This window comes from Lithobates pipiens, unplaced genomic scaffold (genome assembly GCF_037356315.1).
Source record: "Lithobates pipiens isolate NorthernLeopardFrog02 unplaced genomic scaffold, aLitPip1_a1.2 Scaffold_13, whole genome shotgun sequence".
Taxonomy (NCBI): domain Eukaryota; kingdom Metazoa; phylum Chordata; class Amphibia; order Anura; family Ranidae; genus Lithobates; species Lithobates pipiens.
In genome coordinates, this window is record NW_027507718.1 from 270,001,556 (window position 1) to 270,073,644 (window position 72,089).

General features: G+C 42.8%; 1 protein-coding gene across 1 annotated transcript; it reads right to left on the reverse strand.

Annotated features, from left to right (window-relative positions):
* Positions 1 to 3,889: 3,889 nt before the first annotated feature.
* On the reverse strand, positions 3,890 to 41,733 carry LOC143974848 (alcohol dehydrogenase 1-like). Its single transcript, XM_077476606.1, has 9 exons — positions 41,629 to 41,733; positions 29,472 to 29,573; positions 27,914 to 28,055; positions 25,775 to 25,862; positions 20,467 to 20,680; positions 16,427 to 16,687; positions 13,369 to 13,504; positions 7,652 to 7,790; positions 3,890 to 4,066 (listed from the first exon to the last, which is right to left on the reverse strand). The coding sequence occupies exons 1-9, from the start codon at positions 41,644 to 41,646 to the stop codon at positions 4,042 to 4,044; spliced, it is 1,125 nt and encodes a 374-aa protein (XP_077332732.1). The 5' UTR covers positions 41,647 to 41,733; the 3' UTR covers positions 3,890 to 4,041.
* Between the last annotated feature and the right edge of the window lie 30,356 nt (positions 41,734 to 72,089).

Sequence of the window (72,089 nt, forward strand, 5' to 3'; positions counted from 1 at the left end):
GAATCCTGAGCTTAGGTCAGTACTCACAATGTCCAAAGGCAGCTACACACCTTCCAGCTTTCACCAGGCACACATCAGTGTTTTCTACAGACCAGATTCTTAGATGAAACTTCTTATTTGGTTTGCAAGGTAATTAGGAATAGGCCCTCCAGCTCTGCTAAAGCTGGGACCTTGATAAATATAAGCAGACTCCAACAGAGCTGCCTCAAAGGCGCAGCAGCCCCAAGCCTGGGAACTTCTCCAGCAGGACAAGAACAGGGCTGCTCCAGACTCCAAACTATTTATGTCCTCCAAGCTACACTTTGGGCATGTCTCTCCAGGGATTGGCTGCAGGACAAGTCTCTCCTACCCCTCTATGCAGGGCTGGATTTACCACAAGGCCATCGAGACCAGGCCTTGGGGCGGCAGTGGTGCAGGGGTGGCCGCGGCGACTTCTCAGCCACCCCCCGCACTAACATAGCAGAATGGCAGGTGCAGCAGGTCCGTGCCTTCTCTAATATTACTGCACTGCCCCCTCCCCACACTGCCTGTCTTATTCACACAAAACATGAAGCGCGGCCGTTCTAGACAAAGGGCAGGACTTTTTAAGTTAAGAAGTGGGTGATTGGTTGCTAGGCAGCAGGGCGGTCCCAACAATAAATCACTCACTTTTAATGTGAAAAGTCCCGCCCGTTAGAGCGGGCAGGCTTCATGTCTTGTGGGAATAAGGTAGGGTTCTTTGGGGAGGGAGGAGTGCTGTGATGTAAAGGAGTTTGCTATTGAGAGAGGATTGTGATGGGGGTCAGTCTGTGATGGGGTCTGTGATGGGGGGGGTCAGTCTATGATGGGTGTCTGCTATGTGTCAGGTCAGTCTGTAATGGGTGCCTGTGATGGGGGGTCAGTCTGTACTGAGGTGTCTGTGATTTGGGGGGTCAATCTGTGATGGGAGATTCTGTGATGGGTCAGTCTGTGATTGGGGGGGTCAGTCTGTAATGGGGGTCTGTGATGGGAGGTCAGTCTGTAATGAGGGGTCTGTGATTTGGGGGGTCAGTCTGTGATGGGAGGGTCTTTGATGGGTTAGTCTGTGATGATGGGGGCAGTCTGTGATGGGTCAGTCTGTAATGGTGGGTCTGTGATGGGGGTTTTGTGATGAGGCAGGGGGGATGTGACGTAAGGGGGGAGAGGCTAAGGAAACTGATGTAAAATGGGGGTATGTGATGTAAAGGGGGGACTGAGGACACTGATGTAAAAGGGGTCTGTGATGTGATGTGAAGGGTGGGACTGAAGACACTGATGTAAAAGGGGGTCTGTTATTTCTGCACTAGCATAACACTGGTCTCTGCAAGGGCAATATAAAACAATTGTTTTCTATGTGTCCTGTTCACACTGCAACAGCGCCACTGCGTGCTGAGCAGTGTGGTGCAAAATGCATACTGTTTCTATGCACTGCAACTGAGCTGTGGTGCATAAAAATGAATGAAATGTATCTGCATAAAGAACTATTTACGATCATCTTTGGGTCAAGAAAGACAGTTTAGCTTTACTTGCCATTAAGTCAGAACTTTTAATTACTTTCTCCTACAAAGATATTATCGATGAGTTTGCCAAAAGAAAAGTTAGAATTAAAAAATTGTAGGGAGTGTCTTACTACTATAACCTTTAAAAGGTATTTTCTGCATTACAGAGTATTTTCAGTCTGTACAATTAAAGCCAGTTATTTTCAGTGTTCTCGTGTGTGGAGATATGTTTTTAATCAGTCATCGATAAAGGACGAGAATGGTGTGTGTGTGTGTATGTGGGGGAGGGCGGCATTGAAGGACCCGGCCTTGGGGCAGCAAAGGGAGTAAATCCGGGCCTGTCTCTATGTTCTGGAAGCCTCCAGAATGCGATCAAATCTGCAGCCTGTGAGCTCTAGAACAGTCCAGAAAAATAAATAGCTGCTCCAATGGTTACAGAGGATCCAAAAAGAACTACATTTACCTATCATCCTAGCAACCTGCCTAGGAGGATGTTGCATCAAGTAACCTGATCCTAGCTAAGCAAGACATTGACCTAGAACTAATATGAAATACACCATTGCAGACTTCACACTTCACTGGCTGTGTATGTGTTCCAGGTCATTAAAGTAAGTAAGGTAGTAAAGCCAGGAGTATATCAATCTTGAATCTTGCACCTTTCGATAATAAATGAACTTTGATCCTGGCTAACACGCATACAAAACAACAAGTTAACATACCGTATATGACAATTTTAGCATTAATTAATTCACATTTGAGTTGCATTAAATTAGGACTGTTACTGTAAGGCAACCTTTTGCTCTCTTGGGCTAAAGACGGCCATATATGGATCAAAATTTGGCCAGTTCAGCATAGACCAGCTGGATTTCGATCTGTGTATAAGCAGGCTGGTTATACATGGTACCAATGCCTGTTTGACCCACCACTATACGGTGTGTGTGTCCACTCTCTGCCGTAAGTGTACCCAATCTTTTTGCTACTTCATATTTACATCTGTGAATGCTACATGGAGAAGTCTGTTTACTCATACTTACCACCAGTTTGAAGAAGCATCACTCCAAGTTTCCTTCTAATAGGACTATATAGTATCTAACAGAGGAATGTTCAATTGTATTGTTTTCTCATTACAGTTTTGTTTTGGTCTTTATTTCACAGGCACTGTTTACACATTTGTCTATATTACACAAGGTTTTCTTGTGTGTTTGATTGCACATCACCATAGTTATTGTGTATTCACATGGCGCTGTTTTTTTCACTAACGACCAGTCATCAGTTTATCCCCACCCTTGGGGGTCACTCTGGGGATTTTGACATTTTCATTAGCGCTGCATTTTATATTTAAGTCAACCTTTGCTTACCTCTCACAATAAAGAAACTATAAAATCATAACCAGATGGTATCACTGCCCAGCACTATTAAATAAAAGCAATCCCTCTATACCAGAACTATTTTGGAGATGTGGCAATCCTGGTGGTACACATCTACACATATTGTGGTTTTGCCCAGCAATAAAATAATACTGGCCTGCCATATTCCATCTGAGCCACTTGATCACAGGTAAGAACTGGCCAGAGACCCCAGAGGTTGCCCACTTATCTTTGATTCTGGGATCAATTACATCTATCAAAAAGGAAGTATTTCGATTTTTTGCTGATGTCAGGTAGAGCTCTGATACCCAGATATTGGAAATCTACAGAAATACCAACAATAAGGGAATGGGTTGCAGAAGTGAACCACACCATGGGCATGGAAGAGATGGTAGCCTCAGCTAATGAAAATGATTCTAAGTTTAGGTAGTTATGGACCCCATGGTGCAGTTTCTTGAATCACCTATACTCTTATCCTTGTCAATGTCAATAGACCTGGGCTCTCCTTCATGACTGGCACGCTGTCTTGGACTAGATATTGTGCTTTATTAGTTAGCTAAAAGCTTATGTATAGTTCTATATTTATATAAAGGCACAGATACAAAAGCATTCCTACTCTATTATAATAACAATCTAGGAATGGTGGCTTGGTCGTCTCCCCTATTGGGCGTCATTTATTCTGACCCCCCTTCCCTTTTTATTTTTATTTTTTTCCTTTTCTATCCTAATCTAGTCCCCCCCCCCCCCCCCCCCAAATTTTTTGGATAAGATTGTTTTGTTAATGCTTTATTATATTATAACAATACAACTCTATGTGGATCGCTGTCATATGTCGTGTCAATGTGTTGAAATTTTTACCTTTGGCGATTAGTCTCTCGTAGACAATATGAATAAGAATTGTTGATGTTATAACACTGCATTCTCCAACAACAATAAAAATGTATTAAAAATAAAAAGTAATCACACACATTTTATAAACAGACAGCCATCTGCTTACCATTGATACAATATTATATTAGACTGAAATAGTTTTGAACAATATGTAAACTCCTTTATTTTTTGTTGTACCAAATTAGTTCATTTTAAAAATGAATCTAAACTAGATTATGATAGAAAATTATTTTTTGTGACTGATGCATAATATCTTGAGTAACACTTGTCCAACGAATGTCTTCAGTTTAGAACAATAAGATTGTGCGAATGCTTTCAGAGAAAAAAAAAAGAAAAATTATTAAAACCGTGCACATTGAATACTAATATATCTAGCTAGAGGGTGCTACATGGATATGAAATCATAGACAGCACATGGAATGGAAAGAACACAATAAGGTAGAAAATTGAGAAGGAACTTAGAGATTTAATAATTTTAACAGAAAATATCAGCTTTATATAGATAGAGACTATAAGGGGTCAGAGAAAGTTTATCCAGAATGTAGGAGGAAATCCAAGAAAGTGCAAGACCTTTGTTTCCCAAGGAAAAGAAAGTCTGGAGTGGGCAGAATGGTCAGTCTTGCCAGATTCTGAGAATAGTTTAAGATTTGGAGAGACGTCAGATTAGTTGACTTTAGATTTTGCAGTTAGGGACCGTTCACACAGGAGCAACACAACTTTCAACACGACTTTTGGAGGCAACTTGGACACGACCTGAACACGACTTGGGGCGACTTTTGTCGCGGCCAATCAGAGAATGAGCTCTCAAGGGGTAACTCCACGCCAAATTTATTAAAAAAAATTTGGCGTGGGTTCCCCCTCCGAAAGCATACCAGGCCCTTAGGTCTGGTATGTATTTTGAGGGGAACCCCCCTACGCCGAAAAAACGGTGCGGGGGTCCCCACCAGACCCTTATCCGAGCACGCTACCCGGCTGGCCAGTAAAGGGGGTGGGGACAAGCGAGCGCCCTCCCCCCCTCCTAAGCCGTACCAGGCCGCGCGCCCTCAACATGGGGGGTGCCTTGGGGAAGGGGGGGCCACGCAGCCCCCCACCCCAAAGCACCTTGTCCCCATGTTGATGAGGACAAGGGCCTCTTCCCAACAACCCTGGCCGTTGGTTGTCGGGGTCTGCGCCGCCAGCATCCTCTGGGACTGTGACATCATAATGGGCGGGGACATCATCCGGGGATGTCCCTATATAAGTCGCTGCACGCCGCGTGTTCTGTCATAGTGAGCGGAGACAGCGACGAGGCAACATCTCCAGAAGAGAAGAACAGAAGACGGCTGCGGCGGCGACAGAAGACTGGGCCACCGCTTGTAAAAGAGCTAGAAGAAGGCACGGTGGCCCGGGAAGAAGAACCGTAGAGGGGGACAAGACCCCCGAAGTCGGAAGAAGAGGGCGGCAGCGGCGAAGAAGAATGCCGGGCTCCTCCGCAAGTAAAAGAGCTAGCAGAAGATAGCGGAGGAGCCCAGCGAGAAGACCCCCCAAGGAGGAAGAAGACCCCTGGAGCTGTGCAATAAACTATTTTAACCCTGTGTTGTGTTTTTTTTTTAAATTTTTTTTGACAGGTGAATGGGTAGGGGTACATTGTACGCCATACTCATTCACATAGGGTGGGGGGCCGGGATCCAGGGGCCCCCTTATCAAAGGGGGCTCCCGGATTCCGATAAGCCCCCCGCCCGCAGACCCCAACAACCAACGGCCAGGGTTGTCAGGAAGACGCCCTTGTCCTCATCAACATAGGGATGGGGTGCCTTGGGGAAGGGGGGGCACGCAGCCCCCCACCCCAAAGCACCTTGTCCCCATGTTGATGAGGACAAGGGCCTCTTCCCAACAACCCTGGTCATTGGTTGTCGGGGTCTGCGCCGCCAGCATCCTCTGGGACTGTGACATCATAATGGGCAGGGACATCATCCGGGGATGTCCCTATATAAGCCGCTGCACGCCGCGTGTTCTGTCATAGTGAGCGGAGACAGCGACGAGGCAACATCTCCAGAAGAGACGAACAGAAGACGGCTGCGGCGGCGACAGAAGACCGGGCCACCGCTTGTAAAAGAGCTAGAAGAAGGCACAGTGGCCCGGCAAGAAGAACCGTAGAGGGGGACAAGACCCCCGAAGTCGGAAGAAGAGGGCGGTGGCGGCGAAGAAGAATGCCGGGCTCCTCCGCAAGTAAAAGAGCTAGCAGAAGATAGCGGAGGAGTCCAGCGAGAAGACCCCCCAAGGAGGAAGAAGACTCCCGGAGCTGTACAATAAACTATTTTAACCCTGTGTTGTGTTTTTTTTTTTTTTTTTTTTTTTTGACAGGTGAATGGGTAGGGGTACATTGTACGCCATACTCATTCACATAGGGTGGGGGCCGGGATCTGGGGGCCCCCTTATCAAAGGGGGCTCCCGGATTCCGATAAGCCCCCCGCCCGCAGACCCCAACAACCAACGGCCAGGGTTGTCAGGAAGAGGTCCTTGTCCTCATCAACATAGGGACGGGGTGCCTTGGGGAAGGGGGGGCACGCAGCCCCCCACCCCAAAGCACCTTGTCCCCATGTTGATGAGGACAAGGGCCTCTTCCCAACAGCCCTGGTCGTTGGTTGTCGGGGTCTGCGCCGCCAGCATCCTCTGGGACTGTAACATCATAATGGGCGGGGACATCATCCGGGGATGTCCCTCTATAAGTCGCTGCACGCCGCGTGTTCTGTCATAGTGAGCGGAGACAGCGACGAGGCAACATCTCCAGAAGAGAAGAACAGAAGACAGCTACGGCGGCGACAGAAGACCGGGCCACCGCTTGTAAAAGAGCTAGAAGAAGGCACGGTGGCCCGGCAAGAAGAACCGTAGAGGGGGACAAGACCCCCGAAGTCGGAAGAAGAGGGCGGCGGCGGCGAAGAAGAATGCCGAGCTCCTCCACAAGTAAAAGAGCTAGCAGAAGATAGCGGAGGAGTCCAGCGAGAAGACCCCCCAAGGAGGAAGAAGACCCCCGGAGCTGTGCAATAAACTATTTTAACCCTGTGTTGTGTTTTTTTTTTTTTTTTTTTTGACAGGTGAATGGGTAGGGGTACATTGTACGCCATACTCATTCACATACGGTGGGGGGCCAGGATCCTGGGGCCCCCTTATCAAAGGGGGCTCCCGGATTCCAATAAGCCCCCCGCCCGCAGACCCCAACAACCAACGGCCAGGGTTGTCAGAAAGAGGCCCTTGTCCTCATCAACATAGGGACAAGGTGCTTTGGGGTGGGGGGGCCGCGCACCCCCCTTCCCCAAGGCACCCCCCCCATGTTGAGAGCGCACGGCCTGATACAGCTCAAGGGGGGGCGCTCGCTCGTCCCCACCCCCTTTCCTGGCCGGCCGGGTAGCATGCTCAGATAAGGGTCTGGTATGGATCTGGGGGGATCCCCACGCCGTTTTTTCGGCGTAAGGGGGTTCCCCTTAAAATCCATACCAGACCTAAGGGCCTGGTATGCTCTCGGAGGGGGAATCCACGGCAATTTTTTTAAATAAATTTGGCGTGGAGTTCCCTCTTGAGAGCTTGTAATTCTGTGAGATTCGCCTCCGTATAGACGGAGATCCGACTTGGAGGCGACCTCCATTGAAATCAATGTGTACCGGTCGCCTACAAGTCGGATTGAAGTAGTACAGGAACCTTTTCTGAAGTCGGAGCAACTTCAGATGTGTGCATTAAGACGGTTCTCATTCACTTACATTGATTTTTACATGTTGTCTGACCTGAGGCGACTAGGGACGACCTGAAGTCGGATCTGAGTTGCCCCTGTGTGAACGGACCCTAAGGGATCATTAGCAACTTTGGAAAACATTCACTAAGAAAACAAAACTATAATCTTTCTTTATTAATACAAATACCCACCTTTTGCCAGATCTCAGAAGCTCAAAACCTTCATTTATTTTAGTAAAAGGCAAAGTATGAGTCACCAAACCATCTAAGTCAAATTTTCCTGCAATGTAGTCAGAAACCAACTGGGGGGCAGAGTCCATACTTTTAAAACCTAAGAAATGGAAGAGAGAACAACAGAGACATCAGGCAAATAAATGTATTGATTAGGAATGACAGTAGAAGACTACAGTATTTTAAAAGACAAGAGCATTTTCAATAGAAAAAGCACAACCCCATGCTATGCTCACAAGAAATCTTCATTTCATGGCCTGTTTAGGAAAGGTTATGCCAACCTTGCAACTTGGCACCCTGATTCCTAATCTGTACTTAAAACAAGCTAAGAATAGCTCTAGCCACAGGCAATAATGGCAAACCAGTAGACATGGGCGCCGTCAAAAAATTAGTTTTGTTTCGTTCCATATAAAAAAAAATCGTAATTCGTGTACGAAATTTAATTCGGATTTGTACGAAATACGAATTTTCGTTATATTCGTAAACTTGTCGTTAAAATAACGAAAATTCGTTATGATGAATTAATCATTATGAGGGGTTCCCACCATCCCTGTGCTGTGCTGACTTCCTGGGTTTTTAACTTTTAGGTTTGTTAACTTTTTGTAACAATTACGAATGTTCGTTATGATGAATTTATCATTACGTCCCTGTGCTTAGTTCCCACTTCTCGGGTCTGTACACCTGCTGTGTGTCCATTATGAGGGGTTCCCACCATCCCTGTGCTGTGCTGACTTCCTCTGATTGGTGAACAAAATACCAGTCATGTTTCTGTTAATTAGGATCTGAAATTCGTCAACGAAATTTCATATTTCGTATGAAATACGTAAGCAAAAAATGTGTATTTCGGATTCGTACGAATGTACGAATTTCAAGAAATTTGTGCAAATTTTCGATTCATACAAAACTAATCGCACATGTCTACAAATCAGTCTTCCAGCCCTTGCGTTGAGTTGAATATGAGGGTAAACATTTAATTTTCACACGCTGTCCTTACAGTAGTCACTGTGTGCAGCAAGACTGAACTAAGTGATTATTAAAAATCAGCCTATAAAAAGTTGGGAAAAAAAACACATGTAAAATTAAGAATGAAACATAAATTATACAAGATGTAAATATAAATTGAAGCTGTTAGCATCTACACAGCGTCTCCATGCATCCTCAATGAATAAAGTATACCGTATGTTATCTTTCACTCTCAGGCTCATGATTATTTCAGGTTTGCAGGACTGGAAAGCTGTACTGTAGCCTCTTTCATACCTATATGTATGCATGTCACGCATTTTTAGTACGTTTTATACGCTTTTGTATATTAAAAAAAAAGTGCACGAGCTTTTCCTTTAATTATCACTACAATGCAGCAACGTTTTAGTTTTTTTTTACTAGTAATGGTGGAAATCATGGTGGGACTGCAACATTGTAGCTGACAAATCGGACACTAAGTGACATTTTTGACACTTTTTTGGGACCAGTGACACTAATACAGTGATCAGTGCTAAAAATATGCACTGTCACTGTACTAATGACACTGGTAGGGAAGGGGTTAACATCAGGGGCAATACAATGGTTAAATGTGTCCCTAGGGGGTTCTTTCTAACTGTGTGGGGGGTGCTTGTACTGTAAGAAGACAGAGATCCACCAGACCCGCTGATTGGCTCCTACTGTGTCCAATCACAGTGGGAGAGGGTCACCGGTGGTGTGCCTATGCGACCCAGACCCGGGGAAAAAAAGTACAGGTATGTGATTTTGCACTAAAGGGCCGCCCTGATGCAGTATATGTACCCGGAGCAGTCCTTAACCACTTGCCGACCAGCGCACGCCGATGTACGTCGACAAAATGGCACAGGCAGGCAAATGGGGGTACATGTACGTCCCTTTAAATTTGCCGCCCTGCCATCGGGAGCGCGCTGCCGCCGGCGCGCTCCCGCGCTGGTCGGGACCCCCGTGAGTCCGGTCGCGGGACCCGCGGACTTGATCGCCGCTGGCATACCCGCGATCGTCTTGCGGAGCGGCCAAATGAAGAAATGCCGTTGTAAACAGCATTTCTCCATTCTGCCTAGCAACTAGTGACGCTGATCTCTGCTCCATGTGATTGGAGCAGAGATCAGTGTTCACTAAATGAAAGCCCAACCCCCCCCACAGTTAGTAACACACCCCTAGGAACACTTAACCCCTACACTGCCACCCACTGGTTAACCCCTTCACTGCCAGTGTCATTTACACAGGAATCACTTCATTTATATAGCAGTGATTACTGTATAAATGACAATGGTCCCAAAAATGTGTCAAAAATGTCTGATGGGTCCCCCACAATGTCGCAGTCACAATAAAAATCGCTGATCGCCGCCATTACCAGTAAAAAAAAATAATAAAAAATTATTAATAAAAATGCCATAAAACTATCCCCTATATTGTAAACGCTATAACTTTTGCGCAAACCAATCAATAATCGCTTATTGCGATTTTTTTTACCAAAAATATGTAGAAGAATACGTATCGGCCTAAACTGAGGGAAAAAAAATGTTTTTTTTATATATTTTTGGGGGATATTTATTATAACAAAAAGTAAAAAAGAATGCGTTTTTTTTCAAAATTGTCGCTCTATTTTTGTTTATAGCGCAAAAAATAAAAACCACAGGGGTGATCAAATACCACCAAAAGAAAGCTCTATTTGTGGGAAAAAAAGGACGTCAATTTTGTTTGGGAGCCACCTCGCACGACCGCGCAATTGTCAGTTAAAGCGACGCAGTGCCGAATCGCAAAAAGTGGTCTGGTCTTTGACCAGCAAATTGGTCCGGTCTGAAAGTGGTTAAGTGGTTAAACTTAAAAAAAAAAAATAACTGACTTCTGTGCCTGCCACCTTAGGTACTACACCTTATTTTATCATCAAAGACCCATTTAGGCTCCATTCACAATTGTTCAACTTGTTATGCGACTTTGGACACATAAAGTTCCATGACAAGTCACAGCTAATGTATTTCAATGGAAGCTGTTCAAATCTATGAGACTTAAAGTTACAGCGACTTTAAACAGTTTTCTGCACAACTTTGGTGCAACTTTCAGGGAGTTTGAGTGCCATAGACTGCAATGTATATTCTCACGAGTCGCATGAAAGTAGCATCTTAATGTTATCAATGTGACGGTTGTACAGCAGTCAAAGTCAACAGCTAAAGTTGCATCAAAGTTGCAACATGCATTGGCATGCCTTTTTTTATGCATTACAAAATGTCTCACCCAACACTTATAGGAAAAATTTATTTGATTAAAATGAAACTGCTCCCAGTTCTATGGTATGTTCTTAGGCACTTCCTGGCCTGGATACCCAAAACCCTCTTCCAACAATTAGATACCCTAATGGCTTCCTTTCTGTAGCAATCACATCCGGAAAATTCCAACTCTCAAAGTCTTTCTTTTTCGGGTTCCTGCAGCTCCATCACGCCTTTGACTCGCAATTTAAATTGGTTCAGCATGACGATCTCCAAACTCTGCTAAATGATACTAATCTTTCTAAACCACTATCTCAAATATACTAGGCACTGCTGCCATCCATTCAGGTTGTATTGGATGGGTTGTGGGACTGGTGGCGGGCGGAGGTGCAGGAGCCGGACAGTGAAGACTAGAGATTACCCGCTTCAACCACTAGTTGCAACTAGGGACAAGTTAATATAATTCAAAATCCTGCACAAAATATACTATACGCCCCAACGTCTTCATCGCATATACCCAACCTCATTAGCTGCTTGCTGGAGATGCTCTAGTATCTCTACTGGCTTCCTACATATTTTCTGGGATTGTCCACAGGTTCGGGAATATTGGAGGGAGGTAACTCAATTTATTCATGGATTGACTACTATACCTGGTCCCCTAACAATTAGTGTCTGTCTCCTTGGCATTGCGGAAAAGTTGGTGTTAGCTAAAGCAATCCTCACCCTAATAGGTACCCTACTGTTTTATGCAAGGAAAGCCATAGTACTAAAATGGAAGTCAGCTAACCCCCCTACCTTGTCATCATGGAAAACATTTAACAATTAACAATTAAAGAGGAAGTAAACCTTCTCTACAAAAAAAAAACACCCTGCAAGACAAAGGCATAATGAGCTAGTATGCGTAGCATACTAGCTCATTATGAATTACTTACCTGAGATCGAAGCCCCTCATTCACCTCCTCTGTCGCCGCCATGATACCCAAAGTGACTTCTGGGTATCACTGCTCTGGCGCTGTGACTGGCTGGCGCAGCAATGACGTCACTCTGGCGCATGTGCGCAGGAGCCGTCAGTGACGGCATGATCGCCTTCACTAATGGCACGCTCAATGCGCCTGTGCCTTTATCTACAGCGCGCATGCACCGTAGACATCTGTGCCCATTTTTAGGAAAATATCTCCTTAACAGTCTAGATAAGGGAGATATTTCTTGCACCTATGGATAAGCCTTAACCTAAGCTTACTTGTAGGTTAAAGTGGTCTGTAAGGCTTTACAACAACTTTAACAAAATAATATCCCTATACAAAGCAACATATTTATCACGAGGATGCCCCAAGAAATATGAAAAAGTCTGGCACTTGTGGACAGACTCAGAGTCCACAACAGATGATCAGCCTGTTGGGGACTGCCCTGGTTAGATACCCTGAATTTCTACCTGGCCCTGTTGAGTGTTGGGGTTCAGATCCCAGGCAAGTGAGCGGTGGTGTTAGTCCGGAGGTCGAGTGATTTCACTCGACCCCAGCTGTCCTTGCAACATCCGGCTCTGACAGATAAGAGGGATGAGAGGTCCTACAGGAATAGATATATCCTGTCACTATCCTATCATGTTGAAACTGGGTATTAGATATGTTGTTAGTTAGTGGGTTTTAATCATAGTTAGATATGTTTAGTTTTGAGATACACGGTGAGTTATTCACTGTTATTCACATGGCTATGTGCACCAATTATGCGGGGTATGCACCAATGGCCCTGTTTTGTACCTCCACAGTGAAAATTTTCAATAAAAAGAATTTTCAAAAAGAAAATGTCTCACCCAGAAAGACACAGATGTGAATCCAGCCTAAATGTTAAACCAAAAAACCCCACAATGCTTTAGGGTTGGTTCACACCACAAAAAAGCACTCCAGATTCATTCTGGACCGGAAAAATCACAGGACGTTGCTAAGCGAGGTCCAGCTATTACTGCTTACCTCCGCCATCACAGGAGTGAGCTCTCAAGCTCTGAGCTCAGAGCTACTGCATCAGGGGAAAATGCATGTTAGGGGGTTTGAGAAAGAGCTTACTCCTGTGATGGTGGCCATGACCAGTAATAGCCAAGCCTCTCTTAGCAATGTCCTAGCAACTCCCTGGGAAGTTTCAGATCAGGCTTATACACCTATAACAAGGGTGTTGTTTAATTCTGGTCAAAGCTGAACAGCTTGTTTTCACCACAGACATCTCTTATCTGCATAGGAAGTTATTTTGTATTGGTGAACTATGCCTTTAAATCTTCTTTTCTAAGACCCCAGACCTAAACGAGTAGTTCACACTTGCAATGTGGGGCAGCCCAACTGCAAGGAAGATTCTTCATGTTTCCCAGGGTTGGGCTTTAAAGACAACATGATATTCAATGATATATTAAAGTGTCATCACAGTACAGTACTTCAACAATGTGAAAGAGAAGCAGACATTTCATTAGCTTTTTATAGTAAATTGTACCTCCGTATAGAGAGCTTTTCCAAGTGCGTCCTGTGAGGAGAAGCAAAGGAGAAAACGTAAGCGTTGCATCTTGGGCAGCTACACCTATTACCACACTGGTTCCATATCCTGGATGAGTACACTCCAGTGCTGCTTTCTAATTCAATGGGAAAATGAAATCAGAAAAAATATGTCAGTACTTGTGAAATAAATGTTAAACATATAGTCTGGCTTTAAGAGAGATCTGTCATTAGAGAAACATGGAGGCTTCTATTGCTGCCCATTTCTTTTAAAACTACTACCTGTCGTGTTGACCCTCTTTCTTCAATATTGGTGTAGCACCTGCTAGTGTGTGCTACTAGAAGTGAGGGTAGGAAAAAGCATTTATGTGGCCCAGGGATAAACCTGAGTCACTGAATCTGGGTCAGTGTTATTATAGGGCAGGGCTGGATGACTCATCCTGGAAGCTCTCTGGTACCTCTCCCTGTTTCTAGAATGTTAGAAAACATTCTATAAGATAGTGGGTAGAGGCTAGGAGGGTAGCCTTGAATATTTATGGACTCACAGTCAATTCCCAGGTCTGGTTCTGGCAGGTGACTGAGAAAACCATTAAATAGATATGGGCCATGCCAGCAGGGTAGTTGGTGGAAGATGGAGAAGCAGTGCTGGGAAGAGGCGGTTGAGGCACTTGAGTGCTGGAGCTCAGGGTAGCTGGCCTGAACGTATCCCACCACAAGATGCTGGAGAGAGCAAGCAGAGACAGTGAGTAGATCAGCACGGTGCAGGCGCAAGGGGAAAGAGACTGTCAGCTGTAACAGTGCTGTCTTGAAGAACATTTAATCAGATACTGACATTTGTGAAATTCAGTTGGGTCAGTATAACAGCCAGGCAACTAGCATATTTACAACAAGGTCAGCAGTAGCCGCCCTCACATTTCTTAGCCCTTGTACACACGGTCGGAAATTGTGACAGAAAATGTCAGATCGGACCGTGTTGTCGGATAATCCGTCCGTGTGTGGGCTCCATCGGACTTTTTCAGCCGGAATGTCCGACCAACAAAGTTTGAGAGCTGGATATAAAATTTTCCAACAACATGATCCGATCGGACTTTGTCCGATCGTTTGTGGAGGATTACGATCGGACAAAGTGCCACACATGCTCAGATCAAATTACGAGACCAAAGCTATTGGCTACTAGCCTGAATGTAGTCCCACCATAAAGAACGAACGTCATAACGTTCTGAACGATCGGATTTTCTGACAACTTTGTCCGACCGTGTGTATGCAACACCAGTTTCAGACAAAATCCGTTTGAAAAAATCCAACGGATTTTGTTGTCGGAATGCCCGACCGTGTCTACAAGGGCTTAGGTTTGTTTTAACAGAACAAATATTAGTGAAATGTTAAAAATATTATTGAAGCACATCATAAATGACTATAATAAAGGAGATCTCTTTTTTTTCTTGCCTTAAACGCAAGAACACCTTTCGCCATGATAATGCTCATCAATGCCTGGGACCAGGCGGGGAGTGCGGTCATGTGAGAATCAGACATTAAAGCAGTTCCCCTGACTTAGAGATGAGCCATGTCACTGTGTGCAATAATAAAATTACAGAGTTCCTCTGAAATTGCTGCCTGGTGTCACTATACACCTTAGCTTGATGTATGTGGCATTTAGGAGGGACACCGCAGAGCCCATACCCTCCCCACCAGTCCAGTGTGCTTCTGTCACCTCACTCTCAGTGACAGAATGGGGCCCCGCTGTGCACATACCACGGACCTCACACATGCACTTGTTAACTCCTTCCTTCCCATACCATGTGACTAGGCTATGGGACTCAGTCCCGATTGCTGTAGGAAACTGACCACTGGGGAGGGAGCCAGATCACAGACCCCCTCACTACTGGAGGACCCATCACAAACACCAGGTACAACACCTTACAACTTGCTGCAATGTACCTTGTACATGTACATTGTACACTAGCACTTGGTTACCCATAGCACCTGCATTTTTCCTTCTGCTTATCTTGCATTTTGTAGTGGCTTTGCTTCATACCCCACATGTGCTTTACTGGCCCTAGTCTCCGCACATGCCAGGAACCATCATGTACCCCTTTAAGAAATTTCAGACCAGGCTTAGTTGATGCAACTTTTATTTGAATTATCTACATAGTATGGACCAACATGAACTAGAACTTTAGAATGCCTAACTATCCCTAGCAGGCTGCCCCGGCGTACCTTCATAATGTAGTAGTCCATGTAAGGCCTTCCCCAGAACTAGTAGACCCAGTGTCTCCACCTCTGCAGCAATCACATCGGGGAATGGACCCTAAACCTCAGCCTTCCCCCTTTTTGTAATACTGGACAGATAGGCTGGGACCAAAAATCCTGGGAGCAGCAAAGCACAGCCTTAACCCCTTTCCAGCCTGGGTCAGCCACTGGCTAGCAAAAAACTTTAGGCAAACTGCTGTGGAAAATAGGCACGGTCTATTCAACATTATTTCAATTAAGTTTCAATCAAATTAGAACTAAACCCATTGATTTAACAGTTTCAAAAAACAGTTCCCGGCATGCTAGGTATGATAACTATCACGTTTGCTTGTGCTCTCTAACAAATTTTCAAACGCGTTCATTAACGTTGGCTTAAGTATACTTAAAGACAGCCATTGAGGATTTCATTTCAACACAGTCACTGCTTGAGCCTCTTGAACTGTTTGAAGGCTTCTGGTTCCAAAAGAGCTCTGTAAGAGACAACCATTGTTCTTTTCCTCCTGTCATCCATTGCTGAAGGCTGCATGCATGTGTGCTTTATGTTTGCTCTGCCGTTGATGGCCATGCCCCTCAACCTGCAAATGCCAATGCATGTCCTGAACCCTGAGGCCAGCATCAACCTTCCCCCCACAGTTCTCTGTTTCATGGTGGTAAAAATGAAGCCATCATGTGAGGACCTGGTAATATCTATAACATTGTCTGTAGTCCTTTGAAACTCAACAGTTGTTTTTATTATATAGAATGAACATTTACACCATGGCTGACTAGTTTAAGCTGTTTCAAGGTAAAATATATTTACAATTACATACCATAACATCAGTACTGCCAATGCATTCAATGGAATAATGTACGCCCTCTCCTGTCATTTCGATTATCACCTCCTGGATTGGTTTACTGTAATCCTTAGGATTGATGCAGTCAGTGGCTCCAAACAGCTTTGCCTTTTCAAACTTGCTGCTGTTTATATCTATAGCAATAATTCTTGATGCTCCAGAAACTTTACATCCAATAATGGCTGACAGTCCAATGGCACCCAATCCAAATACAGCACAAGTAGTACCAGGCTGCACCTGTTGGTTAAACAAATATGTTTCTGATGTATTAGATATTGGTTAAAGTAAACCTCTGATGACAGAAATATAAGAGTTGACATTGCTGACTTCCCTCTGAACAAATTAGTTGACTACCTGTCATGCTGACCCATTGCTTTCTGAGTCACTGACCTTGAAAGATATGCAAATCAGAAAAGTTATAGAAAACAGTTGTTCCTAATTGCATAAAGGCATCATCACAAAGGACTGATGGAAACCATTCCTGGTCAAAAACCATCTCATCATAAACTCTGCAACTGGCTGAAATTGACTGAATCGCAATGCACAATTACACAATGGCACCATAAATATTAAATATTTGCATGTCTTTATCAGAGAAATATAGAAGAAAATATGCATACCCTAATCTGTGGGCTAAACTCTTGTTGTCCAAAATGTAGGAATGTAGGAGACCTGCAGCCATCTCCAAAACCCTGCAGTTATGGCACAGTGCCTTCTAGGCCCTTGACCTGCACTCTGTACTGATAGAGTCCCTTTAAAGTGGCACTGATCACTATTATCCTTTTGCAACAAAAGACGTTGATCAACTCCTGCTGAATCAGCCGACATGAAAATTGTGGGTGGCCCTGACTGCACCCCTCCACTCAACAAAAGTAAATCTTTCATTTGACTTTTGCCGAAAGAGGGAGTCATCAATATTTAACCCAAACAGTGCCTGCATGCAATCAGATTGAAATGCATTAGCTGGCAGCAGGGATTCCTCTGTGCAGTTTAGCATGGATGGAAGAATCAATTGGTTTCTCTAATTTACACATGTATGGCGAGCTTTAGTATCTGCAGTTGCCATGGTATGATTAGCTATGACACTAATCATTTGAGAGTTTTAAAGGGCTTAAATGTAGCATGCACTGTGCAGGTGCTAGTAGGGAGAATGTAAATGATGTAAATGAAAACACTGCAAAAAATAACATTGGTGTGTTGGTTGAAATATTTAATAATATTTATTAACCATTTCAATACTGGACACTTATACACCTTCCTGCCCAAGTAAATTTTTAGCTTTCAGCGCTGTCACACTTTCAATGACAATTGCGCGGTCATGCTACACTGTACCCAAACTAAATTTTTATAATTTTGTTCCCACAAATGGAGCTATCTTTTTGTGGTATTTGATCACTGTGATTTTTATTTTCTGCTAAACAAATAAAAAAAAGACCAAACATTTTGAAAAAAAAAAATATGTTTTTTTGTTTCAGTTACAAAATTTTGTAAATAAGTGAGTTTTCTCCTGCAATGATGGGCACTGATGGGGCTGCAGTGACTGGCACTGATAAGGTGGCACTGATGGGCACCGATGAGGTTGCACTGATGAGGTGGCATTAATGGGCACTGATGATGGGGCACTGATATGTAGCACGTGGAGCACTCAGTGGAGGTGAGTCACTGATCTCAGCCAGTTTAATTTCACCTTTAATTTCTCCAGCAGAGAAATTACACCTAATTCATAGAATTGTCTCAGTTAACAATACTTTACATACTGTATTTAGCACTAAGCATTCAATTTTCAAAAGAAGTTGGACTCAACTGAAACTGTCACTCTTCTTAAAATATTTGTAGGTATCCTTGTCCTGGGACATTTACCTACTGTATCTTGATAGACTCCTTGGATGCCTAAATATTATGGAAGCTGTACTAAAGAAGAATTCAATGAAATTGTTCTTGACAATAGGTGGGATGGAGAACAGTATTCAAGACAGGATTTGATGCCTTTCTAAACAGGCAAATTTAGTTTGAGATATTAGCTTAGGTATACATGGACACCTTAGTGAGCCTGTGACTGGAGAAATGTGATGGCAAGTATATAATGCATTTATACTGAAATTTGTCGTTTAACCACTTTTTTTCCCAAACCAATTCTGACACTTCTCTCCTACATTTAAAATGTATCTTTCTTTTACTAGAAAATTATTTGGAACCCCCCCAAACTCTATATATATTTTTCTTTAAGCAGAAGTCCTAGAGAATAAAATGGTGGGTGTTGCAATTATTTATGTCACATGATATTTGCGCAGCGCTTTTTCAAATGCAATTTTTGTGGAAAAAAAATACACATTACTGTAATGAATTTTAGTGAACAAAAACACAATATAATACCAATTTTTTGGGGTAAAATATAAAAGATGTTACACCGATTAAATCAATACCAAATATGTCCCGCTTTAAAATTGTGCATGCTCATGGAATATTGACAAACTACGGTACGGTTTAAATTATACATAGGGAAAACTTTAAAAGCCTTTACAGGTTACCAGTTTAGATTTACACAGGAGGTCTGGTGCTAGAATTATTGCTCTTGCTGTGAGGTTCAAGTGATACCTCACATGTGTGGTACATATGTGTGCTGGACTGAGGTCTGTGTATTTTTACAGATCATTTTTTTCAAGTTTGACATAAAGCCTGCCTGTAAGTATACTTGATAGGTATAGCAAGAGTAATTACAAGTTATTATGCAATGTGCAACCCTCACTACTATTCCCAAATCCTGCATAAATCATTTTTTTTGTTAATTTATTTTATTCTATGCTTTATATGTACATGTATACAGACTTTTTAATGTATTACCACCAAAGGATTGTTTTTTTGTATAAGGCTTATGCTTTTGTGAGAAGTGTGTGGGACTATCGCTGGTCTGCCGCACCTTGCAGTCCATTGCGCCACCCCCTCTTCTCTCCATATAAACCTCACTTAGGATGGACGGATCAAATGCCTGATAAAGGAGTACACATGCTCCAAATGTGAGCTCAACCATGTCCCTGTCGAAGAGTGATGATGTGCCTGCTGTGAGACAATCCAGCCTTGGAGCTGCAGAGACCACCGGAGCGGCCAGGGACTTTATAATCACCGCTGCCCAACTGGACATCAAGGGAGCACTTGGGATATCCAAGGATCACCAAGGATCCGTTAACAAATGCTTGTTTATCGGCACTCAAATGTGAGTTTGACCTGAATTATATTACAATTATTTTTAATCCACATGCTGCACTTAGAGTGCTGCTGCTCTCTCTCTCTCTCTCTCCCATTCTGGCATGTGCGTTTGCCATTGCAAGTGAGCACGGAGGCACAGGGGTGCTATAATTTTTTTTTTATTATTATTACTTATTTTAATTTAAAATGTTTGTACTTTTACACTGTTTCTAAAAAAAGAAAAAACATGTGATCATTTTTATTGCTGTCACAAGGAATGTAAACATCCCTTGTGACAGCAATAGCAGTGACAGGACCCCCCATCTCTCCTTGGGCTCAAATACAGCCGATGAGACACAGATCAGTATGGCTGCTTCATTGGCCGCTATGCAAGCAGTAAACAAAGAGGCGGAACCGTAAGTGACTAAATAGAGCCACTTTCAGGTTCTGACATCACACAGTGGGAGGAACAACTTGAGTTCCTCTCGCTGTAAGTCCAGACCTAAATGCCACTGGCTGCATCATTACTGGGCTTTCTGGTCGCTTGGGAGAGCCTGGTAAAGGCTGGGTGAGAGGGGGTAGGGAACCCCTCCCACGGCCTCTAAAAGTAATACAGTGGCTGCTTAGCCGCTCAGATTACTTTTTACTTGAAAGAGAATCGCCAGCACTAAAAACTGATACAGGGATCATGGTTTTAGCCTCAACCACGATTCTGGTATAACCGCTTCCCTACCGCAACGTATATATACTGTGGCCGGTTGGGAAGTGGTTAATATAGCAACATTGGTGATATTTGCCCTAACTCATAAGGTCTAACACAAAAAAAAACTTACTTTGGCAGTATTGACAGCAGCTCCATATCCTGTTGGAAAACCACACCCAAAAAGACATATCTTTTCCATGGGTGCTCTGTCATCAATCTTTGCAACAGCATCAGTAGGGGTGACAACATATTCAGAAAAGGTGCTGCACCACGAAAAATGATTCACAGCCTTTCCCTTGCATGAAAACCTTGTGTCAGGCGTTACATCCTGTGAATTACTTAAGCTGTATGAAAAAAAAAAGGGAACAAAGGGATACATCATTTTTAAGGTTTGTCTTTTATCAGAATATAAATGTTTAAAAGGATTTCAGAATGAAGGGCTCATTCACATTTTGTGCTGTGATCTGCGTTTTTCTGCATTAGATGCATGCGGGTCACTACTAGGGCACAGAATTATTGTTTTCTATGCATCCTGTTTACACCAAAAATACTGGTATGTGGTGGTACATTGCAGTGAAAAAAAAAATCAGCATATCTTCATGTCACTTGACACCAGTGCAACAATGTAGTACTTTAAAAAAAGAAAAAAAAGCAAGTATTGCAAAGCACTGCACAGCAAAATGTTGTGTTACAGGTTATTGTCAAGCTAGCCTTACCTACAGAATTATCCAATTCTCTGTTAACCTAATTGACAGTTAAATTGTATGTAAACCCTAACAATATACAAATTATACTATTATTACATATTATCACCCTGAATATTATTTGCTCCAGTTTGGACGTTAAATATACAGTTAAAAATGCTTGACGAGTGCAAAAAAATTATTTGATGTTCATTCCAGAAATCCATTAAGCTTGGATCTTCCCAGCTTTCTGCCTCTGCTGCACTGTTGATAATTAGCCGTGCTTTTAATCCTGCCCAGCCCTACAGAACAACTAAACACCTCCCACCTTAGGGGCCACTTCATATGGGTCCGACAAGTGCTCCAACTTCGAGAGCGCAGGTCGCATGACAAGTTAAAATCAATGGTTCCCAAGGGCATGGCCTGGCCGGCAATGGTGTAGGACGCGAGTGAGTAGTGCTCCGCTCTCGGTAAATCCTGTTCTACAATCCTGAGAGCCCACAACGGCCTAAGGGCAACCCTCTCTGACGGCTTGGAAACCCTATTCTGCGCACGACATGTCCCCGCCGAAGAGGAACACTGCCGCCGCTTCCTCAGTGGATAAATACAGGCATCAGGAGAAGGACCATGAGGAGCAAGATGGCGACCCTGCGCCCTCGCCAACTGAACACACGGCGACCGACACGACTAAGGTACTGGAAGCCATCTCTGCATGTCTGTCCTCCCTGACTACAAAGATAGAAGAGATAAGGGTGGATATATCTCTTATCAGGCAGGACATGACTAAGATCCGGTACAGGGTCAAAGAGACGGAGACCAGAATTAGTCAGGCAGAGGACATACTGTACCCGCTCCAACACTCACATGAGGAAGTGCAGCGCCAAATTCAACAACTGACCCAAAAGCATGATGATCTTGAAAATAGAGCCAGCAGATCCAACCTTTGCTTTATTGGGCTGCCGGAGGGGGCTGAGGGATCAGATCCGGCCACACTCCTTGAGAAGCTCCTGAATAAAACCTGTCCGCCACTTTTGTTCTGGAGCGGGCCCACCGCATGCCGCCAGCCAGAAGGAGCTCCGCCACGTACATTTATCACCAAGTTACTAAATTACCGTGACAGCGACACTATCCTGCATCTGAATAGAGAAAAGGGTAATATTTCTTTCCAAGCAGGGCACGTGATGGTGTTTCTGCACTTTTGGGAGGAGGTCCAGAAACAGAGGGCGGCGCCTGAGGGTCCACCATTTGAAGTATGCCATGTTGTTTCCAGCACGGATCCGTATCGTAGGAAAGGATAGAGCGTACTTCTTCGAAGATCCAACACAGGCCAGAGAGAGGAGGACAGAAACCGCCCTGCCTAAAGAAGAATAATATCTATTTTGCTCTAAGGGTAAGCTGCTTTAAACACTGTGCCTACATGGATAACTGTCTCACCTTTATGCCACAATATTTGACATTTAACTTTAGTCCAATATTGGTAGCAGATCATATAAGGGGTGCGGTGATACCTTGACTGCAAAGACTCTGTGTGGTATAGGATAAGAACATCACACCCCCCACCTCTACCTCACTGGATTTAAGTTGGCATTGCCACTGTTTACATTTTTTCCAGCAAGATGATCACCATGGTTAATGCCCGGAGGCAACAATAACTCTGACTTACAATATGGTTACAATATGGTTGGTTACCCTAACTGCTATGAAAGAGACTGCACAGGCACATAAGAGGGCCCTCTTTTTCACAAAACTTTCTTTATTAATGTTGTTCCTAAATGGCTGTTTTGGGAGGGGGGACTTGGCTCCTCAAAAGATAGCTGTAAGTATCCTTCCCCTCCACTATATTTTCATCAGTTTCCGAGAGTGGGACTATGAACACTTTAGGCTACATAGACCACTGGCTCCACAACTGAGTCCACGCACAGCGAAGGTTCGCCCCCCGGATGGCTAGACTTAGTGACTATCACCCATATGGCTTGGAAGTCTGGCGTGGGTGATCGAGAAGTTGATGCATGATAGCCTACGCTGAGAGTTGTTAAGATGTCTATACCAGTTCGTAACAGTTATGGGATGAATGCTCCAGCACAGTTGGGGAAGCTGAGGGCTGGGTGGGTGGGGAGGGGAAGTTAAAAGGTACAGTTAACAGTTTGTAAGATGACAAGTTACATGAATCAAAGGCATACATGGCAGAGTTTGTTAGTATATTGCTCCAGTCTATTCATCTCTAAGAATTGTGAGAGTGGTCCTGCTCTGGGGACCATTATAATAATCCTAATGGGTAATATTTGTCCTAATGACACATGGCCACTATAACATTTTTGACCTGGAACGTCCATGGCCGCATGCGCCCCCTAGGCGGGCAGGAATGGGAGGACGTCATATGACGCCTGCACAGGATGGGAGATCCTATCTGTGGGCGTCATATGACTATGGGTGGGTAGGGAAGTGGTTAAATCCCAATAAGCATATATTGATTGGTTTGCACAAAAGTTATAGCATTTGCAAACTGTGGGATGTTTTTATTTACTTATTTTACTAGTAATCAGGGACTTATAGGAGAACTTCGATATTGCAGTGGACATTTGGACACCAACTGACACTTTTGACACTTTTTGAGGACCAGTGACACTAATACAGTGATCAGTGCTAAAAAATGTTCACTGTCACTGTGCTAATGACATCACAAGGGGGTGAGGTCTCTGGGTTATGTCACTGCATGGCCACACCCCATAGCTATATAAGAACTGTCAGACATGGAAGCTGACAGAATTATGGGAGCCAGTGTCAGTGGAGGAGATTTTTTTTTTTTTATCGGGGCAGAGAAAGACATTGTGATTGACTTTGGATCTACATCGGGGGACATTATTCATTTTTAGTAAGGGACTGCCTCATTGTTACGCTACACAGTTTTTTTTTTGGGAGGGGTGAAAGACTGAAGGGTTTGGTATGGTCTTGGGGGAGGCACATCCACACTGTTTTTTTCTTCAATACATTTTGCATTGTTAACATTCCCCTGAGCACGCATGTCACAAGTCGGATCAGTTAAGATGCTCACTCAACTTCAATTAAAATCAATGGGTTGAAATCAGACAGAAGCCGGACCAAAGTAGTGCAGGAACCTTTTTACTAGTTGGACTGACACAAGTCGGACCAGTTATTACTGCTCTTATAGGGAACCATTGATTTTAACATTGTAAGGTCACAAAGCATACATGTGCATATATAATATCCTAAGTATCTAGAAAAGGAAGCCACATTTGTTTATATTTGCTATCTCCCTTGATATTCACCAGATTACATATCATCCTTTGACCACCATTTGGCCTCTGTTTTTAACTGCCATGATGCTGCACATGCGATCAGTTATGACACCAGCTATTGGATGCCTTGACAGTTTGGTTGAGAGCACATCCAATGGTAGTGTTACATTTCCGGGATGTGCCGGAAATGTAACTGTTTTTTGAAACTGTTAATGGATGGGTTTACCTCTGCTTTAAATATTAATGATACCTGCGCAAGTCTGAAAAGGGGCAGCGTGTTTTTTGTGCAGAGTGGGATTTTCCATGTGTTCCCGTACCGCACCTGATGTAAACAACATCTTATTCTTTACCCATGGATTAAAAATAATATCCTTTTGTACCTGAATCTGATCTGAGCAGAAGACATTTCTTTTTACTTTCTAGCTTGAGAACATGCACCTCTCAGTGAGGCTCTGGTCCTTGATTGATGGACCCACAACAGCTTGCCCTTTTGCCCTTATTGCTAATGCACCCCTTAACTAATCTAGCTGGGGTCAATCTTGTGGGGTTTTTTCCCTTCGTTTTTTTCTATTTACTACTCGGCTGTGCTGGTATTCTATATCATCATCATGGCTGCTTTTACTAGTTATTATTAACACCGGGAGACTGATTTTCTTGCATTTTGTCTCCAAAGCTACATCGATTTGACTGTAAGAAGCATTTTCAAAAAATGAGGGAGACCAATGTTAATATAAGCCTTTTTCGAGTGGTAGATAGTTGCTTGTGGATTCATAAAATTATGTTGGTATATGCTATATTTGTACATAGAAGTCCAAAGAAATAAGACTTCCCATACAGGGGATGATTTTTCAAAAAGAAAGACCAGCTATTCTCAACCTACTACATGTATTTTTAGTGTTTTTCATGTTAATATCCTCTGTTCAGCATCTTACAGATGAAAAGAACAAACACAACCTAATGCCCCGTACACACGATAGGACATTCCGACAACAAAATCCATGGATTTTTTCAGATGGATGTTGACTCAAACTTGTATTGTTCACACACGGTCACACAAATCTTGTCGGAAATTCTGAACGTCAAGAACGCGGTGATGTGCAACACGTACGAGAAGCCAAGAAAATTTAAGTTCAATAGCCAGTGCAGCTCTTCTGCTAGATTCCGAGCATGCGTGGAACTTTGTGCATTGGAATTGTGTGCACACGATCAGAATTTACGATTTTGTTGTCGGAAAATTTGAGAAACAGCTCTCAAAGTTTGTGTGACGGAAATTCAGATGGAAAATGTCTGATGGAGCCTACACACGGTCGGAATTTCTGACAAAAAGCTCCCATCGAACATTTTCCGTCGGAAAATCCGACCGTGTGTACGGGGCATGAGTATTCACCAGCGGCAATATTAATGAAAAAACTGCTGTTGATAATAGAAACAAATATTTAGGCAGACAAAGCATACAGCTTCTCTTCTACCAAAAACAAACTTGCTTACTAATACTTACGTTGCTTTAGTACAAATGTTGCTGTTTGGGTTTAGACAACTTGTGCACTTTCTACACTGAGGAAGCCAAAGTGGAATAACTTTGTCTCCTAAAAATAAGGAAAAAAAATGATGTGAATATATTATTTTAGTTGGCAATTCAGTGTATAATTTATTTAAAGATACTATTCTAAGGCCGCGTACACACGCGGGGACTGTTCGCTCAACTTTGTCCGTCAAACAGTTTCAGCGAACAGTCCGCTCAAAATTAGCATGGACGGACTTGCCCACACACGACGAACGAACAGTTTGCTGAAACCGTGCGCGATGACGTGAACGGCACGTACGACGGGACGGAAAATACGACGTCCTATACACTGCATTACAACTTTCGGCGTGTAAATCCTTTCTGAGCATGCGCGGAACTTAGTTTGACGAACAAGCCTACACACGAGGGGACTGTTCGCTGAAACCAAGTTTCAGCGGACAGTTTTTCGGAATTTACGAAAAACTTTGTTCAGCAGACTGTTCGCTGAAACTGTCCGCTGAAAGCCCACACACGGGCGGACTGTCCGCCGAAACACTGTTCAGCGGACAAAGTTGGGCGAACAGTCCCCGCGTGTGTACGCGGCCTTAAGGGTGAATAAGGGTGCAAATTGCAAAGTATTATAACATATTAAACTACAGTACATTTGAAGAGGAAATTAAATGGTTGTTACCCCATTACTGACTTATAATGACTTGTTCTGCACTGTGTCTATTTGTGGAGGCAGGAGTTTCTCATCCCCTCCCTCCCCTCATTACTGGTCATCTACACAATGACTGATGTAGGAATAAGCAGCAATACGGGAGGTTCATAAAGCACAGATCTACTAAATGACTAAAGTAGAAGCAGGTAGATCCTTGTCTGCAGATCATCAGGTGCTGCTTTATCTCCAGAAAGAAAATACATGAGCAGCACAGTAGTGAAATCATCAAATTCCATTACAAATCTCCTGAGACTACCAGTCAAAGGGGCACATGGTGCCCTAAGGTGGCCATGCCTGTATCAAATTAGATTCGATGCGCAAAGTGGTTTATCATCATCAATACAAATATCATACAATGCAATATTCAGTATATTGAAATAAGTGCAACATTTTCATTTAATTGATCTCAGTTATGACCACTTATCAGACACATTCAAATATGTGTTTGATCAATCAGAAGCAGTGGAAACAATTCTGCTGTACAGTCAATTGTCTTGGAAGAATAAAACTGGATCAAGAGCTCACTAAATTGATCAAATGGAGAATCTTTGGTTTGTGATTTTTATTCAAATCTATCCTTAACAATTTATCCTGGAGAGGGGTTTCCAATAAAACTGAGCTCATATACTTTCTATAACAAGGGAAAGTCAGCCAGATTAGCTGATTTCTAGATATACCATAAGTGTTTTCATCTATACCATAGCTATCAGTTCACCTGGGAAACTTGGAAGACATCAATTTTTAAAAGTCTTCTATGGAGTCTGCCAGCAGTTTAAATAATAAGTCACTATCTGGGAGAGAATCTGCATTTTCCAAAGATTCTGGAGATCTGTAGCTATAGGCTGCACTGGGGGGAGGGTGATGTCACCACACAGGTGGAATTGGGAGGAACCAAATGCTGAGGGTGCAGAAAGCACTCATAACACAAGGCTCACTGCACCCTACTCTTTTTATGTGCCTACAACGGTAATAAGGGTGAACAATGGTAGAGGAACAGCAAAGTTTAAAGAGGGCCCTAATATTTTGATCTGCACTACTGACCATATGATGTGTGGACCTAGGAGGAGTCTTCCCAAAATAACAGGCACTACTCACTTTCCAGTACGAACGATCTAGATTAACATCTACATTCCGTATATACAAATCTACAAGACAATGGGTACTGTGTGTAATTGCTTAGTTGAATAGCTAGCATAAAATAAATGAATGAAGCTCATGTTGTCAGTGAAAGTCCAAGAATGGTTTATTAGGTCTGGATTAAAAAAAGGGGAATAGTAACAAAGAAATAGTAACAGATGCACTTTAATTAGTTGCACTTTTTGCATCCTTTTTGGTCTTTTCACTTTCCTAACACATGTTCTTTTGGATGTTTTAAACAGCTTTCAAAAAATAGGTTGTTAAAATTAAAATACCTGGTTTTAAATTGGTTACACCTTTTCCAACACTTTCAATTATTCCAGCTCCCTCATGACCAAGGATAGCCGGAAACTCTATCCCTTTTAAAGTACCATGGATTGCGTGATCATCTGACCGACATATTCCTGTGCTCACCATCTAAAGATTTTAAAAAGAACACCCATTTTATCCTAAAGCTGTTTAATGCCAACTATACAGAAAGACTGTTAAAAATGTATTCACAAAAGATTATTGCTTAAATTCACATGTGCTTTTATTCAACATTACTTTTCCTTTACACTGGCGTTTGAAAATAACATATTTAATCCTTTAGAGAATATGGCTTGCAGACCGACTTTGGATAGGTCGCCACACTGGGCACATGTACTACATCTCTTGCCTTGTGTCTTAAATGGGGAGGCTGTTGCTGCCTGCTTTTACTCGTCAACTCTGTAGGCGGAGCTAGAGAGTACAGGCAATGCAGTGGCATGCACAGCATGCTTGCATCTGGCATGGTGCTGGGGGCTGTGAAGGATGTGACAGCAGAGGAAACAGTCTTAGGGGTGTTTGGTAGCAAGTGGTGCATTGTCAGGTTGCTGGGAGTCAGGAAAGTTTAGTGTCCTGGGTGCTGAGAGGAAGGGAGCTGCAGGAGTGCAGGTGAGCTCATAGGTGCAGTGCAGATGGGTTCATTGGTGAAGGAGTAGGGCAGGGGGCATTGAGGTGAGCAGTGGTGGTGGGGTGCAGAGGAAAAAAGAGATGGACAAGGAGTGTGGAGATTAGCATTGAATTAGAGGTACAGAGGTTAGTAGTTGACAAGGGATGCAGGAGTGAGTGGGAATCAAAGGGTTCAGAGGTGAACAATGGGCAAGGGTTACAGGGATTGCCAAACTGAATGGTGGAAGAGGGGTGGAGGGGTTGCATTGGTGAGCAGTGGTGGAATAGTGGCGCAGAGGGAAGAAAGTGGGGCAGAGTTGAACAATGGACAAGAGGTGCAGGAATGAGCTTTGGATGAAAGACACAGCAGTGGACAAGAGATGAGCTATAATTTAGGGGGTGCAGAGGTGAGTGGGGTACAAAGAGTGCAGAGATGAAAAATGGACAAGTGCTACAAGGGTCGCATAGCTAATTGGTGGAGAAGGGATGCAGGAGTGCGGAAGTGAACAGTGTACAAAGGGTGCAGAGGGTGCAGAGGGTGCAGAGGTGAGTGATGGACAAGGAGTGCATAGGAAAACAGTGGAAGAAGGGCAACAGTCCTTGAATTCTTTCAGCCAGAAGGTGGAGCTTTTACTCATCCTTTTACATGTTTGCCTGTATTTTTTTACCTCTTGTTCAAAAACACCAGTGTATATTGAGTAATGCTTGACTTGCATAGTTGCTTTGAAAAAATTATATACGGTACATTTTTTTTAAACTTATATATACTGTATATATCTTTTTTTTTCATAGCCTTGAGTTGACTTTGAACACTCCAAAATCCAAATATTAGTACAGATTTTTGTTTTATGTGGTCTTCCACAGTACATGTAAAGATTTGTATATAGTTGGAAAACAACAGATTTAAAAAAAAAGTTTCACCTTAATACGAACTTCATCTGCTTTTGGTGGTTGTACTTCAATATCCTCAATCACCAGTGGCAGATTTGCGGCCCAGGCCACAGCAGCTTTGCATTTTATAACCTGTATACAAAATAAAAGTGCAGCTAAGAAGAAGAGTACAGATACTGTGTTATAGTACTATCAGACATTTGTGGGCTTGTGGCAAAAGTTGCAATCTTATGGCAGTGCTGTAAACTAGAACACACAATCAGATTTCACGTCAATGTATTCTAATAAAGAGGTTATTTCTAATTGGTTTTCCAGGAAAATTGCATGTTCCACACATCCATTGCTCTTTGCAGTACCTTATTGAAGTATATAACATTGAAATGTGAGCTGTTATACAATGAAAAAGAACGTCTATTTCTGTCTACAGTATACAGTCTTTGGATAAGTGCAGTTCTACCAGACAGAAGAGAGAGACTGGTGACCCAAATTTTCTCTACTGCCCTTAAACAAAACAGTACAAGAGTAAAGGGGGTTGCAGAACAATGATGAAGCCAATCAGTGATAAGCTTCATTCTACTCTCTCCTTCACTCAGAATATTTCTCGGTACCTTACTTTTACTGCTGCAAAATATAGTCTAATAGTGCCATTGATAGGAGACATCGTGCCAAATTGAGTCAGCAGGTAGGCATAGGCCTGACAGGTAGGGTGTATGGGGGGCTCCATGATTTTTAATGGTGGTTCTGGTCACATAATATCCCTCCTCATGTCTGGGTCATATTGTATCAGTGTGGAGAACCGCGTCCCCCTGCAGACTCTCCTGCCACCACACTTGGCGAGACTTACTTGCACACAGCTCCAAAAACTGCTATCTGCATAGTCTCACCTCCCAACTGCCTGGAAACTGATTGGTCTGCTGCCTTGTCATTCAGCATTGCACCTAAAGCAGGGATATGCAATTAGCGGACCTCCAGATTTTGCTAAACTACAAGTCCCATCATGCCTCTGCTTCTGGATGTCATGCTTGTGGCTGTCAGAGTCTTGCTACGCCTCATGGGACTTGTAGTTCTGCAACAGCTGGAGGTCCGCTAATTGCATATCCCTGACCTAAAGGTTCCTAAAATCTGAGCTGTGTAATGTGTGGAAAGTTTCATGTTCAGCCTAATACCCTGTACACACAGTCGGACTTTCTGATGGAAAGTGTTTCCATTCGGACAATCGGAAATTCTGATTGTGTGTGGGCTCCATCTGACTTTTTCCATCGGAATTTCCAACAAAGTTTGAGATCTGAATCTAAAATTTTCCCACAACAAAATCCAATCTCTTAAATTCCGATTGTGTGTATTCAATTCCGACGCACAAAGTGCCATGCATGCTTAGAATAAATTACGAGATTGAAAGCTATTGGTTCCTGGCCTCTTTATAGTCCCGTCGTACGTGTTTTACGTCACCTCATTCTGAACGATTGGATTTTCCGACAACTTTGTGCGACCATGTGTATACAAGACAAGTTTGGGCCAAAATCTGTCAGAAAAAATCTGACGGATTTTGTCGTCGGAGCATCTGACCGTGTTTACAGGGCATAATAATTAAATGTCTGCTGGATCCAAGAACCAGAGTCCCAAAAAGGTAAGTGGCAGGAGCCCTAATTAACCTGGGTACTAAATGAATGGCACCTTTTTGACTTGTGTATAGGGATGAGCTAAACACCCCCCTGGTTCGGTTCACACCAGAACATGCGAACAGACAAACAATTTGTGCGAACATGCGAACACTGTTAAAGTCTATGGGACTTTCATCTTAAAGTGTTCATCTTAAAGGCGTATATGCATGTTATTGCCAAAAAGTGTTTGGGGACCCGGGTACTGCCCCCAGGGGACAGTTATCAATGCAAAAAAAGTTTTTAAAATGGCAGTTTTTTCAGGAAGCAGTGATTTTAATAATGCTTAAAGTGAAACAATAAAAATGAAATATGCCTTTAAATACTGTGCCTGGGGGGTCCCCTTAGTCTGCCTGTAAAGTGGCTCATCTTTCTCATGTGTTTTACTGTGCCACAGCAAAATTACATTTCTAAAGAAAAAAAGGTCATTTAAAATTGCTCGTGGTTGTGATGTATTGTCTGCTCCCTGCAATATAGATGAAAAATCAATGAAAAAAATGTGAGGATACCTTGGCCCCGTCCATACCAGGCCCTTTGGGTCTGGTATAGATTTTAAGGGGAACTCCACAGCAAATAAAAAAAATGGCGTGGGGTTCACCCCCAAATTCCATACCATCCCCTTATCCGAGCAAGCAGCCATGGCAGGCCAGGAAGGGGGGGACAAGCGAGTGCCCCTCCTTCTGAACCATACCAAGCCGTTTGCCCTCAACATGGGGCGGGAGCTTTGGGGTCTCCCCCAAAGCACATTCTCCGGACCGTCTGCGCCATGACTGAAGATGGATTTACATCGCAGGACACTTTTTTTTTCCTTAATAAAGGAATTGTCAAAAACTGTCTGTTGTCATTCTTACTTTTTTGACACTTTTTTGGTGAATGGGTAGGGGTACAATTTACCCCATACTTATTCCCATGGGGGGGTGGGATCTGGGGGCCCCCTTGTTAAAGAGGGCTTCCAGATTCCGATTAGCCCCCTGCCCGCAGACCCCAACATCCACAAGGCAAGGTTTGTGGGGATGAGGCCCTTGTCGCCGTCAACGTGGGAACAAGGTGCTTTGGGGGGGACCCCAAAGCACCCTCCACGTGTTGCGGGCATGTGGCCTGGTACATTTCAGGAGGGAGGGTACTCTCTCGTCTGCCCCTTTTCCTGCAGCCTGCCAGGTTGCATGCTCAGATAAGGGTCTGATATGGATTTTGTGGGGGACCCCAGGCCATTTATTTTTCATTTTGGCATAGACTTCCCCTTAATATCCATACCAGACCCAATTTCAATGATTTTTTTTATGTATATTGCTGGGATCTGACAATACATTACAGCCGTGAGCAATTTTAAATTATTTTTTTTTCCTTTAGAAATTTAATTTTGCTGCAGTACTGTTATAAACATGGGGGAAATGCGCTACTTTACAGGCATACTAAGGGGACTCCCTTTTTATTGTTTCACTTTAAGCATTCTTAAAATCTCTTCTCTTGAAAAAACAGCTGTTTTAAAAACTTTTTTTGCATTGATACATGTCCCCTGGGGTAGGACTCGGGTCCCCAAACACTTTTTATGTCAATAACTTGCATATAAGCCTTTAAAACTAGCACTTTTGATTCTTCACGTTCATGTCCTATAGACTTTAACGGTGTTCGCATTAACTATTTGTCTGTTTGCATGTTCTGGTGTGAACCGAACCGGGGGGTGTTCGGCTCATCTCTACTGCTCACCATCCTTGTGGCCTCCTCAAATGGTGGCAGGACAGTGCATGCATCCTTGATCAGTAGCCACTGGCGTGGTGAAAAGAAGCCAAGCACCCTTGACCCTGTCCTGGTGCCATACTCGCACAGGTACTCATTGATGACCCTCTGCTGTGTGTGCAGCAGCTGCAGCATTGCCAATGTTGAGTTCCACCTGGTGAGCATGTCACAAATGAGACGGTTGGTGGGCAGGTTGCATTGTATGTGTTACCTCTGGGAGAATCAGTCTGTTTGTTTTTCCTAGTGTCCATTATCAAGGTGAAAGTTATGAGAAATCCTACATTTTACAGTTGCCACCAGAACAGGAAGTGAGGGAAATCTTCCAATAGGGACACCTGTGGCAATTATCTATTATTATTAAGTTATTTCCCTAAATAAAAGATTACCCAACTGGACTCAGAACCAAAAAACTTAGGGGGTTATTTTACGAAAGGCAAATCCACTTGCAGTGCACTTGGAAGTTCAGTCGCTGTAGATCTTATGCCACGTACATACGACCGGACTTTCCGGCAGAAAAGGTCAGACGGACTTTCGACTGAGTTACGATGGACTTCTGTTTCAAATTTCTCTTTATTTATTTATATTATAAAACATACATTCAAAATTTTCCATTCAATTTTCACATCATTATAAAACATTCCCCATACACAAAAAAAAAAAAAAAAAAAAAAAAATTATCAATACTATTCCATTCAATCCCCCTCCCTTACATAAATTCCCACACTTTTCCTGAGGTACTCAATTCCTCCCATTTCTTCCAATAGTCCGACATCGGTTTTTCTACATATCCCTCTTGTCTAATCTGTTTCTCCATGAAGCACACCTCGCTCATCTCATAATTCCACTCTACTATTGTTGGAGCTACTTCCTTTTTCCATTTCCGTGCTATTACGGTTTTGGCTATTGTAGTTATTTGGTACAAAAATTCCATCTCTTTTCGTTTTAGTTTTCCAGATGTATGGGAGAATAATATTGTCTTTATATCAAGATTTATTCTTATACCTGTCAGTTCCTGATATATTTTTATTATCTTACCCCAAAATATTTTTATCTTCCAGCAACTGTACCAAATATGTTCTAAAGTACCCTTCTCCTTCTTACATCTCCAACATAATTCAGAGTTCCGTTTATTTATTTTATTCATAATCACTGAGCTTCTATACCATCTTAATAGAATTTTATAATTTTTTTCTTGATATTTAATAGCTAAGGGTGTTTTATATATTCCTTCAAATACCTCTCCCCATTCTTTCTCTGTCAACTCCTGCCCTATTTCTTCCTCCCATTTTTTTATTCCTGCTATTTTTTTAATATCCCCACCAGGAAGTAATAGGTTATATATCTTAGCTAGTTTCTTATTTGCTTTATCCTTATTCATTGCTATTTGTTCAAATATGGTTGGTGGTCTATTAATCATTATCTTTATTGGGTCAATAAATGCCCTCAGCTGTAAGTACTGAAACCATTTATTTTTATACTCTTGCCCCAATTCCTGAAACGTTGGAATATTTCCATCATTTAGGATTTGTATTATCCGCTCATGTTCTTCCATATTCCATTTCAAAAATGTATTATCCTTTACAGCTGGACTAAATTCGGGATTACCAAATAAAGGGGTCATAGGGCCTATTGAGGATGATAGATGCTTTTTCTTTATCATATCATCCCAGATTTTTAAAGTTGTTTTTACAAAGATAGGCATTTCCTTCCTCTCTGGTCTTGACTTAGATTTTATCCATGGCTCGTGTTTTATTTTAGCCCCTAATATGTCTTCCTCCAATTTTATCCATTGCTTGTCTTTTTCATTATGCTGCCAATCGATTATTCTCATTAAAGAGGCAGCTTGTGAATATTTAAAAAAGTCAGGCAATGCTAATCCACCATTATTTTTCGTTCTAATTAATACCTCCCTACCTACTCTAGGGGTCTTATGTGCCCATACAAAGCCTTCTACCATTTCTTTCAGATCTTTCATAATTTTTTTTGATGGTATAATGGGTACCGTTTGAAAGATATACAGCATAATTGGCAAAATCTCCATCTTTACAATATTTATTCTCCCAAACCATGAGTGGGTTATTTTATCATATTTGCCTAGAAGTTTCTTTACCTTCTGAACTGCCAAGTTGTAATTCATATCTTGCAAGAGTTTTAAATCTCTTGGAATATATACTCCCAAATATTTTATCGCATCTTGCTTCCATTTAAATGGAAAATTCTTTTGTACAACAGTTTGAACTTTCTCTTCTAATGTAATATTCATTAATTCAGATTTATCGTAATTTACTTTAAAATTACTAATTTCACCAAATCTCTCAAGTTCTTTTATTAAATTTGGTATAGTAATTATAGGGTTGGTTATATATAATAGAAGATCATCTGCATAAGCAGCCATCTTATATTCTTTGCCTTTGACCTTTATCCCCGTAATATCTTTGTTTATTCTTATAGCCTCCATGAGATGTTCCATCATCATAATATATAAAAGTGGTGATAAAGGACACCCTTGTCGGGTTCCATTTGATATATTTATATACTTTGATAATATCCCATTTGCTCTCACTTTAGCCCTTGAGTTCTTATATAGGGCCATGATCCTTCCTAACATCTTAGGTCCCATCGCTGTTTGCTTCAATACTTCCTCTAAGAACTGCCATCCCACCCTATCGAATGCTTTTTCAGTGTCTATAGCCAGTAGGCAGGTAGGGATGGCAGTTCTCTGAGTGTATTCAATAAGCGTGCATGTTTTAATGATGTTATCTCTTGTCTCCCTCCCTTTCATAAACCCCGTTTGTTCCAAGCTTATATTATTTGAGATAATGGCCATTATTCTTTTGGATAATATTTTTGAGAATATTCTTATATCTAAATTAGTCAACGATATGGGTCTATAATTTTTACATAGTGATTGATCTTTTTCCGGTTTTAATATTAATACTATATGAGCTTCTGTACCTTGTATCGCAAATGGCTGATCTAAGGATATAGAGTTAAATGTTTCCTTAAGTATGGGTATTATTTGATCCTTGAATGACTTATAGAATCTAGCTGTATACCCATCTGGGCCTGGACTTTTTCCCAGAACAAGTTCTTTAATAGTCTGTTGAATTTCTTCTGTTGTAATTTCTCCCTCCAACCCCTCCATCTTTTCTTTTAAACAGTTAAATATAGCCATTTCCTTTACATATTTTTGTATATTCTCCCTTTTGTCTTTTCCTTCCTGATGTTCCTGACCATCTTTTATATTGTATAATTTAGAATAATATGTATGGAAGGTTTCAGATATTTCCTCTGGGTCATATGTAATTTCCCCATTTGGTTTTACAATTTTCTCTATATAACTTGGGGGTTGTTGCTTTTTTAGTGTTCTGGCTAATATTTTCCCAGGTTTATTACCAAATTTGTACCACTGCGTTCTATCCTTATCTCTTATTCGAAGGGAATCTTCATCAAGCACTGATTGTAATTCCAATTGTTTTTCCTTTAATCTAGCTCCATCACACGGTTTCCTACTTACTTTATGCAGTTCTTCTAATTCTTTGATCTCACTTTCCAATTGACATATTTTTTGTGTTTTTTCTTTTTTTATTCTTGCTCCGTGCTTGATGAATATTCCCCTCATAACACATTTTAATGTTTCCCATTGCGTTGGAGGTGAGGTTTCATCCCTTTCATGAATTATCAAAAATTCTTTTATAACTTGTAGTATTTCTGCCTCGCATTTTCTATCTTTAATTAGATTATCATTCAATCTCCATGTCCCATTCCTTTTCTTCGTTTCAATCACTGAAATTTCCATATATATTGGGACATGGTCCGACCAAAGGAATCCTCCTATTTCTGTTACTGGTTTCATCATTAAACCCTCTTTATTTATAAAGAAATAATCCAATCTATGATATGAATTATGTATATTTGAATAGTACGTGTATTTTTTTTCCTTTTGGTGTTGAGCCCTCCATATATCTGTTAATTGATATTTTTTCAGTGTATTCTTAAATTCCTTTATTCTATTGTTATTATTATTATTTTTTTTTTGTAATTGAATATTTGTAGTATCTTTCTTTACATCCATTACAAAATTTATATCGCCACCCACTATTACCACTCCTTCCGCCTTCTTCATTGCGTCCGATAGGGCTTTCGTACCATTCTCTATTTGTCCATAATTAGGAAGATACAAATTAACTATAGTGAATTTTTTTCCATATAACATAAACTTTATTATTAAAGATCTCCCATCTTTGCCTTCGTATTTTTGTAGTATTTGGACCGGCAAATCCCTATGGAACGCAATTGATACCCCTTTTGATTTGGAATATGGAAATGTGTCATGTAACCATGTACTATAATTTCTATTATTGATTTTAGGTATATGATCTGAGCGAAAATGTGTTTCCTGAAATAGCACAATGTCTATTTTCTGCTTATGTAGGAAATTTAGAATTTGATTTCTTTTAGCAGGGGAATTAATACCTCTTACATTAAAAGAACAGAGCTTGACACTACCCATAGAAAAAATAAAAAAATAAAAATAAATAAATAAATAAATTTCCAACAAACAATAATCTCACTTAGAGTTACCTCTGTCTATTTCAACACAAATATTAGATATTACAAACCCCCTATCTCTCATTCATTCCTTAACTTACATACCCCACCCACCCTATCCCTATCTCATATACACATCCACTTATCTCCCCCACTTCAATTCCCACCCCCTATGACACCTCTTAATCCCTATATATTGACTATATTAGTCTATCTCACCAAAGGTGAGGTCCCTATTGAGGGGGTATTTAAGACTACTGATCCAGATATACTACCATTTGGTCTATGCAAGCTACTTATAATCTCTTCCCCTTCTTCACTCCATTTCTCCACTGATCCTCTATTTATTTTCTTTCTTGGCTGTCCCTAGTTCTTAATACTTCTATCATTACTGGAAAAATATCAGGGATCATAGGGAAGAAGAGAGCAGAAAGAGGAGAGAGGAAAAAAAAAAAAAAGAAAAAAAAAGGGGGGGGGAGGGGAAAAAGGAAGAGGGGGGGGGAGTCCCCCTTGAATATATATCTTTTATATATAAAAATTAGTGCAAAAAAAAAAAGAACAGAAAATAAAAAGTGATTGTTAATTAATATACAGTTACCCTATCTATACACTCTTAATTCTCTTACACATATATATATACATACACATACATACATATATATATATATATATACATACACATACATACATACACACATCCATTTCTTTCCATTTTTTTTTCTTTCCTTTCCCCTCATCTCAAAATCATCCCCATTGTGTATATATTGAAAGTGCACAAAATGCTGTTATTATTTATAAATACGTCATACATCACATCCTATTATTCTATTTGTGTTATTAAATTACTATAAATTACCATCATTTCTATTTTGTGATATTATTCATCCTGTGCTTCTTTTAGTGCCGTACCCATTACCATCCGTTTTTTTTTTTTCCCCTTATCTCAAAATCATCCCCATTGTGTATATATTTAAAGTGCACATAGTGCTGTTATTACTTATACATACATCATACATCACATCCTATTGTTCCATTTATATTGTTAAACTACTATAAATTACCATCAATTCTATTTTGTGATATTATTCATCCTGTGTTTCTTTTAATACCATAACCATTACCATCCACCTTACCTCCCCCTCCCACCACTCCCCATCCCCCTCTCATTCCCCTTCGCCCTCCATCTCAGCCTCCCCTATCTCCTCCTCCCCAGATCCCTGGGCCAGTCCGGTATCTCTATTTCCGAGAGGTGCAGGGTCTTCTGAAAGTCATTCAAATCACTCAGGTCCCTAAAAATGACAGTCTGACCTCCATGCTGAACCTGCAATTGAAAAGGAAACCTCCATCTATATTGCATATTCTTTTTTCTTAATTGTTCCAGGAGGGGCTTTAAAGCTCTTCTTTTATCTAGCGTTAGTTTAGACAAATCTTGAAAGAAGAGCAGATTTGTTCCTTCATATGTTATATGACTATTTTTTCGCAATGCCGCCATAATTCTCTCCTTCGTTTGAACATAATGGAGTTTGCATATTACATCCCTGGGTTTATTTTCATCTGATCCTCTTGGGCCCATAATTCTGTGTACCCTATCAATTATCATATCAGTTTTTGATAGATCTTGTATTATATCCATAAAAAATTTTTGAACTACTTCCAAGAGTTTTTCTGAGGGCACACTTTCCTTTAGTCCTCTTATTCTTATGTTACATCTTCTACTCCTATTTTCTTGCTCGTCCATAATGTTAACCAGATGTTTTAAATCTGTTTCCTGTTCTTGCATTTTTTTCTTTACTTGAATCAGATCCTTTTCCAAACTTTCCATCTTTATATTCACATTTTCTAATTTTTCTTTCGTCTCTAAAGTAATTGCCTTTATCTCTTGAATTTCAGTTTTATACACATTCTCCAATCTTTGGATATAGTGATCCATATCTGTCCTTGTGGGTAGGGAGGTTATATATGATTTAATATCCCACCTTTCCTTCTCTTTCTCCTTTTTTTCTTCCACTTCTATATCCAGTATATCTATTGGGGAGCTATTTCTTGGCTGTGTTATCATTTCTTCTCCTGACATTCCTGAAACCCCTGAGACCAAAGATGATTCTACAGAGTTCATTACCTCCTGGGATGACTGTGTTGTATGTATAATCTGCGATGTTTGAGGTTGCAGTTGCTGGAAAAATTCTTTAATATCAGTAGTTTGGACTTGAGCCTCAGAGTTAGAATTTGTTTTGCTTTTGCTATCCTTTTTCTCCTTTTTGTTCCCACCAGATCCAGCTAATTTATTTCCCTTTTTAGGCGCCATATTTATAATTTTTCTTTTATTATATATATATATTTTTATTTTATTTTGTTTATTTAATTATTTTCTTTCCCCTTTCCTTTATTTATCCTTTAATCGTAGTCATATGCAATATTTCTTAACTTTTCAGATCCTCTCGTAAATATATAAAATTGAGCACAACCATTTTTAATTACACTATAGTCACTTTAAGAGAGATGTAATATATAACAGTCTTTTCAGTACTTTTTAATGCCCCTCTCTCTCCTTTCCTTCCATTCACTGATCACTTTTTAAGCATGTACATAAATTCCATGGGTCAGTGAAAAAAAAAAGGGAAAAAAAAAGACAAGTCACTTCTTCACCTTTACTTCTGCAGGGATTTTTCTTATGCTGGGCATCTGGGCATAGGTACAGATATAAACAGTTTTTAGTTTTAATTGTACTCACGAATCTTCTGTTCCTCTATTACTCCAATGCGCTTTCTAGTTTAATTGTAGATTGTAGGTTATATGTGCCTTCACAGGAATTCCTTTCAGTCCTTTGCCACAGTAAGCCTGTTCTCTATTCCATGCCTTATCATTCGTTCTCGTCCCTTTCCGGAGATTTCCGGAGCCTTCCGAGCGTATCTCAGAGAAATCCGAAGTGTCCCGAGGGGTCCTGATGCGTTCTACCCCACTCGTCTCTCGTTATCTTCCGAACGCTTTCCGGAGCCTCCCGGGGGTTACCTAACCCTCTCGAGCGTTCTCGGAGTAAATCGAAGGGATCCGAATGGCCCCAATGCTCCTCACATTCAGTCGCAAGACCGCCTGTCTTCTCTCCACTCACCGCCGCTGTCAGGAGCTGTCAGAGTTAACGTAGTGAGGTAGTGAGTTTCCCCCTATCGAGTCGGTCTCCTTAGACAGAGATGGACTTCTGAACGAACAAACTTGCCCCTATACATTCAAATGAAAGTCCGTTCATTTTGAACATGATGACGTACGACGGGACTAGAAAAGGAAGTTCAATAGCCAGTAGCCAATAGTTGCCCTTTTGTCGTATTTGGTCCATCATACCAGCATACAGATGAATGGTTTTCCTGATAAGAATTGAGTCCAGCGGACAGATGTTCTATTTCTATGTCCGTTAGAATTTTTAAAAGAAAAATTATCGGACTATCCCACACACGATCGGAATATCTGTTGAAATGATTCCGTCTGACCTATTCTGCCAGAAAGTCCGGTCGTGTGTACATGGCATAAGGGGGACATGCAAGGAAAATAAAAAACAGCATTTTAGCTTGCACATTGGATGATAAAATCAGCAGAGTTTCCCCTCATTTCAGATATTCCCCTCAGATCTACAGTGACTGCATTTCCAGGTGCACTGCAAGTGCACTTCCAAGTGCATTTGCACTGCACTTGTAGTGCAAAGTGGATTTGCCTTTTGTAAATAAACCCTGTACACACGATCGGAAATTGGGCCAGCAAAAGACCGATGAGAGCTTTTGGTCTGAAAATGTGACCGTGTGTATGCTCCAATCGGAAATTCTGACCATCTGTAGCAATTCTGATGTGCAAAATTCCTACGCATGCTCGGAAACAATTTGCGCATACTCGGAAGCAGTATTTCTTAATTTTCTTGGCTCGTCGTAGTGTTGTCCGCATTCTTGACGGTCAAAAGTTCAGCAAACTTTTTTGTGACCGTGTGTATGCAAGCCAAGCTTGAGTGGAATTCCGTCAGAAAAACCATCCAAGATTTTTACGATGGAAAATCCGTTCGTGTGTTGTTGCAAAGCCTTGAGTTTACATATACTTTAAAATAAACACTGGAATAACGGGGAATACATGTTCAACCATGTTTACCAAGAAGTGAAGATTTTGATTCTGTGTTGTAGTTATCAATATTCTTTACAACATTAAAATTTGATAATAGTGATTAATTTTTAAGGTTCTTATGTAATGAGCATGAAAACTCTTACCTTTCCTGTAGTACTCATTGTTATAATACTATCTTCTCACACTTGTGTGCGGTTTATTAGCTCTTTTCTCTAGTAACTCCCACTAGACATAAAATCCAATGGCACTACTTCAAGCAAAGTACTTTGGACTATGCAAGTTAATTTTTATCTGTTTTGAGACTTTTTAACTTGACATGTTTAGGGCATTGTCAATAAAAGTGGAACTGCTGTGGTTAGGAAGTTAAATGTAGAAATATGCATACAGTGTAAAAAAAAGTCTCCTTCCTCAAACTGGCATCCTTCCATGTTCCTTTCACCCCCCATGTGGACCAAAAACTGCATTATGGTGTCTCCCCACCACTGGGTTATACAAATGGAAAGTGTCTGTATCTTTGTTTTCTGGATGCATAAACCAGCCAACCCCTTGTGTTCATATGATGCCCATTGCATGTGCCCCATGCTCCCTACAATCATCCAAATAGGTTTCTATTATAGCACTGATGCTTGAGTGCAGATATTATTTAGCTATTATGGCATCCTGAACACTGTGACACACATTTGAATCTGGTTCATTCAGAATTTCACATTGCCAATTATATGACACATCACATTGACAATTATATATACGATTATATAAGGACTCTTTTGATTATCTGTCTGTATAGCTCAACCTTCATTTGCAATGCAACAGCTGCAATCCCTCTGGTGAATATTTTCTTTGTAACCCATTTGAAAATATCATTAAAACATTAAAATAAATTCCTAAACAGCCCATGTAGGCATTTTCTTATAAATGGCCCACTATCAAATATTCACCCTACCGATTATTTAAATCTCTAGTTCCACAGGTGAGCTTAAGAACCTATGGCACAGCATTACAACAAGTGAATAATAGGGGGCCTGCTCACAAAGCCCATTACACCACATGCATTGCACAGGAAGGAAAAACAAGTGACAATTATTAGAAATCGGAGAAATAAAAATCTGCACAATGTTGAAGGGCCTGGCTGTCTGTGGAGCGAGATAGTAGCTTATTCCCTCAGCTTCACTCAGCCTTGGGACAGATCACAACCCACAGCACTCCCTTCCAGTGATTCTCCCCTCTCTGCTACAATGGGGGGAAGATGACTTGAGCGGCACAGGGATGGCATGTCCAGAAGTAAAAACAACAGCCTGCACAAGCCACGCCACCTCACACACTATTTCCCCAAGCCTGCCATGCAGAACACTAAAGATAGCACTGGAGCAGCATCCCGTGCCTCCTCTCCAGACACCATGGGGTAACAGGAACATGCTGTCACACTAGAAGAGATGGACAGCTCCACTCCCGACACTGACCCCTCTCAGCCTTCACCTGCTAATTGAGGTAAGAGAGCTGCTTAGTCTCCAGCCCTCTCCCCTAACAAAGCCCCACTACGTAAAAAACTGGGATCCTCCAGCAGCTAAAGGCCCTGAGGAGGACCGCTCTGTCTCCCTGGCTACTTTACCTGCTTCTGACCATACTGCAGCTTACAATGAAATGGTGAATGTCTGTGATTACCACACTGAAGAAATCTACCTCCTGCAGGCCAAAGTCGCAGAATTAGAGGATCAATCAAGGAAGAATAACATCAGGTTTCGTTATATACCAGAGTCCGTTAAGTCTCCTGACTTGGACCGCTACATCCAGAAACCATCCCTCACACTTATTCCTCAACTGAGGCAGGCTAACATGATTATTGACCGTGCTCATCGTATTGCCAAGCCTAATCATCTTCTTGCGTCTGTCCACGAGATGTGTTGGCACACATCTACTTCTTTCAAATTAAGGAACGGATCATGTCTGCTGCCAGATCCACTTCTCTACTCCCAGATACCTACTCATCTGTCTCTTTATATACAGATATCTTGCCTATCACAGCTCGAAAGAGAAGAGAATTCCCTCAAGTCACTGCAATTATCACAACGTACCATATTAATGCTGCTTTCCTGCCAAGCTGGTAGTGACGTTCCAAACCAAACCACCAACATCTTCACACCCAAAGATGGAATCAAGTTAGTGCTATATTGGGGCCTAATCACCCTGATCCTCCACCACATCGAACACCTGCACATACTCAGGATGTCTGCCACAATGCCTCTGCTATCACCCACTGGTTATGTTCCCAATTGTCCATCTCTAAGCCCTTGTACACACGGTCGGACATTCCGACAACAAAATCCGTCGGATTTTGTCCGAAGGATTTTGTCCGAAACTGGATTTGCATACACACGGTCGGACAAAGTTGTCGGAAAATCTGATCGTTCAGAATGTGATGACGTTATTTCTTTACGACGGCACTACGTTCAGGCTAGTAGCCAATAGCTTTGGTCTAGGAATTTGATCTGAGCATGCATGGCACTTTGTCTGATCGGAATTCTCTACAAACGATCCGACAAAGTCTGATGGGATCATGTTGCCGAAATTTTTTTATATCCAGCTCTCAAACTTTGTTGGTTGGACATTCCGATGGAAAAAGTCCGATGGAGCCCACACATGGTCGGATTATCCGACAACACAGTCCGATCGGAATGTCTGACCGTGTGTACAAGGGCTTATGTTGCGAGGTGCCCCTTGTCGCCTTCAGTTTTACAAAACAGTAATTATCCATCTAATCTAATGTCCTTGGTAAGCGTGACATTGACTGTGCTCTACACTCTCTCTCCCCAAGAAGGAAAAGGTGGCAAGCACATTATTGTATTTTATTTTTACATAGTTTAATTTCTTTGACCAACTTTGTTCAGTGTGCTACTGTTATTCTGGTAACTTTATTCTGTTTGCCTTGCTTTGCCTATTGTGTAACACTGTCATAGGTCTGATATCACTTAAACTTATCTGTACGAGACAAAAGAAAAATACCTATACTTTCCCTGCCCTCCATTGAACACCAACCAAAATGTCTATCGTTTTCACATCAATGCAAAAGGCTTAAATTCCCCCTATAAACAAAATATATTATGGAAAGAAACACTAGCTCACGCTTCTGATATACTATGTGTGCAAGAAACACATGTTTCCTTCCGTAAAACCCCCTCCTATTCTCACAAACAATTCCCACACTGCTTTTTCGCTAACTCCATGAAGAAAAAAGCTGGGCTTATGCTTTCTGTGCGTTCATCGTTCTCCCTCTAACCATTTCACATCGAAATAGACCCTGATGGCAGATACATAATCCTGAATGCCGCTATTAATAATCACACAATGACTATTGCTAATATTTACTCTCCCAACACCAATCAGAAAAGTTTCTACAAAACCATTATGAAAAAACTGGAACCTTTCAGACAAGGCACCATAATCATATGCAGTGATTTAAATCAAATTGTAGATCCCGCACTAGTTACTTCAAACCCTGCCCTTAAGCGATCTACCTCACTGTCCTCTTTGATATGCTCAGATGACTTGTATGACCCCTGGATGTGCCTCCATGATATAGAAAGGGATTTTACTTTCTATGCACACACACAAAATGCATAATCCCTGATAGATCTGTTTTTGACTGACAAGCACACCCTACAATTAGTCCAAGAAACTAAAATTGGACTTACTACATGATCTGGCCATTAGTGATGGACGAACTTCCGACGGGACGTTTCGCGAACGCGAAATGCGAACGGACCCAAACGTTCGCGAAACAGAACGTTCGCCGCGGGCCCCATTGACTTCAATGGGAGGCGAACTTTGCAAACCTTCATGTCGAATTTGCGGCCACGTGGTAATTATTAGGGGGTAAAACGTAGTCCCACCATCTGGACAATGACATAATACATGTATGAGGTGAATTTGGGATCGATAACTACAAGCATTTTTATTTTATTTGGGAAATTGTTCTAACAATTCAGGACTATGGAGCTAATGAAGGCAATGGAGGAGAGGGAAGGTCAGGGACCAGGGTAGGCAAAGAAGAGGGTGCAGGAGATGATCACCAGCAGCGTGACATACCGGAATGACACATGCACCGTGATAGAGGCATCTGACAGCAGCACCGTAATACAGAGCACTGACAGCAGCACCGTGACATACAGCGCTGACAGCAGCACCGTGACATACAGCGCTGACAGCAGCACCGTGACATACAGCGCTGACAGCAGCACCGTGACATACAGCGCTGACAGCAGCACCGTGACATACAGCGCTGACAGCAGCACCGTGACATACAGCGCTGACAGCAGCACCGTGACATACAGCGCTGACAGCAGCACCGTGACATACAGCGCTGACAGCAGCACCGTGACATACAGCGCTGACAGCAGCACCGTGACATACAGCGCTGACAGCAGCACCGTGACATACAGCGCTGACAGCAGCACCGTGACATACAGCGCTGACAGCAGCACCGTGACATACAGCGCTGACAGCAGCACCGTGACATACAGCACTGACAGCAGCACCGTAAGCAGCCCCAGGAGGAAGTCAGCACAGCACAGGGATGGTGTGATCCCCTCATAATAAGAACCCCCAGGAGGAAGTCAGCACAGCACAGGGATAGTGTGATCCCTTCATAATAAGAACCCCCAGGAGGAAGTCAGCACAGCACAGGGATATCATAAGCAGCCCCAGTAGAAATATGACACCGCTCAACCTCTTCAAAGAGGAGGGTAGGGGCATATAGTACGGTGTGCTTTTTTGGGTCAAGGAAGTGAGCCAAATGAATTAAGAAGGTCTGTGTGCTTGATTAAAAAAATAGTTTATAGACATATACATGGTCTACTGGTCACATGTGTTGAATTCCTCCGAGATCCATGCCTCATTCATTTTTAGAAATGTGAGGTAGTTAACACTGTGGTGAGCTAGGCGAGTACGCTTATCGGTCACAATCCCCCCTGCTGCGCTGAACGTCCTTTCGGACAGGACACTGGATGAGGGGCAAGCCAACAGTTCGATTGCAAATTGGGCAAGCTCTGGCCAGAGGTCAAGCCTGCCCACCCAGTAGTCTAGGGGTTCATCACTCCTCAGAGCGTCCACATCGGCCGTTAACCCAATGTAGTCGGACACCTGACGGTCTAGGCGTTCCCTGATGCTGGATCCGGATGACACCTGTCGATGGGTCGGCTGAAAGAATGACCTCATATCCGAAGTCACCAACACATCTTCAAACCGGCCTCTTCTTGCAGGCGCTGTTGGATTGGTACCCGCAAATCCTTCTCTGGGAGTGGGAATTGCTCCTCTGCCAGCGCACGCAAAAGCAGAATGCAGCATTTCTCGAAGCAAGGCCTGGAAGTGCTGCATTCTGACAGCCCTCTGCGACGGCGGTAACATTTCCGCCATTTTGTGTTTGTACCGGGGGTCTAAGTACGTTGCCACCCAGTACTGGTCCTTGACCCTCATGCTTTTTATACGGGGGTCCCTATTAAAACACTGGAGCATGAAGGCCCCCATTTGCACTAAAGTGGAAGCGGTGTGGTGGCCTGGCTCCTGCTCATCATCCAGGATAATGTCGTCCTCTTCATTCTCCTCTCCCCATCCACGCACAACAGGGATCCCAGAAAGGTTTAAAGCATGCTCTTCTTGCTCCTGCTCATCCGCCCCGGCACCATCCTCCTCTGACTCCTCATCAGACTCCTGTTGTTGACTTGTCTCAGATAGAGTAGCCCCCCCTGGGAATTCATCCAGCATTGCGACTTCCTCATCTTCCCGCTCCTGCTCCTCCACAGCCTGATCAATGACACGACGCAATGCACGCTCCAGAAAGAAGGCATAAGGTACCATGTCACTGATGGCGCCATGGCTGCGACTGACCAGTTTGGTGATCTCCTCAAATGGCCGCAGAAGTCTGCATGTGTCGCGCATGAGCAGCCACTGGCGCGGTGAAAAAAAACCCAGCTCCCCAGAACCGTTTCTTTCGCAGAGTTCATACAGGTAGACGTTAACTGCACGTTTCTGCTGGAGCAGCCTATCAAGCATATAGAAGGTTGAGTTCCATCGCGTCGGGCAATCGCAAATAAGACGTCTGACCGGCAGATGGTGTCGCCGCTGAATGTCAGCAAGGCGAGCCATGGCCGTGTAAGATCTTCTGAAATGGGCCGAGATTTTCCTTGCCTGCCGCAAGATGTCCTGGACCCCAGGGTATTTGACAAGGAATCGCTGCACGACCAAGTTTAAGACGTGTGCCATGCACGGCACGTGCGTGATTTTGCCCTGTTTCAATGCGCTAAGCAGATTGGCACCGTTGTCACACACCACTTTACCAACTGTCAAATTGAGCGGTGTTAGCCACTCATCTGCCTGTGAACGCAAAGCTGAAAGGAGTGCCGGGCCAGTGTGGCTCTTTGCTTCCAGGCACAACAGACGCAGCACGGCATGGCAACGTCTCACCTGGCATGTGGAATAGGTTCTGGGGAGCTTGGGCGGTGCAGTGGAAGAGACGCTAGCAGCGGAAAAGGAGGAGGCAGCTGAGGAGGAGAGGGAGGAGGATGGAGTAGGAGGAGGAGAAGAAGAGTCAGGCCTGCATGCAATCCGTGGCGGTAAAACCAAATCTACACGGGTGCCACGGGTTACATGCTTGACGGCCGTCAGAAGGTTCACCCAGTGGGCAGTAAAACTGATATACCTTCCCTGCCCGTGTTTGCTAGACCACGTGTCTGTGGTCAGATGTATCTTGGCACCGACACTGTGTGCCAGAGATACATTCACTTGCCGCTGAACATGGCCATATAGCTCTGGGATGCCCTTCTCTGAGAAATACTTCCTTCCTGGGACCTTCCATTGTGGTGTTCCAATGGCCACAAATTTGCGAAAGGCCTCCGAGTCCACCAGTTTATATGGCAGTAGTTGGCGGGCTATGAGTTCTGACAAGCCAGCCGCCAACCGTTGGGCAAGAGGGTTATCCGGCATCATCATTTTTTTACGCTCAAACATTAGGCCCACGGAAGCCTGCCTTTTTGCAGAAAAATGTGAGCTTGGCGTGATGGAAGGTGGAGTGGAGGACAATTGTGAGGAGAGAGGAGAAGGAGAAGTAGAAGACGAGGCTGGACGGTGAGAGCCTGCAGTGTGGCTTTGTGTGTTCCGTTGCTCCCACTGGGCTCGGTGATGGCTGCTCATGTGCCTTCTTAAGGCGGTCGTCCCTAGGTGAGTATTGGGCTTACCGCGACTAACGCGTTGACTGCAAAGATTGCAGATGGCAACGCTATTGTCAGCAGCGGACACGTTAAAAAAAGCCCACACTGCGGAGCCATGTGCCGGTGTCCTGGGAGCGCCAGATGTGACCGTACATGGTCGATGACTCGCTCCTGATACATTTGCAGTCTGCTTTGTCCCTGCTGTGCAATGTAAGTCATTGCTGCTTCTCCTCCCTATCTGCTGGTCCATATCTCCCTCTGAACTCCCCTCCTCTTCCTCTCTTGTGGGCACCCACGTGACATCACTAGACACGTCATCATCAACGTCACCTTCCCCACCGCTATAAGTAGAGATCTCGGAGTAGGCAGCAACACCGGGGACCAACCTCCTCCTTGGGCTGATCTGGGTACTGGCGTCAGACTGCTGAGTAGCGCTTGTTGCTACCTCCTCTTCCTGATCCAATACCAAGAGTGGCTGCGCATCAGAAATGTCCTCTTGATATGGATCGGAAAATAATTCCAGTGACTCAAGCGGAAGGTATGTGGTGGTGGTGGTGGTGGTCGTGTTGTTGGTGGTAGTGTCTTTGGGGGTGCACATAGCAGAGAGTGAAGAAGAGGGTGCAGATCGAGAGGATGAGGAGGGTGCAGAAGAGTAAGGCTGAGCGAGCCACTCAACCAAGTCTGGTGCATCCTTTAAAGTAATTGAACGCACCTTCTGCAACTTCCCACTTTGGCTCAAGCCTGTTGCTCCTGCCCTACCCCTACCACCCCTGCGGAAGGGCCTGCCTCTTCCTCTGCATGTCATTTTTTAAATGACCCTGTGACAAAACTCTTAGTCCCTATACCGCTGAAGGACTGCTGCAGTATAGGTGAGCGGTCAGCAGTGGTGCACGTCAACCCTATCTATTGTGGACCTATAGCGGTCCTTACAGAACAGCAGACTGTACCGCACTCAAGCCTATGTACCGTAGCACCCTATACCAAGTTACCAGTCCTTATAAGAACTTTTGTGGAACAAGCAGGTTGTGTGTTAGTGATTAGCAGACTGTACGTCAGTCCCTATACCGCTGAAGGACTGCTGCAGTATAGGGCAGCGGTCAGCAGTGGTGCACGTCAACCCTATCTATTGTGGACCGATAGCGGTCCTTACAGAACAGCAGACTGTACCGCACTCAAGCCTATGTACCGTAGCACCCTATACCAAGTTACCAGTCCTTATAAGAACTTTTGTGGAACAAGCAGGTTGTGTGTTAGTGATTAGCAGACTGTACGTCAGTCCCTATACCGCTGAAGGACTGCTGCAGTATAGGGCAGCGGTCAGCAGTGGTGCACGTCAACCCTATCTATTGTGGACCGATAGCGGTCCTTACAGAACAGCAGACTGTACCGCACTCAAGCCTATGTACCGTAGCACCCTATACCAAGTTACCAGTCCTTATAAGAACTTTTGTGGAACAAGCAGGTTGTGTGTTAGTGATTAGCAGACTGTACGTCAGTCCCTATACCGCTGAAGGACTGCTGCAGTATAGGGCAGCGGTCAGCAGTGGTGCACGTCAACCCTATCTATTGTGGACCGATAGCGGTCCTTACAGAACAGCAGACTGTACCGCACTCAAGCCTATGTACCGTAGCACCCTATACCAAGTTACCAGTCCTTATAAGAACTTTTGTGGACCAAGCAGGTTGTGTATTAGTGTTTAGCAGACTGTACGTCAGTCCCTATACCGCTGAAGGACTGCTGCAGTATAGGGCAGCGGTCAGCAGTGGTGCACGTCAACCCTATCTATTGTGGACCGATAGCGGTCCTTACAGAACAGCAGACTGTACCGCACTCAAGCCTATGTACCGTAGCACCCTATACCAAGTTACCAGTCCTTATAAGAACTTTTGTGGAACAAGCAGGTTGTGTGTTAGTGATTAGCAGACTGTACGTCAGTCCCTATACCGCTGAAGGACTGCTGCAGTATAGGGCAGCGGTCAGCAGTGGTGCACGTCAACCCTATCTATTGTGGACCGATAGCGGTCCTTACAGAACAGCAGACTGTACCGCACTCAAGCCTATGTACCGTAGCACCCTATACCAAGTTACCAGTCCTTATAAGAACTTTTGTGGAACAAGCAGGTTGTGTGTTAGTGATTAGCAGACTGTACGTCAGTCCCTATACCGCTGAAGGACTGCTGCAGTATAGGTGAGCGGTCAGCAGTGGTGCACGTCAACCCTATCTATTGTGGACCGATAGCGGTCCTTACAGAACAGCAGACTGTACCGCACTCAAGCCTATGTACCGTAGCACCCTATACCAAGTTACCAGTCCTTATAAGAACTTTTGTGGACCAAGCAGGTTGTGTATTAGTGTTTAGCAGACTGTACGTCAGTCCCTATACCGCTGAAGGACTGCTGCAGTATAGGGCAGCGGTCAGCAGTGGTGCACGTCAACCCTATCTATTGTGGACCGATAGCGGTCCTTACAGAACAGCAGACTGTACCGCACTCAAGCCTATGTACCGTAGCACCCTATACCAAGTTACCAGTCCTTATAAGAACTTTTGTGGACCAAGCAGGTTGTGTATTAGTGTTTAGCAGACTGTACGTCAGTCCCTATACCGCTGAAGGACTGCTGCAGTATAGGGCAGCGGTCAGCAGTGGTGCACGTCAACCCTATCTATTGTGGACCGATAGCGGTCCTTACAGAACAGCAGACTGTACCGCACTCAAGCCTATGTACCGTAGCACCCTATACCAAGTTACCAGTCCTTATAAGAACTTTTGTGGACCAAGCAGGTTGTGTGTTAGTGATTAGCAGACTGTACGTCAGTCCCTATACCGCTGAAGGACTGCTGCAGTATAGGGCAGCGGTCAGCAGTGGTGCACGTCAACCCTATCTATTGTGGACCGATAGCGGTCCTTACAGAACAGCAGACTGTACCGCACTCAAGCCTATGTACCGTAGCACCCTATACCAAGTTACCAGTCCTTATAAGAACTTTTGTGGAACAAGTGAGTTGTGAATGTTTAGCAGACTGCAGCAGAAGGGCAGCAGTCAAGTATAATATCCTTTCTATATTTGGAAGAAAGAATATTATACATGTACAAGCCTATTACTGTACCACTGATACCAGTCCTGAAAAGAACCTTTGTGGAACTAATAATAACAGCAAGTCTTTAAAATTACCCTCACTGCCTGACAACACTGCTTCCTTCCTGTCCCTATACAAATTGGCAAAAAAAGAGAACGATTAGTGGTTACTGGAACAGCTCTTTTGTGGACCTTGATAGTAACAGCTAATGATGATGATGATGATGATGATGATGAAAGACTAATCTGGCTGTCCCTGTAGCATACACCGTCCTTTCCCTTTCTCTAAACTAACAAAAGACACTCAGGCTGCTGCAAGAATCAGCAGCACAGCAAACCTATCAACACCTAACACCTATACCAGTCCTGAAAAGAACTTTTGTGTACCAAATAGCTAGTGGTTTATCTCTCCCTACTCCACACAGGAACCTGTCCCTATCGTAACAGAAGAAAGAATGTAAAATGGCCACCGGATCGGGTGTATTTATAGGTTAGGGGGAATGTACAAGTGTCCATGTGCTGTCATGTCTCAATTGGCTGTCCTGTATCACATGATAAACGTGTCACCAAAGGTTAAAGTTCTTGTATACATTAAACACGTAAGTCCGCCGCGGCGAACGACGGAAAAAGGCGTTCGAACGTGCGGACCGCGAATGTCGGAAATTCGCCGCGAAACGACCGCCGGGCGAACCGTTCGGCCATCACTACTGGCCATGCCCCGATCTCAATGAAGCTGTACCCAGTACCTACTGCCAACAGTAACACAATCTGGAGGCTTAACGCCTCTCTTATTTTACGCCCCCAATATCAAAAACAGATCTTATCCAAACTAGAGCATTATTTTACAACCAATGCTGGGTCTATAGACAATCCCACTATACTGTGGAATGCCCACAAGGCTTATGTCAGAGGCCTGCTTATCAAGCTAGGTACCCACGAGAAAAAACAATGCAATGCCACCACCAACAAACTTTTAGAGCCTATACGCACTCTCGAACGAGCCAACAAACCCCAAACCTCCTCTGTTTTTAACTCTGAACTGCATGCAGCTAGACAGACTCTTGGTGACCATCTTCATGACAGCTTTGACTTCCACCTTAAATGCCTCCCCTAGCAATATTACTCGCAACATAACAAACCTGAAGCATATCTGGGCAAACAACTTAAGCGCAAGCTTATCCACACTAAAATCCCTTACCTCACTAGCCACCTTGGTGCTCAACTTACCAACCCCAAAGACATTGCTGATCAACTTAGCTCCTTCTATTCCAAAATGTACAATCTAACCAGTTCCAACTCCACCCCACCACCCTCACCCGATGATTCCTGTATAATCTACACCTACCTTCACTATCATAGGATCAATTAAATTCCTCTCATCACCATTCTCCCTATTAGAAATTGAAACAGCCATTGTCACCTTGCCACTCCATAAAGTTCCAGGTCTTGATGGGTTCAGCAATGAATATTATCAAATATTCTCAATGCTCTTTACCCCACATCTATGTCACTCCTTCAATTTTATCGCTACCACAGACTCCATCCCAGTAGAATCTCTACAAGCAACTATTGCCACCATACCAAAGCAAGGTAAACCAACTGATGACAGTTACAGACCCATCTCGCTGCTGAATACTGATAATAAACTATATGCCATACTCCTAGCCACATGGCTTTCAGACATCATCCCACAATTAGTGCATACCAAACAGATTGGCTTTGTGGCTGGCAGGCAAGCATCAGATGGCACCCGCAGATTTATTGATTTTCTGCAGTGAACAGAACATCATCAAGCACCTGCTCATCTCCCTTGATGCAGAGAGGGCGTTTGATAGAGCAGACTTGTCCTACTTGAGAGCAGTCCTGCAGAAATTTGGGTTCTCTGGGATCATTTTGAAAGCCATACTTCCCCTTTCTTCTTCTTCTCCCCGTGCCAGAGTTATAACTTCAGACCTACTATCAGACCCTTTCAGCATCTAACATGTCAAGGGTGTCTGCTTTCAACCTTGCTATTTACCCTTGTTTTTGGAACCCTTAGATCAATCTATCTGTGACAACCATCTCATTTCAGATACTAAGTTGGTGACAGAACGCATAAAATCGGCCTCTATGCTGACCACTATTTAGTAGGGCGTCCCTATATAAAATTAACTATTCAAAATCGAGCATGCTAGGCATAGACCTTGACCAACACACCAAAAATTACTCACACGTCTTTCTCATGGACTCACTCCATCCTCACATATTTAGGTATTCAATTGATTACCCCCGCCTTCCGATTATTGTCTCTTTAATAATCTTGTATCTAAACTCCAGAAGGCCGTGCATGATCTTCAGCACACTCAAACCTCATGGGCAGGTAAAATCACCCTAGCCAAAATGTATCTACTCCCACATGTCCAATATACATTCCGAACTATTCTAATACCCTTTCTTCAAAAGCAACTACTGATACTCCATTCCATCATAGCCACCTTTATCTGGTGCAGAAAACAGCCCCGTCTTAACGCAAACTTCTATGCATATCTGTTTCTTCTTAAGGGATGGGTACCCTAGACAATCCAGCATATTACAAAGCAACTAATCTAATCTTGACCAAGCCAGGGTCTGGTGCAACCCCACACAACAAACCACCTGGATCAAGATAGAGCGAGCAACATTGGCTTCTCAACCTAAGCAGATTCTGAGTGCCCTCCTACAACACCAAGGAATTTGCACATGCCTCAATACCATCAACGCCACCATCAAAACATGGAAAGCCACTCTTCAATGCACTAAAGGCACTGTCTGCTCTCAACCATACCTCTGGCAGGGACCAGCGCAGGGACCACTGCAGGCATTTCTGCTGTCAGAAACTTAAGTGCTCCACGCTCCTATCCTTTCAACAGCTACAGTCTGCTTGGCATATTGTGTCTAGGGACTTCCTCAAATACCTCAGGATATGCTTAACCCTAACTAGTGTAAAATGGTCAGAAGACCTAACACTGGCATTTAACCCTTTCATGACTAAGCCTATTTTTGGCATTTGGTGTTTACAAGTTAAAATCCATATTTTTTGCTAGAAAATTACTTGGAACCCCCAAACATTATATATATTTTTTTAACAGAGACTCTAGAGAATAAAACGGCGATTGTTGCAATATTTTATGTCACACGGTATTTGCGCAGCGGTGTTTTAAATGTAAAACATTTGGGAAAAGGGACACTTTCATGAATTAAAAAAAAAAAACAGTAAAATTATCCCATTTTTTTGCATAATGTGAAAGATAATGTTATGCCGAGTAAATAGATACCAAACATGTCACACTTTATAATCGCACGCACTTGTGGATTGACGACAAAGTACGGTACCTAAAAATCTCAATAGGCGATGCTTTAAATATTTTTTACAGTTACCAGGTTAGCGTTACAGAGGAAGTCTAGTGCTAGAATTATTGCTCTCGCTCTGACGATCGCGGCGATACCTCACATGTGTGATTTGAACACCGTTTACATACGCGGGCGCGACTTCCGTATGCGTTTTCTTTGCTTCGCGAGCTCGCGGGGGCGGCGGGCGCTTTAACATTTATTTTTTTATTTATTTTATTTATTTTAAAATGACTAAATTGTTTAAAAAAATTAAAATAAAATTTGATCACTTTTATTGCTGTCACAAGGAATGTAAACATCCCTTGTGACAGTAATAGGCGGTGACAGGTACTCTTTATGGAGGGATTGGGGGTCTAAAAGACATCACACCAGGAATTGGTGCTCCCGATCAAGCGGGAGCACTGGTAACAGCGGCGGGAGGCGGCGGGAGGGGGGGACGTCCCCTCCCGCTCCTCCAGCATAACAACCAAGCGGCTTTTAGCCGCATCGGTTGTTATGGCTGGATAGCCAATCGCCTGCTGAAAAAAACGGTACCGGGATGATGCCTGCAGGTGCGGGCATCATCCCGGTATACCCCCCGGAAGCCGAGTACGCACATCTGTGTACGCTCGGCGGGAAGGGGTTAATCAAATTCTTCAATCAAAACTCCCCTTACCGACGTGAAAGGAGTTTTGTTGTGATGACAATTTCTTATATCTACAAACTTCTCATCGATACCTGCCACAACTCAAAGACCCAAAGGATGCTATGCTGGAAACAATTGCTACAATGTTCCTACGCCCCTCAACAATGGTAACGCTTGCTTCAAACACCCTTGAAAACTTTAAGATGTATACTACACTGGGAAGCCTTTCAAAAATGATATCACAGCTGGTACCTCACCCCAGCTAAACTCACCTGCATCTAAACAATCCTCCAGCAATCTATGTTGGAGAAATTGTGGAAACTCAGGGACTTCTTTGCATATATGGTGGAACTGCCCATCCCTCGATAAATTCTGGACTATGCTTTCTAAATTCCTGTTTTCCATCTCACCTACTGCTGTATCCCAATACCTCAAATGGTACTGTTGGATCTGGACATGGATACCTGGCCCCAGTCCTTTCACACAGTCCTCTCCCATGTATTTATAGCCACTCATCTAGCTATTGCCAGAAATTGGAAAGCCCCACACCCCTTTCCAGCTTAGAATTGATAGCTATTTTGAACAACCATTGTTTGATGGAGTATATGTATGCCAAAGCTCACCTACAAATTCCTACCTTCCAAAAGCACTGGGACCTTTGGCTCAAACACCCTATATGCCTACTAAGGATGAGTCAAAGATCCCCTGGTTCAGTTAACACCAGAACTTGCCACAGGCAAAAAAAATTTGGGGACCTGGGTCCTGCCCCAGGGGACATGTATCAATACAAAAAAAGTTTTAAAAATTGACTTTTTTTCAGGAGCAGTGATTTTAATAATGCTTAAAGTGTAACAATAAAAATGAAATATTCCTTTAAATATCGTGCCTGGGGGGACCTTAAGGGCCTGGTAATGGGCTGGGAGGGAACCCATGCTATTTTTTTTAAAAGAATTTTATCTATTTTGCTGAGACACGACAATTCATTACAACTGCGATCAGTTTTAAATTACTTTTTTTCCTTTAAAAATTTTGCGGTGGTATTGTTCTAAACTTGGGAAAACTATGCCACTTTACAGGCATACTATAGACACCCCACAGGCACGATATTTAAAGGAATGTTTCATTTTTGTTGTTTCACTTTAAGCAATATTAAAATCACTGATCCTGAAAAAACTGCAGTTTTTAAAACTTTTTTTGCATTGATACATGTCCCCTGGGACAGGATCTGGGTCCCCAAACACTTTTTATGGCAATGAGTTGTATATAATCGAAAACAAAAGGTTGCGCTTTAATCTAAATAAACCTAAAATAAAAAAATAAAACCATTGTGTAATGTGAAACAGGTGTTGTACTGAATATACCCTCGAGAGTGAAACCAAAAAATCAACTTGAAAAAATATGTGTATAATAACTGGTGAAAAATTATTATTGATCCATTAGAGATAAAGTCCAAAAGAAATTATCCAAAAAACGAAACAATCATAAATGTCCTGTACGTAGTGCAGTATTGAGTGACAGTTCAAATTATAATGACTTCCGAAGTGATGAGTGATAATTCAAATTATAGTGACATCAGAAGTAAAAGTCACTTTTGTTTAGTGAATCCCACCACCATCTGAATTTTGCTCTTACCAACTCCCAGATAATATGTGCCTGTAGCTATTGCCCAGCCAGGGCCTTTTCCTCTAGACTCTTCAGAACCGATCCAATCGTCCCGTCTTTGGAAGCTCTGCTGGTTGTGCTGATCAGGACAATGATCTCCCAAATCCTCTGCTACTGACCAATACTGCTCAATAGGTAATATGGTTGTAGCTTAAAAAGAGGAAAAAACAAAAAAGGGGAAACCATAGGTAGAACCCGATGGATATTTATTAAAAAACACAAACGCTGTAGACGTATAAAACAAGAATAAAAAATTACAAAGAAGATAAAAAGTTGCGGCCGGCCGACATTTTCAAATGTGCCGTGAACACTGCATAATGTTCGCTGTTCAGCGAACAGGTGAACGCCCAAAGTTTGAGTTGAACTTACGTTTGACTCGAACATCTGGCTCATCCCTAAGCCCTTGTACACACGGTAGGAAATTCCGACAGAAAATGTCCGATCGGACCGTGTTGTCGGATAATCCGACCGTGTGTGGGCTCCATCTGACTTTTTCCATCGGAATGTCCGACCAACAAAGTTTGAGAGCTGGATATAAAAATTTCCGACAACATGGTTCGATCGGACTTTGTCTGATTGTTTGTAGAGAATTCCGATCGGACAAAGTGCCACGCATGCTCAGATCAAATTACGAGACCAAAGCTATTGGCTACTAGCCGCAACGTAGTCCCGTCGCAACGAACAAACATCATCACGTTCTGAACGATCAGATTTTCCGACAACTTAGTCCTACCCTGTGTTTGCAACACCAGTTTCGGACAAAATCTGTTGGAAAAAATCTGACGGATTTTGTTGTTGGAATGTCCGACTGTGTGTACAAGGGCTAATGCCTACCTCCCTCATGAATGCATCACTACATATTTGAAATCCTGACACTCTGTCCATTCCCAATCTGCCATCTTTCTTATAACGCTTCACAACTCATGGCATCCTACTTATGATTGATTATATTTAATAAGCACAATCTTACTGACCTATGTACACCCTTTGCTGGTACATTAACTTGTTCTTTAACTGATTGTTTACTTGCTGATCTACTGTTCAACGTTGTACTTCGTACTTTGAACAACTTATAATAAAAAATTAAGTTTGAAATAAAAATCTGCACAATATTCTTCATGACTCAGTAAACGTGTGTCTAGAATAATTTGAATGATAAGAAATGTAACATAATTATGACATCCAAATTCTTATCCAGGTACTGAAACAAAGTATTTTTCACTCAAAAATGAATGCACTATATTTCATATAGGCGTTGATATCAGATAAGAAGACTAAACTCCTATTTAAAATAAAAATTGTGTCTCTGTCTGGAAATGTAATTGTTTTAATATTGCACAGCTACTAACTCTTCACATAAATCCCCTTTTTTTCTTACTATGAAAACACAGCAGTGCTTAAAGGATAACTAAACCTAAGAACAAATATAGAAATTAAATATGGTATGGGCATTAAAGCTTGACTAACAAACAGCTGTAGAAATATACGAAAAAGTTATTACAAAAGATACTCCCATAAAAAAACTCACATCGAAAAAAAAAGATTTAAATACAAGTGCACCCAATTAAGCATGTAACTAATTGAATACACAAAAAAAACACAATTTCAAAGTAAGGTTAAATCAGTCGATTGATTCAACTTTACTTTGGAATTGCTTTTTCAGCAAATACCTGTTGATCTTGGCAGAAATTCAGTGTCCTTGTCATTTCCTAAGAGCTGCACAGAAGAGTATCTTCCTTTCCAGCTACCCTGTTTCCCCTAAAATAAGACCTAGCGTGATTGTCGGTGTTGGCTGCAATATAAGCCCTACCACCCAAATAAGCCCTACTCTGTTTCCTCAAAAATAAGCCCTACCCTGAAAAGAAGACCTACAAGGACTTTAACTAGGTCTTATTTTAGGGGAAACAGGGTATCTTTTGTAATTTACCAATTGCCCTGTCCCCATGTAATGTGAATGAATAGATATGGACATGTTTGTAGTCTATATCAGGAAAACAGCTTAACCGCTTCAGCCCTGGAAGATTTTACTCCCTTCTTGACCAGAGCACTTTTTGCGATTCAGCACTGTGTAGTTTTAACTGGCAATTGCGTGGTCATGTGAAGTTGCACCCAAATAAAATTGATCTCCTTTTTTCCCACAAATTGAGTTTTCTTTTGGTGGTATTTGATCACCTCTGCGGTTTTTAGTTTTTGGGCTATTACCAAAAAAAAGACAATTTTGAAAAAAGGACAATATTTTTTACTATTTGCTATAATAAATATACCCCAAAATATATTAAAAAAAATATATTTTTTTCCTCAGTTTAGGCCGATATGTATTCTTCTACATATTTTTGGTTAAAAAAATCACAATAAGCGTATATTGATTGGTTTGTGCAAAAGTTATAGAGTCTACAAATTAGGGAATAGTTTTATGGCACTTTTATTTAAAAAATGTTTTTATTAGTAATGGTAGCAATCTGTCATTTTTTATTGTGACTGCAACATTATGGCGGACACATCGGATACTTTTGACACTATTTTGGGACCATTGTCATTTATACAGCGATCGTTGCTATAAAAATGCACTGATTACTATGTAAATGACACTGGCAGGGAAGGAGTTAACCACTGGGGAACGGTCAAGGGGTTAAGTGTGTCCTAGGGAGTGATTCTAACTGTGGGGGGTGGGCTTCCACTCATATGACAGCGATCACTGCTCGCGGTGACAGGGAGCAGTGATCTCTGTCATGTCACAAGGCAGAACGGGGAAATGCCTTGTTTACATAGGCACTTCCCTGTTCTGCGGCTCCGTGATACGATCGCTGGGAGTCCGCCAGTCACGCTGTATGCGTCGGGTGAGTGCACGCACCCGCTAGCTCCGCCATTTAAAGGGGACATACAGTTACGGCCATTTGTCCACTGCTGCCATTGTGCCTGCGTATAGTGGCGTGCAGCGGTCAGCAAGTGGTTAAGGTGCATGACTATGGTGCCCTCCATAGATACAGTGGCGGAGGGATGTTACTTAGCGACAGAAAGTGTGTTATTTGCAGTAAAGTAAAGCAAGGAAGGAAGCTGTAACTAAGAAAATGGACGCAGGCACCACACCAAGAATTAGTATATTACATTTTTGATTTTGAGCACTCTAATATCCTTATGTTGGCCCTGAAGAGATGTTCAGTTTTCTCCCTTCTTTTCTTGGGGGAGGAGGAAGCTGTAAGAAGAGATCATGACTCTTGAGATGTGGGCTGCAATCTGACTGTGTGAAAACACATCTCTATGTAGGATCTACAGTTTGTGTTACAATTATTAGCAGTGTATTTATTTATTCTGAGATGACTGTATTTTTGATCTGTTTGCTATAGATCATTTTGCTTCTTTTTAGTAGGGTATTTTTCTCCATACTAATGAGCATACTGTTGATGTTTTTTTCTCTAGTTCAGGGGTCTCCAAACTTTTCAAACAGAGGGCTAGTTTATTGTCCTTCAGACTTTAGTGGTACTGGACTGTGGCCAGTGGGGGTAAAAAATGCCCCAGCATTAGTAGGAGTAAAAAAAATTACATAGCTCCTGTGGTCAGTAATGGGAAGAATAGTGCCCCATCATTGGTGTCAGTGGAGGTAATGGGGCCTCATTGTTGGTGTCAGTAGAATAAATAGTGTCCCATTGTTGGTTTCAGTTGAAGGAATAGTGCCCCTCTGTTGGTGTCAGTTTAGGTAATGGTGCCTCATCACAAGTTGGATGAATAGGGTCTTGTATTAGTGAGACAAATAGTGCTTGAAGGGCTGGAAACAGGAAAGCAAAGGACTGCATCTGGCCCCTGGGATGCAGTTTGGAGACAACTGCTCTAGTTATTTAGTCAGTTGTAGTAAAGGAAATATGCATGGTAAAAGTCTTCCACTCTACAAATGTAAAAAAGGCACCCTACTGCTAATATATGCAGTGTGCATATTTATATAATTCTTCAATACTGGCGTACTACATGTTTTGGTCTCTCAGTTTAGTTTTCTCACATCATGTAATGCCTATCTCATAGTCATTTAGTTAGGTCTAATCCAAAACCTAAAGTGAGATTTGCTCAAGATACAAAATAGCCCTCTAATAACCACTTGCATACAGTAGCATGCCCAGGTGTATCACAGATAGAATAATGCAGGGAGGGCCAGTGCCAGATCTTCAAAGCTGTGCTCTTGCATGTCTTATTGGACTAAAGGTTCTATCCGTGAAGACCAGGGGTCAAATCCTGGGGAAAAAAGTGTGGGAACTCCCACCCAAGATCCACTCCCCCACCAAAAAAAATAAAAAATGATACGCTCATATGCACGGACGCTTCAAAAGTGGTATTTTTCATCCAATTTTCGTATTGTGTGTATGAAGCTTAACTGTTAGTACATAAAATAAAACAATCCCCAATAAACATAAATACGGTAATTCTCTGAATATTCAGCATTCATTCAATTGTGCTTCCATGCAAATGTGAACATCATGTTCTGATCTTTATTGGGAAATGTTATTTTGTATCTAGAGTGTTTATGTGGTGAGTATACGCTTTTCATTGAACAGAGTTTGGATACCACAGGGTTAAATGGAAAAGTCATAAATTAACTGCACATTATCTGGACAGAATGCTTGGGGAAATAGTGATGTGTTCCTGCTTAGGAGATGTATGTTAGCTTGGGGGGCTGCAAACTCTGAAGGGCTCCAACACACACTCGCTGCTATTCCAACCCCAAACTGATGTTCCTCCCTCAGCTCACCTCTCTCCCTGCATGTCCTGTGACCAGAATAGCTGTGCTCCTCCTCTGGGTTCTCTCATCATATGGCACTGAAGATAGAGGAGGGGGGATTCAGCGGGACACACAGAGCAAGTATGCAGGAGGGGGGGGGGAATGAGGAGACAAAAAATCAGGAGGGGCCGGCGGGGAGGAGGGCATCACGAGAGGTCTGACTAAATACAATCTCTTAGCAGCGGGGACCTGATCTATGCGTAAGTGAGCTGTGATTGACAGGTAAATCGCAGCTGAAGCTGTCATGGGGCCCCCTACTGGCAATGCCTGAATGGTCAGGTGTGAGGCACTTACTATTGCGAGCTGTGTCGGCGGCTGCTGGTGTAGCACCTGCCACACAGCTCACATACTTCAAAGTCTTGCAGGACATGGCTACTAATGGGAACTGAGTTCCTGTTGTGGAAAAAGTACAGGAACTCCATTCCCATACATTCCCGCAGGACTTGAGCCCTGGTGAAGACTAAGGCCGCGTACACACGGGCGGACTGTCTGTACAACTTAGTCCGCTGAAAAACATTTCAGAGGACAGTCCGCTCGTGTGTGGGCTTCAGCGGACTTTTTCAGCGGACAGTCTGGCGGACTAAGTATTTCGGAATTTCCGTAATATTGTCCGTCCAACTTTGGTTTCAGCGGACAGTCCGCTCGTGAGTAGGCAAGTTGGACGGACTAAGTATGGCGCATGCTCAGAAAGGATTTACACGGCCGAAGGTTGCATTGCAGTGTATTGGACGTCGTATTTCTAGTCCCGTCGTACGTGCTGTACACGCCATCGCGCAAGCTTTCAACGGACTGTCTGTTCATCGTGTGTGGTCAAGTCCGTTCATTCAAAAGTAGGACGGACTGTCTGTCGGATTGTCTGACGGACTTAGTTGGCCAGACAGTCCGCCCGTGTGTACGCGGCTTTAGGGTCAGGTTTGGGTTCCCCGCAAATCCTGCTAATTTAAGATTTGCGGTGCCATCCAATTAATTTAAGATTTTTTTTTTTTTTACAGGATGATGCAGGGTATAGCCTTTGAACCATAACCAGTAGGCCTAGAAGATATACTAAGTGGACTTTTAGATACATCAGACTTTTCACTATAAGTGAAAAATCTGGAGAAGCAAACAAAAACCTACTTTAATTTTGATTGCTATTTATTTAACCATTTAACCATTTAGCTGCTGTCCCATCCTTTTTTTCTGCGTCAAGGCTTCTCTTTAAATTAAAAATTAGGGGGTTAATTTATTTTATTTTTATTTTATTATTTTTTTATTGTATATTGTTAAGGATTTTTATTTAGGTGTAGGGCTATTTGTCTTTTTTTCTGCAAGGCTTCCTAATAAAAAGGTAATATTCTAGAGTTTTAATTTTTTTAGGAGTTTCCTTGTTTTGTTTTTTTTGTTTTTTATGAGAAGACATTTGTTTTGCAGCATTGACTTGTTAGCTATCATTTGTTCTTGAAGCTGCTTTTTGTTTGCAGCCCTCCTCTTCATCATTTGAAAGAAAAGACAACTACGTGCAAGAACAGTATGCACATTAACCACCTCAAATTATATACAATTATATCACATTCACCCACCTACTGTATCCCCATAGTAAAAATAAAAGTTAGGCACGTATCAATTATGGTGGAACTCAGGGTTTTTTTTCAGTTGGAATGTGGCTGAACATTGTTCCGCCGCCTCCAATGCTAGCTTCTTGCCTGCCGCTCACTACTGTCACTTTTAAACACAGAATCTGTGTTTACGAGTGACAGTGCATCTCTCTTGGCAATTCCACAGAAACCTCCTTGCCCTGACACTTGGACAGGACAAGGAAGGGGTAGCTGGGCAGCATGGTGTGTTAATGGGCAGGAAGAGGGTGCTGCCTCTGTGATCCCCATCTCTTGCCTGGCAGGGAAGAGGCAGAGCCAAATGAGTGTGCACATGGAAGGTGGTGGAGCATTGAAGGGGGGAGGGCTGGCAGTGGAGGAGGATCAGAGCTGAAAAGGACCTAGACCCTGAGTCAGTAGTGTATTTAGGATTTGTGTTGCCTCAGGCCTGACTAAACTAGTGCACCCCCAAATTTAAATATGACCCACCCCTTCCTGTCCAGGCCACACCCCTTGCTGTTTAAGACCCGCCCTGACATTTTCGAGTGGGGACACTAGTTCTGTGGGCCTGGGAGGGGGCAATGGATTCCCTTAATTGGCATAGATTTCCTCTCACTTCCTGATTGGCTATCGGGCAGGAAGTGAAAGGAAATCTCTGCAATAGGACAGGGATGGTAAAAGATAAACTGACAGGGGCTATAATCCTCCCTTATTCTATCCAAAATTAAAAAAAAAGTGTGTTGCCTATAGTTCTACTTTAAGCACAAATTTCTGAAAATTCTATGGAGAGGACAAAGAAGATGTAACCATGCCAATGGTGCAGCAGAAGACATATAGCACAGTGAGGAAGGTTTGTGGTCCAGGATGATAGGACAGTGAAAATTAGAAGCGCCCCCCCACGGTTGTGCAATGCCAGAAGCAGTGAGGCCGCTTTATGGGGGCACTAGACTAATTTGCCTCTCAGCCCAGTCTGCCTCATAAGATGGACGTAACACTAACCTTGTAGAACAAACCGGCAGGGACTTTTTCTGTGCTGCCCCCTGCAAAGTGCTGCCTTAGGCCTTGTTGGCCTAGGCCAGGATACAGCGCTGCCCTGAGTTCTGTACATAACACCATACAGAACCCTGAGTTCTGTACATCAGAGCACTCTGGACCCTAAGCTCTGTGCAAGACACCATTCTGAACCCTGAGCCCTGTGTGTGTAATCCAGTCATAAACTTTGTTCATAGCATAATCCTAAATCCTGGGCATAGTGCAATCCTGAAATCTTAAATCTGTGTGTAGCGCAATCCTGAACTCTGAGCTGTGCGTATAGTGCAATCCCGAACTCTGTGTATAGCATAGTCCTGAACTTTGTGCTTAGTGCAATCCTGAACTTTGACCATAGCGCAATCCTCAACTCTGTGCATAGTGCAATCCCAAGCTCTGAACTCTGTGTGTAGTAGACATGTGCATTCGTTTTTGTCCGAATGCATTTTCGTCCGAATTTCAGCTATTTTCGTTTTCGTTTTGACAAACGATAACGAAAGCACAAAATCCGAAAAACGAAAGATGCAACATAAATAAATGCTTTATTTTAGTTTTCATTGTTACAACAGTTCGATATAGAATAGGAGATTCGACATGACTCTGACAATAACAATGTCTATAGAACCTGTGGTCAAATGTGCCTAACCTTACCTCTATTAGTCCAAGATTATATAGAGAAAATATTTGACAGAGAAAAAAGATTTGACAGAGAGAAAAGATTCTGCAAGTTACTGTCCTAAAAAGTGTTTGGGGACCCGGATCCTGCCCCAGGGGACATGTATCAATGCAAAAAAAAGTTTTAAAAACGGACGTTTTTTCGGGAGCAGTGATTTTAATAATGATTAAAGTGAAACAATAAAAGTGTAATATTCCTTTAAATTTCGTAGGGGGGGGGGGTTGTCTATAGTATGCCTGTGAAGGGGCTCATGTTTCTGGTGCTTAGAACTGTCCCTGCACAAAGTGTCATTTATGCAGGAAAAAAAGTCCTTTAAAATCACTCGCAGCTATTATGAATTGTCGGCTCCCGTAATACAGAGAACACTCATTGAAAGTCATTGATAAAAAAATAAAAAAATAAATTAAAAAAAAAGCGTGGGGGTCCCCCAAATTCAATTACCAGGCCCTTCAGGTCTGGTATGGATATTAAGGGGAACCCTGCCTCAGATTTAAGAAAAAATTTGACGTGGGGTTCCCCCTAAATATCCATAACCAGACCCTTCAGGTCTGGTATGGATATTAAGGGGAATCCTGCGTCAAATTTTAAAAAAAATTGACGTGGGGGTCCCCCTAAAAATCCATACCAGACCCTTTATCCGAGCACGCAACCTGGCAGGCCGCAGGAAAAGAGGGGGGACGAGAGAGCGGCCCCCCCTCCCTCCTGAACCGTACCAGGCCACATGCCCTCAACATTGGGAGGATGCTTTGGGGGTCTGTGACCCCTCAAAGCACCTTGTCCCCATGTTGATGAGGACAAGGGCCTCATCCCCACAACCGTGGCCGGTGGTTGTGGAGGTCTGCGGGCCGGGGGCTTATCAGAATCTGGAAGCCCCCTTTAACAAGGGGACCCCCAGATCCCGCCCCCCCCCTGTTTGAAATGGTAAGGGGGTACAAAAGTACCCCTACCATTTCACAAAGAAAGTGTAAAAAATAGTTAAATAAAACAAACACTTTTGAAAATTTCCTCATCTCATCCAGCGCAGCGAATCCATCCTTCTTCTGTCTCCGTGGAGGAGACAGTGCAGGCATTCCGGCGGCCTGACGTTTCTTATATACGGAGGGCGGGGCCACCCATCACCTGACCCCACCCCCTTCTGACGCAAGGGGAAACCCGGGGTTCCCTGTGACGTATGGGTGACCCCGCACCCCTCTGATGTAACACAGGCAGGTTTCCGTTACATCAGAGGGGGGCGGGTCACCCATACGTCACAGGGAACCCCGGATTTCCCCTTGCATCAGAGGGGGGCGGGGTCAGGTGACGGGTGGCCCCGCCCTCCGTATATAAGAAACGTCAGGCCGCCGGAATCCTTGCAGTATCTCCTCCACGGAGACAGAAGAAGGATGGATTCGCTGCGCTGGATGAGATGAGCCATCGCTGGAGAGATGACCGTCCGTCGCTGGATAGTAAGAGTGGATTACCACCGCTGGAATCTTTTTTATTTTTTTATTTTTAATAAAGGAATTTTTCAAAAGTGTGTTTGTCTTATTTAACTATTTTTTACACTTTCTTTGTGAAATGGTAGAGGTACTTTTGTACCCCCTTACCATTTCAAACAGGGGGGGGGCCGGGATCTGGGGGTCCCCTTGTTAAAGGGGGCTTCCAGATTCTGATAAGCCCCCCGCCCGCAGACCTCCACAACCACCGGCCACGGTTGTGGGGATGAGGCCCTTGTCCTCATCAACATGGGGACAAGGTGCTTTGAGGGGTCACAGACCCCCAAAGCATCCTCCCAATGTTGAGGGCATGTGGCCTGGTACGGTTCAGGAGGGAGGGGGGCGCTCTCTCATCCCCCCCTCTTTTCCTGCGGCCTGCCAGGTTGCGTGCTCGGATAAAGGGTCTGGTATGGATTTTTAGGGGGACCCCCACGTCAATTTTTTTAAATTTGACGCGGGGTTCCCCTTAATATCCATACCAGACCTGAAGGGTCTGGTTATGGATATTTAGGGGGAACCCCATGTCAAATTTTTTCTTAAATTTGAGGCAGGGTTCCCCTTAATATCCATACCAGACCTGAATGGCCTGGTAATTGAATTTGGGGGACCCCCACGCTTTTTTATTTATTTATTTTTTTATCAATGACTTTCAATGAGTGTTCTCTGTATTACTGAGCCGACAATTCATAATAGCTGTGAGTGATTTTAAAGGACTTTTTTTCCTGCATAAATGACACTTTGTGCAGGGACAGTTCTAAGCACCAGAAACATGCGCCCCTTCACAGGCATACTATAGACACCCCCCCTACGAAATTTAAAGGAATATTACACTTTTATTGTTTCACTTTAATCATTATTAAAATCACTGCTCCCGAAAAAACGGCCATTTTTAAAACTTTTTTTTGCATTGATACATGTCCCCTGGGGCAGGACCCGGGTCCCCAAACACTTTTTAGGACAGTAACTTGCAAATTAGCCTTTAAAATTAGCACTTTAGATTTTGAACGTTGGAGTCCCATAGACTTTAATAGGGTTCTAAAGTATGCTATATACTAGCTCAGTCGAATCTTCTTTATACATTCGACAGACACCATAAGCCTTCAAAGACAGATTCGACCATAATTCATGTGGATTTTCGGACGAATGCAATTTTTGAACGAAAAACAAAATAAATAAAAACGAATTTCGGGAGTAACTAAATAAATTTAGTTTTCGGACGAAAACGAAATTCCGAAACGAAATATTTTACTCTGCACATGTCTAGTGTGTAGCACAATCCTGAAATCTGACTTTTGTGTGTAACACACTGCTTAACCCTGCACCCTGTGCAGAATGCACTCTTGAACCCTGTTCGAATTGCACTCCTGAATCCTGCACTCCACTCTGTGTTGCACACTCCAGAACCTTTCAAGTCTGTGATTTACACACTCCTGAACCTTGCCACCCTGTGCGTGCTAATACACTTCTGGTTTCATTTAACAATTCCTCTTTAATACCTTCCCACTTACATGGTGTGCACAACATGCCATGCCGTGAGGGGTGGGGGGCAGGATTGGAGTTAGCGTGAGTTCCTGCACCTGTGCTCTGTCCTGGTGACACTGCTTAAAATACTAGTGTAGGGTAGGGGCGTGGATTTGCACAGTGTAGTTCCCCACATTGACCATTGAATGTCACCATAGTTAAAGTGTTACTAAACCCACAACAGTAAAATCAGCCTGTATATGCCGAATAGCATGCTTGTTATACTCACTGTGGAACTTAAGGGGATAATCCTCTGCATTGTGTAAAAAGGCTCTTTGAGTCTGTATGCAAAGATCCTTCCCTCCTGCTCTGTCTATCTGGGGAAGGCCAGCTAACACACAGGCAGGGTAGCCACCCTGCACATGCTCAGTTGTGTCTTATATGCTGGAGAGAACATTTCCTTGTTCTCGGAGCTAGCTAGGTCACATGATATTGACATCACACATGTGGACGTGTATACAGGCTATAGCGGAAATCTCCTCCTAACTGAACACACAGCTCTGGAGAAACTCTGCAGTTTATCATGTGACAGTGGTATACAGATCAGCCAAAAAGGCAAATAGTGGCAGTATTTTAATGTAAAAAGAAGATTTATAAGTTGTGGGCACTGTGGGTGGGCAGATGAACTATCTTTATATCACTGGGTTTAGTAACACGTTAAACTTATGAACCCTGTAGTGACCCTCTAGTGAAGTAGGCAGTGTAGATGACTAGGTAGCTGCTAGGAATCCCCAGAGTGGCGAGTGGGGTGTACGATGGACAGCGAGGAAGCACCAGCCTTGCCCCTGCCAATGTGCCACATTTTGGGTCAAGGGCTGTATATAAATAGTCTGGCTTGAGTCCTTGGGTGGTCTCTTGGTTGTGGAAAGCAGTGTGAGGACAAAGGCATGAAAGATGTAATTTTTGAGGACTCATATTTTGGAGCTTACCCTGGAGAGGGGAAGCAAGCAAGACAAGGTGAAGGACAATGGAACTACTCACCATTCCTTGAATTTGGGATGTAGGACTCCTAAAAGTTATGAAACACATATAGAATAAATCTTTGTGTAGTTAATACTTCCTCCTAACCACATAACAAGCCACCACTTACCTTGTGATTCAAACATGCATATAAAATAAATACTCAAAAAGGGCAACGCTATAACCTTTAAAGTGCGCTCAATAAAACATATATACTATAAAACATATCATTAGTGAAAAACAGAATGATCTGGAGATGTTAGACGGTGATCGGTTGAACCCCTGATGAAGTCACGTGACCGTGACGAACACACGTCGGGACGAGAGCTACCGGAAGTGACGCAAATCGAGCTCGATGCTCGTGTATACACTGTTTGAAACATCTCTTTTATTTGTGAGTACCCTATTGTTTGCTTAAATAAAAATATTTTTGGTCAAAACTACTACACTATGGGGCTTCCTTCCTCCACATCTTTTTAACCCCTTATATACACACCAATTGCTGAGGCACCCCCCACGCTGAATGCTGCTGAGTTACCACTTAAAGGGACCAACACAGCGCAATAGGCAGGACACTGACGCCAGGATCTGGGGACACCACAGCAGAACTTCAAAAGACAAAGAGCACCAGGGGCCCCGAGGATATACATATTATACGCTGTTACCTTACAGCTGTAAGGTAAGGGGACACCCATACCCTGACCACACAGGACCACGAGGGATATATCCACCATCACCACTACCACCACCAATTATATTGGTTTTTACTAAATATAGTGCACATGGTATTATTATTTAAACACTAGCACTTCATGCGATTTTCTGACATAATCGCCACTGGTCTTGCACAAGTGTAATGGACATTTTCCGATATTTTATCTTTTTCACTTTGGCATTTTGCATTGCTCCTATACTGTTTTAGGTATTATGCATAGTTCTATATTAGATTAGAGGGATTTTGCATTCATTCCCTCAGCACTGACACTTTATGTGTTTTATTTTTGTGTTATGATTACGACTTTTTTGCACAGTTGAATGATCAATTTGCTCACTGCTTTATTTATATTGTTTTAACTATTTTTATGGTGTAGAGCAATTTTGCACAGATTATTATTTTTGGCACTGGCACTTTATGCTATTTTGACAGCTACAACAAATCGCATTGGGAATCACTTGTTCCAAATATTTTGATTGTGTGTTTTTTCATATACTCTTGCATTTATTCTTGAATTTACCTTTGATGCTACAACGTTATAGTGTTTTTTAGGGTTCTGTACTATCCCCACATAAAAAAACGCACATTGCTTTACACACACCTGTTGCCTTATGTGACGACATATATATCGTCTAACATCTCCAGATCATTCTAGTGCCTATAGAGTTCACTAACCTTCAGGCTAGACTTCCTGTCACAGTACAGCGCACCACTACTTCTGCTTTTTTCATTGGTTTTCACTGGGGTTCAGGTACCCCACCACAGTGTGTGCAGCAGTACAACGTTCCTTGTTTTTTAGATTTACCTTTATTAGGCGCAGGAATACTTCCTTATACTGAAAAACAACAGACGTGATAATCAGTTGGAACTAAATACATTTATACAAAAGAATGTCCATTCATCAAAAGATAATCGTGTAAACAAATTTAGTGTGCAAAAGTCCAAAACCACTGCAGTTATCTCTTTGTGCACTTTGCCCGTGCTGTGCCATCAGTCTTTTTTTGGGCTACCCATTCTAATTTTTGTCAATACCTTTGGTTCATGGACACATTATTTAACTGTTTGTGTGTTAGTCATTTGACATTGCACTTTTACCTTTGATATACTGTACTTCCTTCCCTGAGAGATGCATTTATATTTTATACCTTTCTTGAGAGGAAACATATACTACATACAGAGTGCGATGGTGAAAAATAGTGAGGGTACAGCATGGTATATGGAAGGAGGTGTTACAGAATGGGGAACATTCGGCATGTTATATGATTTGAGGTAGTGTGGAATAAGGGAATAGAGAACATACCACCTATTATATGAAAGAATCTGTGGAAAAGATGCGAGAACATACAGCATGGAAAATGTTATGAGGAATTGTGGAAAACAAAAGTACAGCATTGTAAATAGAATAAGAATGAGGAGGTGAGGAATAGGTAATGTACAACATTATCAGGATCACTGGGTATAGCTGGCGGAGCTAATCAATAGAAAAATTTCCAACTGACTGGTTGTATACAAGTCGATCAGCTTCCCCAATAAGATGCAAAAATGGCAAGGGGCTCCCACTCCCTATCCCTCCATCCCCTTCTTTGCTGTTCTCTCTTTCATACCTGTTCTTTCCTTCTTTCTTTTGACTTTACTACCCCCCTGTATGGGGATTAGACCTTTGACGCAGACACCCATCCCTGAGAACGGTTGACGACTTCCCACTGACTAAGTGAACCCCTCCCCGGCCCCCTGCGCCTCTTTTCTGGCTGAAGTTTTACCACCTTCTCACCACTTCCCTCCACTATACCTTGGGGAAACGGATCGAATGCCATGGGAGACTGAACATCCCCGTGTCGAGCAATATTGTCACTGAACTGATACCCCTTATCACTTACTATGCTTGCATTCGTGGTGAGGAAAAGGAATGGAGTAGAGACGTAGGGGACATAACATTGTGTTTAGTTTGAATAGGAGATGC

What these genes read in the sequence shown, in the direction of transcription:
- LOC143974848 (XM_077476606.1), bottom strand. An exon ending in AACATTTGTACTAAAGCAAC is followed by an intron (nt 20,681 to 25,774) that starts GTAAGTATTAGT and finishes TTTTTCATACAG; the next exon opens with CTTAAGTAATTCACAGGATG. An exon ending in GAAAAGCTCTCTATACGGAG is followed by an intron (nt 7,791 to 13,368) that starts GTACAATTTACT and finishes TCCATTTCTTAG; the next exon opens with GTTTTAAAAGTATGGACTCT.